The sequence below is a fragment of the Oryza sativa genome, chromosome 9, assembly GCF_034140825.1.
Source record: "Oryza sativa Japonica Group chromosome 9, ASM3414082v1".
Lineage (NCBI taxonomy): Eukaryota > Viridiplantae > Streptophyta > Magnoliopsida > Poales > Poaceae > Oryza > Oryza sativa.
The window spans coordinates 12054585-12126673 of NC_089043.1; the positions used below are offsets into that span (position 1 = coordinate 12054585).

General features: G+C 41.7%; 2 protein-coding genes and 2 long non-coding RNA genes across 6 annotated transcripts in view; 3 read left to right on the forward strand and 1 right to left on the reverse strand.

Annotated features, from left to right (window-relative positions):
• The first annotated feature begins 7832 nt into the window (after window positions 1–7832).
• On the forward strand, window positions 7833–10538 carry LOC9272077 (uncharacterized). Its single transcript, XR_003238475.2, has 2 exons — window positions 7833–8086; window positions 9550–10538. It is a non-coding gene; the product is annotated as an uncharacterized lncRNA (long non-coding RNA).
• A 19548-nt stretch (window positions 10539–30086) lies between these two features.
• Window positions 30087–32209, forward strand: LOC4346668 (UPF0481 protein At3g47200). Its single transcript, XM_015755807.3, has 2 exons — window positions 30087–30225; window positions 30620–32209. The coding sequence occupies exons 1-2, from the start codon at window positions 30210–30212 to the stop codon at window positions 32086–32088; spliced, it is 1485 nt and encodes a 494-aa protein (XP_015611293.1). The 5' UTR covers window positions 30087–30209; the 3' UTR covers window positions 32089–32209.
• A 17714-nt stretch (window positions 32210–49923) lies between these two features.
• On the reverse strand, window positions 49924–53832 carry LOC4346670 (uncharacterized). Of its 3 annotated transcripts, none has more exons than XR_010735109.1 (5): window positions 53523–53826; window positions 53102–53441; window positions 51482–52652; window positions 51073–51126; window positions 49924–50222 (listed from the first exon to the last, which is right to left on the reverse strand). XR_010735109.1 is itself a non-coding variant. In XM_015755257.3 (5 exons), exons 1-5 carry the CDS (start codon window positions 53679–53681, stop codon window positions 50188–50190), a joined length of 693 nt encoding a protein of 230 aa, XP_015610743.1. In that variant the 5' UTR covers window positions 53682–53832; the 3' UTR covers window positions 49924–50187. The 3 variants fall into 3 exon arrangements, 2 of the variants coding, with proteins under 2 accessions (XP_015610743.1, XP_015610744.1); XM_015755257.3 differs by having other exon boundaries at window positions 51482–51586; window positions 53523–53832; XM_015755258.3 differs by having other exon boundaries at window positions 51482–51586; window positions 53083–53441.
• A 17699-nt stretch (window positions 53833–71531) lies between these two features.
• The window catches only part of LOC136351908 (uncharacterized), a 2427-nt gene continuing 1869 nt past the window's right edge, over window positions 71532–72089 (forward strand). Inside the window, exon 1 of the long non-coding RNA XR_010735190.1 lies at window positions 71532–72005. This is a non-coding gene — a long non-coding RNA (uncharacterized lncRNA). The remainder of the gene's footprint in view (window positions 72006–72089) is intronic.

The window sequence follows — 72089 nt, forward strand, 5'->3', positions numbered from 1 at the left end:
CGCAATCGATCGCCATAACATGCCTACCTATGGAAATCTGTTTTTGCGTGCAGATGTGCTGCCCGTCTAAAAAAATTGTGATTTTTACCGACATCGGGTGACTGGTCCACCCATCTGCAAAAATGGATTCAATCTGGCCGTAAGGGAAAAGCGCATTTATATATATATATATATATATATATATATATATATATATATATATATATATATATATATATATATATATATGTATGTATATATATAAGTGAAGATTAATGTATATTTAGTTTTAGGGAGTTTCAAGATTTCAGACAACCCATATTTTTCTAATTCCTTGAATAGCAATCGACTAAAGTCTAGTGACTTCCCTATACTTATTATTTAAACAATGTATATTCTTTATGATATAAAAGGACAAACAATAAATAAATTATTCTAACCTCAACCTGAAATAAACTTAAAATTCATAGAAAAATATAAAAATAATAAACATGGATCAAAAATAAACTAAAATCATATATAACAAAAAGAATGTAGTTAAAGTGAAATTAAAAAAAGCAAGTTCAACTGTAATTTTTGACTTACCAATGCGTAATTTTTGGTTAGTCAACTTTTACACATTTTTGGATGTGTAATATCTAGCAAATACAAATGTTCTACATTACATACGGGTTTTCGTTCTCTTACCAATTCAATATATAGGAAAGTAATAATGTAATTAGAAACTTACATATTTATACTTGCATAGTCTAAATAATTGGAGTGTCTACATTTCAGGTGAGTACAGAAATTTTAGTCACTTTTTTCGTCGATTAGATGACAATCCGGTGGTTCTCATTACCCCTCTTTCTCTTATATAAAAGGTTGAACAACATATTTTAACATAGAAAAATTAAATAATAACAATAAATAAACTTACTATTCATAAAAGTTACAATTACATTAAAAAATTAACTTCGATCAAAAAAGTAAAATGATATATAAGATTGACATTGCAGTTAAAAAATTGTAAAATTGCACATTAAATATCACTGCAATTTAATATTTAGGAATGTGCAATTTTAGGTGACTAAAAATTTATAAACATAAAATTAAATTTTACGTTTAGGAATTGCACATTGAATAATCACACACACAGACTCACGAAATATATATTGACTCGGAAGTAGTTAGTCCATCCATCAAATGTACAACATGTTCAAACACAATAATTGCATTTTACGTACTTGTAATATATCACATCTTTCTTTCTGTTCATTCTTTGTAGTTAATGAAGAGTCAGTCTTGCAATAATTCGTTACGTAATTATAAAATCGGATTCTTTGTCAGGTAGTTCGCTAATCTCGGATAGATCCGAAACAGTTGTTTGCTAACCCCAACTTGATTCCAAAACAGGACACATTATTCCCTATGGTTTGGGATAAAATAATGTATAATAATTTTCCAAATCCGTGTGATCGATATAACTCTGCCCGCTGAATGATATAAGTTGACTGATTAATTAATACTGACTTTGAAAACTTCGTAAGTCCTAGAATTTCAAACATGAGTTTTTTACTGTTGTTTAAATTTTTTTGACACTTTCCACATCCATATACTTGTCGTGGATTGATTTTGGAGCTCACAGGCACATAGAGCCCGTGACTCACTCCGTTATTGAGCATCATCACCTTGTCCATTCCTCCATTCGATTAACAAATTACCAAACATATATTTGGTACTATTGAAGTTACTTAAATTTTATAAGGCCAAGATATATTTCGAAAAGAAAATGTAATTAATACAATAGTACTTTTTATTTAAGATTCTGTTAGAAAAAAGTAACAGTGACAAAGTTAGCGTAATTATTAGGTTCTTGTGGTGCAACCAGTACAACGGGTTCAAATCCTAGACTTGATACATGTGCTCACATTTACGGCTAATTATTCTTTCAGTGGTACACAACATATCAATCGACAGCAAAAGCTCGTGATGACTTCATCAATCTCAAGATATGCCGGTCTAATTTTTCGAATGTAATTATAGGGGTAGTGTATATATTCATAGGATTGATAGTGCGCGTGTTATGAGCGGCGTTTGTACCGTGTTTCTAAAAATATAAAGGAAATAGTATATATCCAAGGAGAATAAGTCGACCATCTCCAACCTCGACAGTGTACCAGCCAAGTAATACCTAGAAATAGAACAAAAATACAAAGGGAAAATAAATTTCAGTCAAAACAAGATTTTCAATTCTGAATAGATACTAGTAAATATTTTGATGATATCAAAATATATACGCTAAAAAATTTTCACTACTAGAAAAATCGTTTTCTCAGGCGGCCAAAAATTATTTTCCCCGGCAGGTGGAAGGCCCGCTTGTATGCATAAGCCTGTGAAAATATTTTAGGCGAACAAAAAAAAAAACACCACCACTCCCACCCTCTACCCTACCCACCTCCCACCGCACAGCCGTCGTAGCCCTCCCACCTCTGGCCAGATCTAGGGCAGGGGTTTCGGGATGGAGAGGGAGAGGGAGTAGAGGTGAGGGCAGACTGTTGCAGAGGTGCCGCTGCCGCCGGGGGCCGCCACTGCACTCCCCCCTCCCCCCCTCTCCCCTCTGGGCAGATCTGGGAGGGAAGGAGGGAGGGGAGCCGCCACCGCTGGGAGGGAAGCCGTGTCGGGGAGGGAAGCTGCCACCGCCTCCACCCTCCGCGCCGCCGCCGCTGCCTCCACCAGATCTGGGAGGAGGGAGGGGAGCCACCACCTCCTTCACCCTCCGTGCCGCCACCGCCGACAGCCGCTGCCGCCTCCACCCTTCACGTTGCCATCGCCCTCTGGCCACAGCTTGGGAGAGGAGGAAGGGAAAGGTACTGAGGGAGAGGTGGGAGGGGAGAGCCAGAGAGGCTCTAACTTAGGGCCTATTTAGTTTGTGAAAAGAAAATTTTTAGGTATCACGTGGAATGTTTGACCGGATATCGGAAAGGGTTTTCGGACACGAATGAAACAACTAATTTCATAACTCGCCTAGAAACCGCGAAACGAATCTTTTAAGCCTAATTAATTTGTCATTACCACATGTGGGTTACTGTAGCACTTATATGGCTAATCATGGACTAATTAGGCTCAAAAGATTCATCTCGCGATTTTCCCCATAACTATGTAATTAGTTTTATTTTTATCTATATTTAATGCTCCATGCATGTGTCTAAAGATTCGATGTCTTTATAGAAAAAGTTAGCTATTTTGGTGGGTAGGTGGTGTTTTTAATATGTATAACCTTTTTGCAGGCGGACCTTTTAGTGTACCACATGCGAAAAGCCTGCAATAATAAAAGTATTTTTGCAGGCGGACCTCTTAAGTGATCCACCTGCAGACAACGATATCACCGACGGTTGTCAATTTCGCAGGCAGCCATTTAGCTCCGAGAGGCCTACCCACCTGGAAAAAAAATAGCATCGTCTGGATAAATGGTTTTCTAGTAATGTTTAGAAGACAAAGAACGACAATTAATTCTTGTACATGGAGGAAAAGATAAAACTTGTCCAGACCAAGACAACATCGATCCTTGGTAAAACTAAGGGTTAATTGGATCCATGACATTATAAATTCTTTAGTTTTGAAATATGCTATTACTATTCACCTATTTGAAGTGATGCCATTACAATTTTGAAGGTATTTGAAATATGCCACTGCATACCCTTTCAACACATTTAACAAAAACTTTAGACCAAATTGCCCTTGTCCTTTTCCTCTGTCTCCTCCCATCTCTCCTGTTCATCTTCTTCCTCCCTTTCTTCCCCTTCTGGATCTAGGTCGGGCAGCTTGATTTCTTCCTTCCCATTTTTCGCCGGTGAACCTCGGCTAAGGACACCCCCTTCACCTTTACTCCGGCGTGGATCTTCAAACCCCGCGAGGAGGTGATGAACGTGGCGTCGAGGGCTGGGTCGTGGCGGTACCATGGTTCGACTCTGTGAAGTGGACGAGGCCGAGGGACCAGAGGCCCTGGCGTTGGAGCTCAGCCATAGCCGAGGGACCGTGATAGTCGTCGTCCTCGGTGGGGAATCCAGTGCTCGGACGCTCGGTAGGGAGGTGCAGGCTTACAGTGGCTGGGTAGGCACAGGCTTGGTGGATCCATGGCAGCAGAGATAAATAGGAGAGATGGAAGGAGATAGAGGAAGAAGACAAGGACAATTTGGTCTACATTTTTTGTTCAATGCATCAAAGGGGTATGCTGTGGCATATTTCGAATATATGAAAAATTGTAATGGCATGACTTCAAATAAGTGAATAGTAATGGCATATTTCAAAACTGAAAAATTTATAATAGCATAGGTCTAATTAACCCTAAAACTAATTGGTTCTACAAAGATAATCAAATTTCACAACAAATATTATTTCTTAAATAATACGGTCGACACAGTCGACTCTTTAAATTCAAATTAAAATGAACAAGCAAATGATTTTCCATCTCCCTATAAGCCAAACCCCACATGATAAAAATATGAAATTATAAAAGATAATTGAGCCCTATGATCACCTCTACAGAAATCATTTGTACAGGCATCTGCCATATTTATCTACCAACGGATTAAAAATGCAGTTACCTATTTATTTGACTTACAGGGCCATCCGCATTGCCTCTCGCACTGAGACCGGCGGTGACAACCCTTGCCGCTGTAAGCACCCGTCCCTCCTTACTTCGTCACGTCACAGCCAGAGCTTGCTGCTGGAAAGGCAGGCAGTGAGCTAGGACGGCAATGGATAGGCTCCATTCCGTGGCGCTCCAACAGATCTAGCGCGAGCAAAGCTGGATGTGCGTGGATCTAGATGGCCGGGGCTGCGCAGGGGTGAAGACGGCCGAGGTGGCGTGAGAAGGAAGACAGCAGGTGGCGCCGCAAAGCCTCGCGCTGAGGCCGCTCGGTGGTGGTGAGGTGACCCGATGGTGATGATGCTACTATTTAGTGACGCAAAGTGGCAGCGGCGGTTCGAGGTGGCCTCTCTAGGTGTGGGGATGGCTGTGGTGGTGGGATGGCGCCGGCCTCGCGTGCAGACATGACCGTCGCAGCGAGGCCTCCCTTCTACTCGACGACGGTGGGGATGGTGAGCGGCGGGCAGATCTGCAACAGCGAAGGCGGATCTGACGCAGTGGCATGGACATCAGCGCATCGAGGTGGAGTCCCTGGGTGCTCCCTACTAAAATTGCACAAGAAAATAGGGAAAGAGCCGCTAATGAGAAAAAAGAATTAGATGCTAAAACTGAAAATCAACAAGTGCTTAAATTGAAAGGATTTGTTATGCTAGCTGTTGACGGTCGTTAGCGATCAGTTTCGACCGTCAATACTACCAAAATAAAGGAGAACTAGTTATGCTTGTAATGTATATTTGTGTTAGAATAATAATATTCCACTAGTATTAGGATTACTAACCTTTTGCAGAGAATGAAATAAAATGGAGGAGAATCGACATCAAATCAAACGATCAATCAATCGGATGATGACGAGAATCAGACTTATGCATGAATGGGCCAAGAACTCAGAATTGACACGACAAATTGGACCAAAATTCACAAGTCCGAAGTGAGCAACAGAAGAGGAGGCCGCCAGCCGAAAATGGGCTGGATTGGGCCATGTGGATCTAGGGTTGGCGATGGACAGTGTGGATTGCCTCCCTATGGCGGTTGGAGGGTATTACTGACCTTTCCAACCGTCGTAACGGTCATTACCTACCTATTTAAGGAGCTCACTCTCTCCATTTCAACACACACTTCAAGTAAAACTCTCTCATATTCTCTCAAGCTTAGTTTAGTATTCTCAAGCTAGTGGAGCAGGAATAGAATAGTAATCGGAGTCTGGAAGTCTTCGGAAGAGTTCGGGTATAGCTCTAGTAGCTCGCCTTTCTTCTTTTGTAAGATTTGTACTTTATTTAGAATATTCTTCTTTATACAATTCTGGTATTGAAATACTTTCCAAGTATATGAATGCCAACTTTACTTTATTTTCAAGTTATACTGATTATACTACTAGCTTATCTGGGAGATACATAGGTAGAGGTATAGTGTTTGCTTATGCAATTACTATATGTCATGACAATGATATTAGAGTAGTATCTGATAGTTTAGACGTGGTGTCTAGATTACTGGGTATCATTATTTAGGGTTATATGCTGCGGATGAGAGGTGGGCTGCTGATGGTGACAGCTCAGTATGGGTATTCCTCCGCGCGTGTATATAGTCCTAAGTAAATGTCCTAGGGAGGGTACTCCTCCATTTTTAGCCCCGGTTGTATGGTCATGACGGGCTTTCATAAGAAACTCGGCAGTTAGGGGTGGCTTCTCGAAGTACCAGGAGGTCATCGGATAGAGAGTATTAGCTAGTATGTCAGATAACTAGGATGTATGTATACTATGTACTCCCCCCGTCCTATAAAAAACAAATCTAGGACCAGATGTGACATATTCTAGTACGATGAATCTGGACATATATGTCCAGATTCATAGTACTAGGATGTGTCACATCCGATACTAGGTTGGTTTTTTATGGGACGTAGAGAGTATACTAGAAGTATAGGAATATATTCTTTTCTATTTTCTTTCCACTTGGCTGTAACATCGTGAAAATTCCCGACAATAAAAAAATCACTAAAATTTTGAACTTTTTAAAACTTGTTGCATCATGCTGGATGTTATGGTTGCTATTGCTTGCCAAACTATAAATTGTCACAATGAAACATTAACTTAAGGATGTACAATTCGCTAGAATATTCTATCTATCGATTCCATAAATATTATGCAGGAAGCTAAATGAAGGAAAAGTTAATTATTAATTTGTATGGTATGAATTACAAACCAAATATTAAATATTCAAACCATGTTGATAGCTTGGTTTCATATTTAACAAATGGAAACAGTAAGATTAAATGGAATTCATCTGAATCCAATCTCACGTGAAATAATGACCACTTCATTACAATGATCCCATCTATAAAAGAGTGTTTCGCTGGAATATTTAAATTAATATTTAAAACACTTTATCAAGCCCATATGGTGTAGAATTCACTCATATAAATAAATAGAGTAAATACATCACTACCATTATAATGGTCACATTAGAATATTTTAATTAATATCAAAGCCTAGAAGTTATATTGGATAATTTTTGGATAATCTAATGGAAAGCAAATTCGTTTGAGAACTAATGAATAAATAAATAAATATTCAAATGAAATATTTGAATTACCAAAATCCAAAATGTGTAGAGCTACATTTCAATTCCAAATCCAATCTTAGCCATTTTGCAGTTTAGCCCTTCCCTTTTTCCCTCTTTCTCCTTTTCTCTTATTTTCCACCGGTACTGTTCATTGCGCACCATGTGCTCGACTCGGACTCCACCCGGTCGAACACCCGACGCCGCCTTCTTCGGTCGCGGATGTGCCGCACGCCCACTTGGCGTGACCGTGCGCCGCACCGCGTCACGCCGCGCCGCTTGGGCCCGCCGCCCGACCGAGCCGCCGGATTCCCGCATAAGGCTGCGCTGCCATGAGCGCCTGCGTCACCCTATCCCGTCGCGAGTCGCCATCGCATCGCCATATCATCGCCCCTAGCTGAGACCGTTGGATAATGCGGCGTTTCTTCCCCAGCTAGGACTAAAACTAGCAGACTATAGGCTATAGGCGCAATGATGGAGCCACAGAACTTTAATGGAGAAGGAGATGAACCTTAGCCATGTCATCCACCTCATTGCTCTTATCCGATCGCCATTAGAGCTCCAGCTCATCCAGGCCATGTGCTGGCGATCTTATCCCCATGGTTTCCTTACACCCTAAGCTAAGCCCCCAATAAAATCCCCATTCTTCTCAGCTTTCTTCCCGAATGCATTTCATCGAACACCTTGCGATCACTCTCTCACCACCACTAGAGATCACCATTGCGAGGCTTCCCGGCCAGAGCTGGAGGTTGGAGGGAGTGGAGGAAGAGTTGTGCTCCTGCCGTCGCCATTGAAGGACCCGAGGACCGCTGGACACCGGGAACCACGCGTCGAACACTTTCGGGCGTCACCAACAGCTAGCCGCCTCCACTTCGTCCGCACCGCAGCACGCGTCGCCGCCCTTCGCCGTCTCTCCATCCCGGGGTAAAACCTCGAGCCCATAGCATCCTCTACACCTCTAATAGCTAGCGCCGGCTCCAGTTTGTACGATTAATGCCGATGGCTGTGCCGCCCCGACCGCCGTTCCGCCGCCGACGAGCTCACCGTGGATAGGCCATCCCGGGTGCTCTCCCTCCCATCTTTCTGGAGAAATCGAACGCCCATACACCGTAGATGCTCCTACGCCCATCAATTTGGCAGGAGACCGTACCAATCACCCAAGCACCAAACCTCCTCGAGCTCGGTCATGGCAGCCGTGTCGTGCCACTTGCCTAGGCGCCGCCGCACGCCGCATTCGGTACCAGAGGGTCGCCTGAGCTCCACCGCACCTTCCCTAGCCACCGTCGGGTCGCCCTCGGCCGGCTCTGCCGTGCGTGCCGTGTTCCCCTGCTGCTCCCGCTTGGTCGGGAGGAAGAAGAAGACGAAGGTTGAAGACGACCTTTAGCCGTGCCACTGACGAGCCGTCCCCACTCCTCCTATTTCCTTTAGAAAATTAATCCTGTGAAAAAGAAAATCAAAGCTTTGACCCCACATGTCAGCAGCTGTTAGGGATAAGGATAGATTTCGGATTAAAATAAATCAATTAGGAACAGTAACTTTTCGCTATTTCTTGGATTAATTCAAATTTGGGTCTTTAAACTAGCATAACCTATTCATTTTAACTCCGATTTGAGTGAAACTTGAATCTAAATTCATCTAAATTCATAAGCTTTCCAATGGTATATAATTCACTATTTAATAACATATATTCATATTTATAAAATAATTAATGTTCAATGATTAGATTATGATCAACTTAAAAATGTGCTAATAAATAAAGTTGGTATTGTACAGTAAGATAGGTAGAAGAATAATTGTCTTTAACATGCTTTGTCACTGTAACAACTACATTAATTAATTATAAATATTGTTTCAAATTAATTGAAGCATAGAAAGTAACATTGCTATTCATTAGTCGCTGACCATATATGTAGTTAAGTCCATGCCTTACTAATTAATTAAATTAAGTTTAGTCTTATAATTAGGTAAATAAAATATGAGTATACATAGATCATTCCTAAGCTTGATTGGGGGGGAGGAGATAATAGCAGAGCTAGTGTGATTAAATCACCTATACGAAATTAATTACTTAATGTCAAGTCCCATGGAGTGAGTAGTATCTTTTAAATTGGTAATCAATCTTAAGTTAATAAACAGTACCAACTCGCCAAATCCACCTACATCACATATACTGTATATATATAGATTACAGTAAATAACTCATGTTCGGTAAATGGTCCAATATTAATATATTATTGAACTGCCATAATGACAATAGAAGATTAAGAAACCTTATCCATTAGCAAGACCAGGTAGTATGAGAAACCCTAGGTTCGACCTCAACAATTATATTTTGTTTGTGCACATTGGATTGTTGTTTGAACATTGGTTTTTCTCGCGTATTATAGAAATTGTATATCGGTTAGTCGTGAGGCAACGTATGCAGCTTCCAGGAGGTGAAGATTGATCAAGATTATACCAAGAATAAGAACTATCCTGAGCAGGCAAGTCATCACCCCATCCCCTGAGCATGTTGGTCCCAATTGTGAAATTGTTTTGTTTATAAATAAAATTGCATGCAATGATGAATATCCTACTTGTTATTTTGCCATGCCTTTGATTATTGTTTACCTCATTATTTCCTTGTACCCATGATTACGTATGAGTCCTTAGTCAATTATGACAAAAGCTTAGTAATGCTACTTTAGAATCATGCATTCTCATATTTATCAAATGCTATATGCTTAGGCAACTACCTTAGGGAAAGTAGTTGAGATACGGCTTGTGGAGACATGAGCGCCACATTGCCATGACATTGGTGACATGATTTGTGAAAGGAAAAATGAAACTAAACAACTGTTTTCGACTGGGGCGGCTGGAGGACTTGGGTGGTGTCCAGAAAAGGCTAGTACCGTCCCTGGTCAGTTAAGAACCGAGCCATGAAGTTAAGCATGAAACGGTCCCCGTACAACCATACTTGTCGTGTGGGTATAGACCTAGCGGAGTAAATAGCTGAGCGGAGGCGGTACCCAAGCCGTAGTGGTTTTCTTGATGTGTGTGAGGCAGGCCCTACGGTGGGGCAGCCATTGGTAGGACCGCGAGGGGCGGGTGCCTACAGTTGTGTCGCCATCGGTAGGACTGCCATGTGTAAACCTAAACTTAACTATAACTTAATGCATGTGTGAGTCTGCTTGTGGCATGTCAACCGGGCCCTTGTATTATTTTGTCTTCCGCTGTTGTTCTCTGATAGTTGTTGGCCTACCTGGCCCTAATGTAAGCATTTAACTCTTTTAGCCTGAATTCATTCGTGATATGTTGTGATTCGGCTATGTATGTGTGTACCAACTACTGATCCAGGGATTGGTACTGATAAACACAGAAGATTTCCGATTTCCAAAATTGGGGGTCGACATTGGCTTAGATAGTTTAATATGAGAATGAGTAGACTTATGCTTGTGTGTCACTCTACCCTATGAATTATATTAACCCTGCTTAGACTATGATTATTACAAGTAATATATAATTTATCAGTACGGTTCTCTCTACTGTAATCTTCCCATGGGATTAAACAAATACAATACCCTTGGAATACTCTCGGGTGAAAAGCTACACTGGTATATCCGTGCGCTTGCGGATAAACTCTATAACCATAATATACCAGGAGTATTTTCTACGACATTGCTGGGAATTATATTTCTAGTAATGTCATTAAGAAATACCATCACTAGCAACAAAATCCGGTCTTGCTGAAATTTGTGATGAATAAGACACATGTTATGCTTTGGTTTGCAAAGATACTCTATTTTCTGTTGATGACGTCTAGCTCTTTGCCTTCTCCTGTCACTAATCTTTTTGCAGGAGTTTCGAGATGTATTCCCATCTGAGTTACTGCAGGTCTACCACCCATTTGAGGGATTTGGAGTATGAAAAAGTGGTTTGATAACGCCATAGAGGCTGGTGATCTGCCTCAAGCAAAGAGTGGTTCATTCATGTTGAGGATCACCCAAAACATTAAAGTTGTTTTTAGGAGAAAGTAGTGAACGGATGGAAGAGGGTGGAAATCGCAAGGAGAAGGTACATATATGGATCCTTCAAATACATTGATGTTTACGAAGACATCAATTTTCTATGAATATCCATCATACTGGGAGCATTTAGAAGTTTGACATAGCATTGATGACGTGCACATTATGAAAAATGTGTGTGAAAGCATTGTTGACATCTTATTGGACCTCTCATCCAATACAAAGAATTCACGGTAGACCTGGCAAGGAAAGAGTTACACCCTACGAAATTGATAAATGCAATGTATTGTCTATAACCGACTAGCTTCTCTATGATAACTGAGGAGAAGAAATTAGTGTGCATGTGCTTACACGGGTTTAAAGTGCCTATACTAGGTACACATCTAACATCAGAAACCTAGTTCCGATAAAAGATTTAGAGATAATAGCAACGAAGCCTCATGATTGCCATGTGTTGATGACACATCTCTCAGTAGCAATCATGGGAGTGAAGCCAGAATCTTCAAGGTGGCACTAACATGGTTCTGTCATTTTGGCAACATAATTTCACAAAAGGTGATGGATGCTTAAAAAACTCCAAGGTTTGCAGGGTAATTTGCAACTACCAGAATTTTCAATCTCGAACTAACTCTTTGCGCATTTTTTTGTGAGTGTTGTGCTTTGCATCTCTCTCTCTCTCTCTATGAAGATCAAATGTCTTTTGAGCACCTGGAAATACAAATGCTAGCATTGACTTGAACACGTCTTGTATTGTGGCTTTTCCCAAGAGTGAAAATTTGAAATCAAATTGAATTAAATCGCCTAGTGTCCTTTAGCCTTTTGCTTTCATTTTTAGGGGTCACCAAGCATCAATCAAATCGCCATGGGACTAATAACTCTACTTTAGCTCAATACACACATAGGTCCCCTAATTGCCTTGTGATCTGTCATCCAAAATCCGCTAGGGGCCGAGATGCACTTTCAGTTTGTTCAGGGCTTATGTATACTTGTTAAAAAGGTCTTTCATATGGTTTATGGTCGACATCAAAATTCCAGATGAACTGCTCGAAATCATACAATCAACAAAGCAAAGCTTTGAACCTCTTCCATCCAAGTCGTAGGCTTTGTAACTGAGTCTTGGTTGACACATGATATGGATGACCTCCCACCCATGTAACGCATAAATAGCTAGACATTTGTCGCCACCTCTAAGGTTTTTGTTTTGCTTAAATTATTCCTACTCTATGTAGTATCGCTGCTAGATTGTTTTCTGCAACTCTAGGCTATGTGTGCTTCATATTCCTTTGCAATTTAAACTGTGTTTTTCTTATGAACTTCTCGATTGTTTGCAGGCTCAATACCTTGTGAGAGCATCGTTGATAACTACGAGACAAACAGATGTAGGGATTGCGAGGTGATATCTACTGATTTAAAGCCTCAAATTGTGAATGTACACATGTCGATAAATCAAACCTATTGAAAGATCTGGTAACTATTCGTATCAACAAGTATTTAAAAATTACAATGTAAGTTTTTAAATTTAATTGTAAGTATATAAAATTCACCAATGTAATTATTAAAATCTATCTATTATTATATACTAAAAGTCCATTAAACTTCCTAAAAACACACTCAAGCCACCACGTGGCACCCTATAAATACTGTTATGCCGCCACGTTATTTTCATTTAATTGGCGGACCCGTTATTTTAGACTATTAGATTAGATCTATTTGCTTCCTCTTGATATAACATGTCCTGTGCATATGGATGCTGTTTATACCGGAAAAACCAAACCATCAGTACGTACTTGGACAACACTAAAAAAGGAAAATAAAGGAAAAAAAGGAAAAAAGAAAAAAAAGAAACAGAACGTACTTACGTACAATAAAAAAAACTATAAAACAGAAAAAAGAAACTGTTCACTTGAAAAAAATAACAAAAAATATAAAAATATATATCATAATAATAAGAAAATTATAAATATATGACCTAAAAAATAAGAAAAGCTACAAGACCTAAAAAATATATGTACATAGGTAGAAAACAATAGAGTCTTTTTAAAATATGTTTTTCTTTACTATAATAATATATTTATTCCACAAATATGGTCATGTGGCGTTCCTACAAGCACTCTTACCGCCATATGTCACTTTATAATTTCGTTGTCAATTTTCATTTAAAATGATGGACCCATTTTTAGATCAATAGATTAGTCCGCTTACTGTTAATTTCCTATGTATAAGAGATAAATTGTTTACCGGATGTCTGATTGAAACAAAACAATAAAAGAAATATGCGTACAATAATAAAGCTATAAAGCCAAAAAAATACATATAAAAGAGTACATAACTACGATAAAAAACCATCAAACAAAAAAATTAGATATTGTTCACTTGAAAAAAAAATATGTACGTCGATAGAAAGAAAAATATAATATACGGTCCTTTCAAAATAGGAATTTCTATACTATAAAAATAAAATTTATTACTCAACAAATATGATCATATGGTGTTTCAACAAGAACTCTTATATTGCAACTTGGCACTCTAAAATTTTGCTGTCAATTTTTATTTAAAATAATGGACCTATTATTTTAGATCATTAGATTAGCCTGTTTCTTAATCTCCTGTGTATATGAGAGAAACTATTTACTGAATATTTGATTGAAAAAAAATAAACATACATACATACATACATACATACATACAACAATAAAGCTATAAAGCCCCCAAAAAATACATATATAAGTTGGTAGAACCTTCGAAAACATATAGACGTTCTTCAGAATAGGATTTTCTACACTATTAAATAAAATTTATTACTCCAGAGATAAATATGCAAAATAAACTACATTAATATAAAACCAAATTAAATGTGTTTAAACGCCCATTTTAAATTTATTTTAAATTATACGGTCAACTTATAATCAGGTCTATTCAAATGTTGATGACTTATCATAGTTATATTATAGTGCTAAATACATTACAACACATGGAGCTGACATATAATCTCAAGCTACCACGTGGCACTCTATAAACACTCCTATACCGTCACGTGGCACTATCTAATCTTACCGTCGTTCTTCATTTAATTGGAGGACCCGTTATTTTATACCATTAGTTTAAATTTATATCTATAGTTGATTTTCATTTAAATTAGTAGATCCATTACTTTAGAATCATTTGGTGTATATATAATTACTTCCCCGTATAAAAGGTGTCTAATTTGAAAAAAAAAGTACAGTCAGCAAAACAAAAAATCATAAGTACAGTACGTATGATCCGGGAAAAAAAACAATAAAGCTTATGTTCCGTTGGCCGGAAGAAAGAAAATGCCTGTGTGACAAAGTAAAAAACAAACGTACATAGTATAATCGGGGAAAAATGTAAATATAATTTTCTACCATATAAGATAAAGCGAAAAACCATATGTATGTAGTACTATCTATCTATGGGTGTGTATGGGTGTGTTTAATTCTTTAGGTGTAAATTTCTTTGAAGTATACGGACACACATGTATTAAACATAGATAAATAACAAATTACAGATTCCGCCTGTAAACTACGCGATGAATTTATTAAGCATAATTAATCCGTCATTAGCAAACGTTTACGGTAGCATTACATTATCAAATCATGGCATAAAAACTGTGCAATTGGTTTTTTTCACCATTTAATGTCCTATGCATGTGTCCAAATATTTGATGTGACGTTTTGGCCAAAACTTTTTGGGATTTAAACAAGGCCTATCTATCTGTCTATTATATATTAAAAGTCTATTAAACATCCTACAAACATTTCCAAACCATCATATGGCACCTTATAAATACTCTCAAGTCGTCAAGTGGTACCTTAATGAAATAGAGAAATCTAACACTCGATTTTCATTTAAATCGGTGGAATCAATATTCTAGATCGTTAGATTTATCTTAGAAAACCAAAACCTCCCACGTCCCCGTACCATGTACCGCGCACAAAGTGATCAATTTGTAGGCTCCCTGTTCCTTTATGTTTTTTCATCCCTATCACAATTAAAATTAAAATTATATTTATGGAAAATAATCTCAAAAGTAGGTGTTAAAGTCCATTAAATATTTTATAAATATTTCTAAATCTTTGTATGACATTATTAAATTAGAGAAAACCCATCCATTGGTTTCCACTTAAATAGATTCGCACAATATTTTGCATTGTTATTGTATCTATTTTTTTAATAGAACAACATCCCAAACCATCTTCCCTTCCTCTCCATCCCTATGGGTGTTTTGCTAAGCTGCTACTTGTCTCACTTAAATTAGAATAAATCCTAATAAACCTGAGGGAAAAAATAGCATCCAACCATCAACACATTATTTAGGTCATCAGATCAATCAATTTTTTTCTTAAAAAAATAAACATCCCAACCTTTCCTCCATCCCCGTTCTCATGCGGTGTGCGGTGTTACTTTTCTCTGTTTTTAATATCTCTATGATAATTAAAATTAAAATTATTTTTATGGGCAAAGAAATGATCACAAAGGAATCTCCACCTATTAGGTCTAGCCAGTTAATATTTTTTTTAAGTGAAAACGATAGCTTTATGTCCATATTGACTATATTTTAAGTGCTAACAAAAAATTACATTATGGACTCACATCCATATTGAAGCCTCTACTCAATAAAGTTAAAATTTGTTACCGGACATCCAAAAAAAGTATGATTAGCTAAGAGACACTACAAGAACGTATATCTGCTCTGGGACACCGCAAAAAACTAGTAATTAGCTGCTGGATACCCATGGCATTATTCTGTTATGTCCAAAGGAAAAGGGGATATAAACAATTGCGCAAGTATGATTTTTGCCCCTTCCTGCCATGTGTAGCTTGTATATAGCTATGATGTCGAGGTAGTCACGACATGGGCGGTGAAGGGTATGGCAGCGTGGCATGGCACAGCTATGAGACCGACAGCAATAGCCTACGCTCTGCGGTGCCCTGCTTGACATGAATCTGGAGGTGGTCCACGTTGTGCTTACCCCAAGCGCTGTGTGTCGCGGAGCATCGGCGCCGGCATGGCCCTCGTGCTGTAGCGGCGACGAGTGCGGGAACGACATGGAGCCATAGGCCTAGCTGCACTGGCCCTCCTTGAACCCACCTCCCCCCCTCTAGAGAGCCACCTCACCGACGGCGGGTGCGGTTGCAACATCGAAGGTGTATGCGAGCCGGAATTGGTAGGTAGGGGAAAAGTCATGCTTTTGTTTTTTCTTTCTCCATTTCTTTTGGATATGATAAAATAATGTCATGGGCCTCCGGTAGCCAATTACCAGTTTTTTCGGTGTCCCATGACAGATACGCGTTCTTGCGGTGTCCCCCAGCTAATTACACGTTTTTTAATGTCCCGTAGCAAATTTTACCCTAATAAAAGGAAATACTAAAATTGCTCACTCTACAAATCAAAATATCCCAGCTTATTTTTTAAAAAAACTGGTAGACCCATTACTTATATCCCGTTAGACATCTAACGACTTTCCATCAACTTTTTCTCAGCTTGTATATGGGAGTTATTTACCCATACATTTTGATGTTGATGCTTTAATCAATAAATGATCATTTAAGGAGATAAATAAATAATCTTTAGATGACCATAGCATCTAAATTATATATATGATCTATGAAGTCACGTGGCAAGTTGAAGAACATACTAGTTGTACTGAGCATGTTGGTTGCACCAAGACAACCATGGTATGGCCTCAGCAATATATAAGCCAATTACAGATAGGAATTAAAAGACCATATCCATTTCTTTTGGTAAAACTTGCTGCAGTACATCGTGAATTTGTGACATATAGCATAGAACAATCTAGAAACATGACGCTCCAGTTTAGTGGTAATTTGCTAAGAAAATACTACGACATCTATTTTAATTTTTCTTACATAATTGGAGCGAGATAATTTAGAATTGATGCCTTTACCACATGCCAGCTTCTAGGACCAACCCACTTATATTTTCAACCCGAATTACAGAATCAAAGCATTTCAAACATGCTTCATAAAGTGGATTTATCCAAAAAAATGAAGATAAAAGGAATGAAAATTGAATAAAATTTATCTAATTTAATTTTTTTGTTGGGTTTATAACCCATTCTAAGTAGAAATATTCAAACATTTTAGTAGGACTAATAAAATGAATATATTTAAAATTTCAAACAGAATCTAACAAAAAAAAAGGACATTTATAGGAAACACATCTATTGTTTCAACACAACATTTTCTCATGAAATAGAAACAACACGGTTTAAAGTAATTTTAGTTCACAATTTATATGTTGTAAGTAACCAGTGCTCAAAGGACGTTAAATAAGTTCAGTTTTAGTTTATGATAAAGTGAAAGAATATTTTTGATAGGAAACCATCCTCACATGACATTCGTAATAAAATTTTACGTACATGCCCGCGCATATGCGCGGGCTACCTTCCTAGTTACATTCTAATTAAAATTTTAGTACAAAGATTTAACAACTTTTTAATAAAAAATACAGAGCCATAAATATAAATTCTCCCTTAATATAATTTGGACATACGCACACGAATCTGGATACACTAATTAATATTGTCAGACATAGTACATCCGTATGTATTTAACGTACAAGCAAATTATTGCAAACGCTAACACACACGTCCGCAAGCTTATGACGTTATTAATTAATTAACTAGGGCAAGAAGCCCTATATATATCCCTATATTTCTCTTGGAGAATTCAATACATTATCTAATTTGTTCTTACATACTATACAGCTCGACGACAAATTATTACAATACTTAATTATAACTGCAATTAAGCAACAGTACATATTCATTTGTTGTTAGGTCTCGATCGGTTGATCCTTGACCCAACTATTATACGTAAGCGTAGATACCGATGTTTGCCAGCCATTCCACTATTGGAGTTTGTCTGTATATATGCAGAGGTCGTCGTCGACGACTCACTTCTTCTTTCCTTTCTTATTATCACCTTGCTTATTACCATCTTTCAGTGTTTCACTGCATATGTCCAATTAAGCACAAATTCAGAGGTTAACCACTGCACGACATATAAGACGGCTACAACACACTATATAAGGATAAATTAATTTTATGCATGCACTCGATCAATTGTGTTCATATAAGTACTAAAACATCGCAAATGCAAACTCATTTGTACGTAGTACCCTGTAGCTTCGAGGCGAGGCTGAGTGCTGAGTGACGCGCTCTTGTCTGCATGAGGAGAAAAACAACAAAGAAAAAATGAGCAAGTCAAGCAAGCTACCTAGGCCATCATGCATCACGTAATTAGTTGTTTTCTGACATACGATATATTGACTCATTTCATGCATATTCAATTGAAAGAATATATATATATATATATATGCTTTTAATCGTGCTCTCCCTCCGTCCATGGTTATAAGGGCTTCTTGGCTATTGTGAAATTATTTTGATGTTGAGTGGAGTTACTGTTGACTGCAAATATCAGGACTGACGTTGTAACTACGACTACTGAGCGAAGTAAGTGTAGTGGTTAGATAGACGGTTTGGGAATTACTCCCTCCATCCGTTTACTTTTTAAAATATATTTGAACATTTGTCTTATTAAAAAAATTTAAGTAATTATTAATTATTTTCGTATCATTTGATTCATTGTTAAATATATTACCACTACTCGATTTTTTGAATAATATTCATAAAAGTTTTTGAATAAGACGAACGGTCAAATATGTTTTAAAAAAATCAACGGTGTCAAATATTTAGGGACGGGGCAGTAGTACGCTAAAGTCTGTACGTTAATTAATTTGTAGACAAAAGCAGAAGCATAATTCAATTTTGGACGGAGGGAGAACTCAATCATATATACCGTTGATTGAAAACTAAATAAAAACGAATGCTTCGCACCAATTGGCATGAATTAATACGATAGTATAAACTAGTATATGAATTAGGTAGTTACTAGCTAGAGTTTGAAATTAATCGCCGTCAACACCGTTTCTTACCTGGCGTAATACATCTTGTGTCATGTTGATTGGAAAGCAGGCCTGATTGTGCCACAAGTCTTGGATGATCCATTCTTAAGGATCTCAACGACAAACCTCCATCTGCACATACTGAAGCATATTAACAGCGCTAGCTAGGAAGATTTCTTATATGTTAATGGATGAGATTTACTTTAGGGCCGACAGAGTTCACATTTTCGGAAACCACCGAAATTTCGTGAATTTCAGAATTTTTTTTGTCCTTTTTGCACGAAATATTTAAAATTTTAACCTTTTTTACTAAAATTTGAATATATTAAACCAAATTTATAGAAAATTCCAAATATTTTGGGGGAGATATTGCTTATCGGGGATATGAAATTTCTGCTTTAGGGGCTTGCATAGACATCAATTATTTCCTTTTAATGATATTTTTCCAAATTAACCTGCAACCTTTTAATTGCACGTATCTAAATAACCCTTATAATTAATTGGATCAGTGAAGAAATCAGCAGGGGCTCGTACCTGCGATGATGTGGTCCCCGGCAACCGGGACAATCGTCCAGCAGCAGAACAACTGATCTTGATCACTCCCCATGATCACCATGGGCTTATCTGTCAGCTCGATTATGGAGCCGTCTCTGCCGCCGGTGTTAACGGCTTTGAAGACGAGATTGGCGTTGCTCGCCCTCTGGATGTAGCATCTCCTGCTGATCAGTCGCCGGTCATCGTCGGCGTCGGCCGTGGCCGGCGTCCCATCCGTTGTCCAGCGTTCTCCTTCTGCACCGTGCTTCCCGAGCACTACCTGCAGTGGCCCTTCTTCGCGGCGAGCTGGCCGCTTGCCTGCAGATTTACTGCTGCCTGTCTCCGGCGTCGACCGCCGCCGTTCTCCAGTCTGCGGCTGATGCGTCCGGCTGCTGCTGCTGCCGGCGCCGGGGACGATCTGCTCAGGCTTAGTCGTCCCCTGCTTGTCTCCTCCTGCTGCTTCTGCTGCAGGTTTACTGGCGACTACGAGGGCGCAGTTCCGTTTCTTGTTTCTTAGGATGAACGGCTTCTGCTGCTGCTGCTGCTGACCATGCGGTGGCGGCGGTGGCGGCGGCGGCGGACGTCTGCTGCTTGTGTTGCTGCTGCGGCTCGTCGGCCGTCACCATGTACCACAGCTGCATCCACAAGGCAATATATATATATATATATATATATATATATATATATATGTAACAAACATGTATTACAATTAACTAGAAGTTATTAAAAAGTTTATACTGCTGCTGCTGATGAATGATATGATGATGATGCGTGTGTGTTAATTATATATATCGAGCATGGCTGGAGTTAGTGTTTTAAAATTTAAATAGTCGGCTAAGACATTTAACACACGGTCTTACCTAAAATTTAAAACATTGCCTCGAGATAGCGGTAGCTATAGCTAGAGATTTAAAACCTTACCTGGAGATCATCGAAGACGCGGGAGCCTTCTGTATTCTCCTTAACGATGACTTCGTCGCTGCTGTCGACGGCGGCAACGTAGTATTTCCTGTCATTGGGATCGACCGTGAAGATCGTGTAGATCTCACCGGCCGGCTGCTGGGGCAAATTTCCCATGCCTTCGTTTTGGGTTTCAGCCATAGTTGACCTATAGCTTCCTGTAGTTTGTAGCTAGAGATCGATCGATCGAGCAGTTAGCACTTAGCAAGCCTATCTAGCGAGATCGATTATGCAATTCCAGTTCTACCTAAGCTTTATGTGATGAAGTTCACAATTTTATAAAACAAATTAAGCCCGATCAAAATCACAAGAACAGTCTAATTGATTGAGAGATGCTGACCTAGTTCGAAACAAGTCGTTCTAATTTGTCATGCAGCAACCACTAGTATATATCTGTTCGAAAAAGATTAGTTTTTTTCTTGTATATGAATTCGTCCTCTTTGTGGAAATAATGATGACTAATCCCCCTGAGTTTTACGCAATCAATGGTCTACACCTAAATATTCCAAGAAAGCACGATGAGGTACCAATAAATTAATATGATATTTGTTAATAAAATTCAGTTTAAGGTTAATTACAATATTTCTTCCCTTGTAGTACAACAAACTACGTGCTAGCTAGCTAGTGTTCATCTCCAAAATCAGCACACACCAGACGACAATACAGGGATTCACTTCAATTATAATCTTGATACAGAATTCATAATTTTTCGCTACTTTTCTCTGTACTGTTGCTCAAATCCTTGTGTTGTACGATCGAACTTCAACTCGGAAGTCATGGTTTCATCATATAATAAATACTGCTAAATGCCCATAACAGACAGAAAAAAGATGAGCTACAAATACCTGGAAAATGCTAATGTTACACTCTATCTTAATGCCAATTGAGCTTAATTATGTTCCTAAAAAAACATGTTACTAAATTAATATTCGTATATGCCAACCGTTTAGCATGGGTTTGATCACACATTTGCCATTGTCCTTTTTGATATTGTTCCAAATTCATGAACAAATTAGTATGTTTAATTACCTCAGCGTACTGTTAAACAAATGCAACACATTTTCGTCGTTTGCATAAACTAATTTTAATGCGTATATTGCAAAGTCCAGTGCCCCATATCTTCATCACCGAACGAGTGAAGATATATCAGTGGTAAACTTTGAAATGAAATATTTACCCCCCCCCCCCCTCAAAAACTAAATACCGTTTTAATACACTAAAAAACGATATAACCCAGTTTCAAGTGGTGATCTTCATGATTTTATCATCCCATGTAATCATATGTTTTTAATTGACATACTTTTTACTTCTCTTATTTATAACTGGGCACATGTTAATGAAAAGAATATCTTATTTGTATAATTTTAAAAATCATCGGCAAAACCACGTTGAACTGATCAATCAATCAAGAAGACCAATCAAGCTAAGTACGTACTTTGTTCTCACACTTGCCAAGATATTCACAAGTAACGATTAACAATTCTACAAGTTTTCAAATATATACATGCATCTGTAGGATTCAGTACATGATATAAGCATTTGTCGAACCCTGGTTCCATTAATACACACTGGAAATCTAAATATTTTCAGTCAATTAGGTGTTTGTGGGAAATTGAAATAATTCAAAATTTGACCAATGAGATGAGTGAAAGGGAATCTTTTCTTCATAATATTAATTTTGAGTAAATTGTACTTCACACTATGTAGAGTATACATTGTTTCACTTTGCACCAGGTTTAACAAATAGTTTCATTTTACACCTGGCTAAATCAAAATAAGTTTCACTTTCCACTAGCTAGGTTGGGTCATATAATTGGATAACAATATTGTAAAATATGAGTAAAACTTATGGAACAACTTGAATTTAGATTATGATTCACAACGTTTTCTTTTTCATATTCAAAGAAATTTCATGATATTTTTATAGATTTCATCCTGATTTTAAATGAAACTTATTTTAATACAACTTTGTGCAAAATGTCCCCGCAAAAGAAAAACTTTGTGGAAAGTGAAAGTATATACTAAATCTGGTGTAAAGCGAAACACGATGCACTTTTTCTGGAGATATGTGCAATTTACTGATATTGCAAAACAATCTAAAAATGCTTATATTTAGAAATAGAGGCAGTATATATATTTGTATCATTCTGATCCCTAATCAATTCTCTTATATGCTCCATGTCTAAAATACCTTATTTTTAGCCAAACTACCAAATTAGTATTATGGGTGTAAAAAGAAATTCACCCTTCATTACCATTGCAGGATTCTGCTAGGCTAGACTTTTGGCACACACAAGCTCTAATTAACGGCGTTTGCAGCTGAAGGTTGAACGTGCGCGATGGTGGACTGATCTATAACTAAGGGAGAGAAAACAAGGATAATAAAGAGGGTAGTGGAACCACGTGCACGCCTAACAATAAGGTTTTGTGGGACAAATGCTTCTGTATGAAAAAGAAGTCTTTTAGAGACGGAAGAAGTATACCACAATAATTAAGTGGATATATTATAAAAATCGATCACTACCATAGAACACCACATCCAGACCGCCTCATTAGTATCGGTTATCCAAAAACTAACATTTATAGTGGTTCCAAACCCCCTTAGATTGCACGCATTCTTAATGAATGTCAGTTCAATAAAAAAATGGCACTTATGTATAGGAAATCAATGTATGTTTTTTAATTGAACCGGCACCAACAAGAAAATTGCTGAGATTACAAGTCCAGCCAACAAAGGAAAATACCTTTTAAGCCTCGCATCTCCTCATCACGCCCTGCCACTATCCCTATCGTTGTCCCTGCCTCTCTCTCCACTGCCACTGCCGCCAGTATCGCTACTTCTCCTCTTCGTCGTCTCACTCTTCCTAACTATTTTTATTGCTGCCTCCCTCTTCCCAGACCACCTACGTGCTCCTCCTTGCCACCATCTCTGTAGTCGCCACTCGCCAGTATGCCTCGTTTGCCGTCCGGCAATGGTGGTTGGCGCGCTCAGAACTGAAGGGAGAGGAGAGCCTCTGCCACTGTTTACTTGTCCTCTCCACCCCACTGTCAAACCCCCATCCGACCACTAGATCTTTTAGGTGGATGAATTCGACGGGTTATATGACCCAACCATGATATTTAGAGATACAGCATACGATTGATACCAAGGTATACATGAGTATGAAATAAATTGAGTAGTGGACAAGGATTTTTATAAAGGTTTAGGGCCCCGATGTGCGTGTAGCATCCCTAGTACAAAGGGAGAACAAACAAGATAGCAACTAAACTAATCTCGAAGAGCAAAATGGCAAGTTGTAGCCGGTGACAAGCAAAAGGGTTTCCTCCTGGTGTGAAATTGATGGTGGTGTAAGGCTTATGATTTAATGATCTCCACTCCTACTAGACCATATATTTGTAAATATAATCCCTTACCTAAGTAGAACTTTGAGATCCTCAATAGGATATAGAAAGACAAAGCCTTATCATAACTAATATAAGTCAGACTACAAAGTCCTTTCTTACGTGGATAACATTTACCTCCTATATATCATTTGTCCATATTTGGAGATACTTTTTTCTAAGAATAGGTATGCGGTACTCCTGATGATAATGAATACGGGCATACAGGGTATGCCAAATCTATAACATAAACGAAGGGAGTCGGAGCCCTGCGATGATGGTGATGCTGTATGCTACTTGAGGGAGATCAACTACGGCCACAGGTTGATAGGCATGGCATGACTGACTATGACCATGGTTACACAAGGACAATGAGATCAACTACAGCCGCTCGATATCCCCTCCCCGGTGAGGCGGGTCTGGTTATGTGTTTCATTTTATTTTTTTGATTTGTAGTTAAGTTTGTGCGTTGTTTGATGAACAATTTGTGATTGCCTGGTGATGAAGATTTTAGATGTTGTTGTTGGATTTGTGATTGATTCAGTGTTTTGTTTTGTGATGAAGATGCTCGATCACTGATGATTCTTTGTGATAAAGATGCTCGATCAGTAATGATGTTACGATGTTTACTGAACATTAGTTATACATTTATATATTAAATATATATAGCAGAGTAGAAGACTCTCCTGTTGTTTCACGTCAAAAACCAGTAATGATGTTTACTGAACAATACCCTTTAGCACTCATACTCTATATATACATCGTTGTTTAGTGTCTTCAAACTATTTAAATATATTCCAAAAGTTATTAAAACATCCTGAATATTGCAACGACCTGAGGAAGTACGTCATAAGTCACTCCGTTGTTGCGAAAGGGCCTGTAGCCTAGTAATTACAAGAGTCTCAGTAGCACCTGAGGTCCTGGGTTCGACTCCCCGTGGGAGCGAATTTTCTAAGATTTAACGGCGTTGTGCTTTTAGTGGTAGACGACATACCCGTCGATAGCAAGGTGCGTCATTTTGTGAGTATCTCTCCGTTGTTAAGTCTTCGGCTTGTAGCTTATTAGTCCAGTGCTTAGAGCCAAAATCACTACAGGTCGTCGTCGTACGTCGTCGTTATACTCGCGATCATTGACTCCTGTGCTTACATGCATCCAAAACCAGAATCAGGTAGATATAGGAAAAATCGAAACGATATGATTATTATCGATGTGACGTAGATATTAATTAGCTAGTCCGCGTGATGCATATCTATCTATATGTATGATCGACTTGATACAGATTGTCTAACTTTAATAGTAGTACCGAAGGTAAAGTCGCAATCCATATATATATATCCATGCATGCTACAATTAACTACTGTCTGTTGGCCAGCTGGGCTATTGGCCACAGCAATCTTCTTCTTCATCTTTCTTACGCCTAAATTATCTTAGGCCGAGTTTACTTCCAAACTTTTTCTTCAAACTTTCAATTTTTCTATCATATTAAAATTTTCCTATCCACAAACTTCCAACTTTTCCAACACATCATTTCAATTTCAATCAAACTTCCAATTTCAATCAAATTTCTCCGCTCCTGTTGAGCCGGCGACGTTGTGAGGCTGCCGTGTGATCTGCCCAAGAAGTCGATAGGACCATTCACTGCTCACCGATCGGAACCGGCAGTGTTGTTCTAACACTGCCGGTTCACAGTGAACCTATGAACTGACAGTGAAACATGTTTTATTGTGGTAATAGTAGTAGTAGATGTGTTAGATTGTTAATTGCAGTTGGTTCCAACCTCAAATTTCTTATTCAACCTCCTTTCCTAACCTACCTGTTGCTGACTTTGCTGGGGTAAATGGATCAATATACGGTGAAAGCTTGTGTAAAAAAATGTCGTTGGATTTTTTTTAGAAGAAATAAATTCTTACTGAATATAAGATCATGATGTGGACATATATTTGTGATATTTAGAAATAATAAATTTCAAATAAATGATATGAATATGTATGGACATATATGTACCTGAATGTTCCGTTTTGATCACTCGTGTAATCTTCATATTGCATACAAATATGATAGTATCTAAAAAACTGCCGCAATTTTTGAGTGAAAAACTTTCATATATAAGTATACTATAATTGAAATATAATTACATTGTAACTACAATGTTACTATACTGTAACTACAATATAACTACACTGTAACTATGATATAACTTATATAAAACTTATATTTAACTATGGTTTGGTTGGTTAGCATCGGGATCTTACACGTGATATGTGTGAAATTTTCTTTGTAACAATTTTTCCCTTCATGCACAGATCTTGAGGCAATCTAATGACTACAAATCTAAATGTTTTAGGGAAAAAAAACTTACGGAAGTTTTTTAGCAATTCTGAAAAAGTAGTTAGATCTATGATCAAAACAAATAACTAAACCTATTATACTATGCGAATGGTACAAAAACCCAAATGTTTTCTGAAGTTGTTCAATATCTTAGTTAGTTGCCGCAAACGTGCAAGCTCATCTGTGTGTGGGCTTGCAATTGCCCCATCTATGCAGCCCGTCCATGTGGCTACATACAACCAGGTTGCTAGAGCACCGACATTGACTCCACATGGGCCTAAACCTTAGAAAGCTCGGACTCCATGTGGCTGTCAGCCTATCGCCTGAAGAAGGGGAGAGAGGGAGTTAAGAGGGGATGAGAGAAAGGACATGACACATGTGTCGTACCTTATTTTTTCCGCCGAGAGATTTGCATGTGGGGCTCACTTATTTTCAATTTCTCTTACCTTTCTATCGACTGTAATACTACGTAGATGCCACGTGCTCCCAATGTAAGATGAAAATAAAGTCAACGTAGCAAATAGGCATCACGTAGAACGACAAGTATCACCATCCAAACCACTTAGAGAGATAAAATGAGCCGGTTTTGAGAGATGAAAATTATATTAGGGCCTGTTTGGGGGAACTTAAGATTCTGAGAGGCAGCTGGTTGTAGCCAGCTTATGAGAATCTAGAAAAGCTAGGTTTTCCAGCTTCTGGCTTCTAGTTCTTTTTCTGGATTCTAGAACTATAGCTTCTGAGAATCTGGATTAAAAGCTATACTGTTTGTGAGAGCTTCTGGTTTTGAGAGAAGCTGCAGCAGCTGAAGCTCCCCAAACTGGCCCTTAGATTCGAATCATATTTGATGGAGTCCACATGGAGACTCTTCTCTTTTCTTGTAACCGTACGCGCACGGCATGGTTGAGGGTGGCCAGCCCGAGAGGCCTACTTCGAGCGGAGGCAGCACCCAGGCCGGCCCAGGAAAATGAGGGGAGAATCGAGCAGGCAGTGGCCTGTGGCTCTTGCAGGGTTGGTGCGGGCTGGCCCAAAACGTGAGAGTGAGACACAGAAAGAACAGAAGTGTACGTATATGCATGCATGTTTTCACAGCATTCTGGGATAAGGTTTGAGGGGAACTTCGAACATCTGATTTGACATTTGAATACTCATTCAACGATATCTGAAGTCGAATTTGGATATTTTATCACAATCTGATTAACAAATTTGGGAATCGTTGGCAAAGTAAACATAACTCAACTGGTAGGATTTTTTGTGGTGAAACCAGCAACCCACATGGATTCAAGTCGTGTGCTCCTATTTATAGCTAGTTATTCCTTTAGTGCTAAGCAATGTATCCGTCAATAGCATGGTATCAGTGGTGACTTCGTCATCTCAATATATACCGGTCCAGTTTTTTGGAGGTAATCATAGAGGTTGGGTTTACGTGTGTGTTTTGAGAGTTCAGTGTGCACGTGTTGTGAGCGTCTATATGATTATATTATGTTTCTAAAAAAGTTTATGAATCGTTAAGTGGAAATCAAATCTGACAAACTCTAACAAAGACTTTGTCGTTGGCCACCAAGGGCCGCTGTGTAGGCCCATTTCCGCAAGCACCTGGACTTACTCATGTGCATCTGCGGAAATGCACACATTTTTCCTGGGGAACAGTAATACCAGCCGTATGTGGAAATTATGTATATATTTTTATAGTTGGAGCTTTAAGTCAACCACCTAGAAAAATATTCTCAAAGGCAGCTTTTTATCTATAGAAATCTCCACCTATATATAAGAGCATGTACAAAGATAGAGTCTAATATAAACTCTCTATATTAATTAATGTTACTGGAAACTATCCTCCTAAAATAGTAGAGACAATAAAATTTCTAAACCATTAATGCATAAATATTTTTTATTATACTTCTTTCCTTTTTTCTCCACCCTCGTACAACAAACTTTCCGTTAATAAATACTAAGAGTCGACTCTGAGCCGTTGTCATACATAGTAACGATGTTTCTCCTTCCTTCATTCTCTTTCTTCCACTTCACCAAATTTACTTGCATGACAACGAAACAAACAGAGCCCGTTATTAGACATCATTGTACATGCCCTGTATATCCTTCCTCGAGCTAGCCATTTCAGACCGACCTTTCGGCGCAGATAAAAAGGAAAATAGAGGGGCGGGGCGGGGTGGGGGGGGGGTGTTTCACCTTGACTTGAGGTCTTTACTCCTATATAGGGGTAGTTTAACATGTAGGTCAATTTCTACATATATTTTTGGAGAGAGGAGGGAGATTTAGGCCATTTTTTTAATCTAGCTTATTTCTTCATGTTATTCATATATACCAACACATAACGTTTTGAATTTAGATTTATTTTGTTGTATTAGGTCGGAGCCTGTGGAAATGCGTCTTTATAGTTGTAAGCAGGGCACCCTGCCTGCAAAAAAAAAAAGTTCCGTAGTAAGTGATAACCAAATTATTACACGTTCTCATATTTTTAATAATGGTGTATAATAGTCTATCTTTCTACTTAATTATATGGTGCATCTTTCTACTTATATGAAGCGTCATATATGAATAAGGTGGTGTTTGGATCTCGGGACTAAATTTTAGTTACTGTCACATCGGATGTTTGGACACTAACTATAAGTATTAAACGTAGACTAATAATAAAACTAATTACATAAATGAGAGTTAATTTGCGAGACAAATTTTTTAAGCCTAATTAATACATAATTAGCACATGTTTATTGTAACATCATATAATCTAATTATGGATTAATTAGAATTAATAGATTTGTCTTGCGAATTAGTTCAGGGCTTTAGAATGGGTTTTATCACATTAGTCTACGTTTGATACTTCTAATTAGTGTCAAACATTCGACGTGACAGGGACTAAAATTTTGTACCTGATCCAACCAGACCCTAAAAGGAGGAAGTATAAATTAACCAGCTACCTACTTGGTATATATTGTTCCTTTTTCCAGCCTCTATTCCTGGTTCATCGTACAACTTAATTTTCTTACAACAAGGATCGACGTGCTTCCTTTTCTTTTCTGAAATCGGTTAGATAGAAGTGGACATAAAGGTTCTATGCTAAAAAGAGAAGCCTAAAGGATATGCACTACTAAGACAAGATTTAAACAAAGTAAATATATAGTATAGTGCCATTCCGGCCCATGGTGCATGACAGAACATAATATCACGCAAAGTCTATAAAAAGAACATCATGCCGAAGATAAACGTCCAAATTATTTTTTTTATTTGCTTATACTTAATATGTTATACTAAGAGTTGAATCGGTTGTTTGTTTGCATTATGAAGTATATATTTTATATATGCTTAAGATTTGTCAAAAAATGCATACTGTATCTTACTATCTTATAATTTAACCATGGTTGTATATATCTTGCTGAGTATTTTGGAAATTTCGGTTTTGCCGAAATGGCTGAAATTTTCGTCGAAATCGAAATTGAAATCCATGCTTGGAGGTAAGCACAATTAGGGTTAGCTCCATATATTTTGGTGTGTTAGTCAATCTATACCGCTGTAGATCTGTTGGACGAAAAATTCAGCCAAGGTACAAACTAAAGGATTTTCTTGCAAAAGATATATAAGGCAGTACGTACGACCCCTACTCAAAGCCATATAAAGCTCTCCAATTATATATTTCGCTTTAAAGTTATCTGCTTGCACTTTACCTTTGCTTCCATGTTTTGAAAGGTGCACACTGCAGATGGGTGCTCATCTAGTGGAAACAAACTGTTGCCGAGAAAGGGTCTGGAGATATGCAATGCACGGTTCTGAAACCATAGATATAAATATACGTGTAATGTGTTAAGTTTGCTGCATTAATTCCAGACAATGAAACACATATGCTACTCGAAGGAAACATGACTGATTAACGGTACGTATGGGGGAGCCAACAGGTATGCACAAATATTCTATATTGATTTGTCCTTTTTCGTTTAGTTTGGCACATATATATTACTGTCTCTAGCACTCGTTTATTTATGGATTACCTTAAATTTTCTCACCTCCATCACATTCAAATTAATGAATTTCTGTGCTAGATGGCCAAAACAAATTCTGCGTACATGTGGTATGCAATTTTATGAGTTTTACTTACTGCATCTATATATGCAGGTTTTTCTTCGTATTTAACTTACTTTCATAAAAAAAATAACAATCTTGAATTGGTGAAACGGCCGAATGATTTCATGTGCTGCCACACTAATATATCAGTTGTCATTTGAATAACAAATTCTGAATGTTTCACCCTATGCATGATACATGCAATTAATTAACCAAGAAAATTTTCAGGGAGCTGCAGTATAGACATCCAACGTCTCGCCGCCGATCTCGAGACAAAGCTATGCAATGTGGATTTGGACGGCGGCCGGCGATGGCGCCGCTCGCCGGAGTGCCTCATTTCCAAGGTGAAGCCGCAGGTCCGCCGCGTCGACGACTCGCAGTACACCCCGCAGGTGGTGCTCGTCGGCGCCTACCACCACAAACCGCTGGACAGCACGGACCAGCTGGCGAAGTGGACGGCACTCCGCCGTGTCCTCCCCGACGACGGCGAGCAGCGGGCGTCCACGCTGAGGCGGTGCCTGGAGGCAATCGCCGGCGTTGAGGACGAAGCGAGGAGCTACTACGAAGACGGCGCCAAGACATGGAGGGAGAATCAGATGTTCGTGCAGATGCTGTTGCTCGACGCGTGGTTCGTCCTCGACATCTTCAACGTCGGCGGCGAGGCGGCTGCGGCGGTGGGTAGCCGCGGCGGGAGCGCGGTGGACTACATCTTCGCCGTGCGCGACGTGTTCTACCTGCTCGAGAACCAGATACCCTTCTTCATCCTCGAGAAGGTCTACGAGCTGGTGCGTGTCGGAAATTCCGGCCAGGATCAAGATCAACGCACGCAAACGTGTACTTCTCCTCCGCCTCCTCAGCCTCCGGGAGCTACAGCCATCGCCGGCGGCGGCCCGTCGTCCTCCTCCACCGTTGTTGTGGATGGATTCTTGCGCCATCTCCGGTCGCTGCTCCAGGACCAGGGCTACTCGAATGTGGAGGTGGACATCACCAGCACACGCCCCTGTCACCTCGTCCACTTACTCCACATGCACTTCACACCCATGGCGATGTCGCCGGCCGACGACACCGACGACGCTGCCGCTGTCCCCAACAGGCGCGCGCGCGCCACCGTTTACCGGTGGCGCGGGGCGACGCAGTACCACGCCGCCGGCGTGAGGTTCAAGAAACGGGCCCTCGGCGCCGCCGCCGGCGACGCGCGGTGCGTCCTCGACGTGGAGCTCCGGCGGCTGACGACGCTGCACGTCCCGACGCTGACGGTGGACAACAACACGTGGCGGGTCCTGCGCAACCTGATGGCGCTGGAGCAGAACAACCCACACCTGGGCAGCCACGTCACGGCCTACTGCCTCTTCGTGTCGCAGCTAGCCGGCACGGCGAGCGACGTCGCGCTCCTGGCGAGGAAAGGCGTGGTCGTGCACTTCATGGCCACCGACGAGGACGTCGCCGACGGGTTCGCCGGCCTGTGCAGGGGCGTGGCGCTCGACGTCGACGACGCGCGCCGGAACTACCTGCAGCCGACGTGGGAGAGGATGGAGCGGTGGTACAGCAGCCGGCCGGTCAACTGGATGGCGCTGCTGCGGCGGCGGCATTTGAGCAACCCGCTGGTGGCGATCGCGCTGCTCGCCGCCATTACTGGCCTAGTCTGTGAAGTTGTGCAGGCCGTATATGCGGTCAAGACCTACAGGCCTACAATCTAGCTAGGCCACTGTGCCATATGCCTACCAACTTTGCGTAGCCTATCAAGTAACAAGTATGACTCTGTTGATTTTTCGACGTTTTATTCAAAATTTTTGTGCAAATATAAAAATATTTATGTCATGCTTAAAGAACATTTGATGACGAATCAAGTCACAATAAAATAAATGATAATTGCTTAAATTTTTTAAATAAGACTAATGGTCAAACGTTGGAAAAAAGTCAACGGCGTCATACATTAAAATATGAAGATAGTAGTATATTATTAACTATTCTCTCCGTCTCATATTAAAAATAAGACCATTTGATTTTTTCTTTCTCAAACTTTTCAAAATTTAACTAAGTTTATACATAAATGAAGAAACTCTTATAACACCTAATTATTTTCACTGTCATAATTTTTATAAATTTAACCGCACTTAAGAAATAGACTAGAAAAAAAAAGTCAAAAAGTCTTGTACACTAGTGAAAAATGATTTTCCTGAACGAGCACCACAGTAGGTTGCTAACGGAAAATAAGTGTCTGCATTTGCTAAAATCGATTCCTATTTTCGCATACGGTTATGTTGACGAAAAATCCATGTGCGGCTTATGGTGCTAAATCTTTGTTGACGCGAAATATGTCGGCAAACACAATGGCCTAGGAGATCTGCTTAGTTCCAGTGCAATTCCTAAATTTTGATGAGATGTTGGTGTCCTAGCTAGCTAGTTTGATCCTGCAACTGATAAGATAGATAAATTGACGATGATAGAGTCAATCAGCCAACAAGCCGATTTAGGGATATTAACTGATGTCGATAGGGTTTTAAATGTCCGATATAGATTTTGACACTTGGATAAATAATGATATAAAGGCAATCGGACAAGCAGTGAGAACTTGTAATAATACAACAATATAATCTAATAGAAACCAATCATCCAATAGCGGTATGATAAAATAAATGTTGATCTGATGGTTAAAGTATATATCGTCTGGGAATCCAATGTCATTAAATCCAAATTATCAAGTAATAAATGAAACCTTTGTTGTAATCAACTAAAACCAACTTGTATATAATCCTTATAAGTCGATGCAACATTAAGATAAATCATCGGCTAAAACCTCGATGCATGAAACAATGATTGATGCCTACTGACTTGAATAAATCTAATTTACAACCACAACCCTATAGGTCGAACTCAATCGATGCAGCATAAGGTTGATAATTACCTAATGGATTTAAGCAAGCTGATATGACACCGTTCAGAGTGGTCAAGCATTAAATTTAACAAAACAGTAAAACCATCAAAGAGGAATTTAGCACCTCGTATAACCCTCCGATGAAACATTAGCATGAACCTATATATCGACTTAACAAGACTTGATTTATCAATAATAATAATATAGTAGGTCGAATCTAACCGATGCAGCACGAGATTGTATAAAATAATCTAATACTCAATGATCCGATAATTCTGTCTAATGTGATGGATACAATAAATATATTTAAAACAACATTGTGATTGTAGAGATATATCGGCTAAGACAGAAGATCAGACCTAACCGAGGCAGTCCCAACTAAACCGTTGCGTCTCTAAACACAATGAAATTAAAGAGAGAATTGATCAGGTAGGCAAAATATACCAATCGAACTATAGCAATATACAAGAGATCAAAGCAAAGCAGCCTTGAACAACATCAATGTAGCTGTTAAATTGCCAGGGCCGTCAGAACTTATGGTTTACCCATTCGCCAGAGATCGAAGCCGATGTAGCCCCGCGTCAAAGTGCCAAGTTCCGCCGGTCATAAAATTCTCAAAAAACAAGGTGGCGATGCGCCGAGAGTAGTTGTATTAATCGAGAGATAGATTACAAACACCCCGAGTGTATATATTTATACCCTTGGGATGTTACTTGTCCTTATCGAACATGGTACATGTTTCCTAAAGATAAAAAAGGAAGATTCAGGTCTTGATCGGACAGTAGACAGATACTTGCTAAAGGTAAAAGGAAAATTAGTAAATCCTGCCTAATTAATAGATAGAATTAAACTAACAAGTCGTGGTCTTCATGATTCCTTATTGAACTTGATATTTTCTAGATAAACTACCTTCGGTGGATTGATCTCTTTCCTTGACTAAATCTATTAATAAACTTACCAAAATTTTCCGTTAACATGATCCTTCAGAGGACCGCCTACAAATTTATATTTTTGCAGGCGACCCCCGGAACAGATCTGCATGCGGTAATAAGCATATTTTTGCGTGCGGGTGTAAGTGCCCAACGTACAAAAATCCTCCTGTTCTCACTCTTTCAACATTTTTTATTAATTCTCCGCTCCTCTCTCTCTCACTCCCACTCATCTCCCCCACTCCTCTCCTCTCCCGGCCAACTTGTGACATCCCGGCCTAGGGCTATGAGGGGACCCAGAGTGGTCACACATGGATGCACGGATGTGGCTATGAGGGGATGTTCCTGGCCTGGGGTTGACCAATGAGGACATCGGTGTCTTAAGAGGTGAGGATTGTGACATCCTGACCTAGGGCTTAATAGGATTAATAGAATACTCATATCTACAAGTTGCAACTTCTTTTCCGGAAGCCAATCTCCAAAGAACTCCAGGGTTAAGCGTGTTTGTCCTGGAGCAATTTGGGATAGGTGACCGACCAGGAAATTCTTCTCGGTTGCCTAGGAGAGGCCGGATGTTACACAACTCCATTCCCAGCCTCCTCCTCTCCCTAGGTATGTGGTATCCAAAACCCTAACAGTTGCCCCCGACTTCAATGCAAATGAACGAGTTTATGTTCTCGACCGAAGACTTTGGAATAGCGGTTGTCGTGCTCACTTGACCGTTCTTGGTGAGATCAGAGATAGCGCTAGATTCCCCTTATCAGCCTCCACAGGCACTATATTGGGTTTGTCTAGGTCCCAATATCGACCGAGAAGGTACGGAGCATGCGACTAAGTCTCCCGTCTTGCTGTAATCGGGAATTTGGATGGAAGTCAAGAAATTCCATCTCGGTGGGTATACCATCGCTTCATTCCATATTCCTTGTCGAAATCCAACAACCGTTCTCGGGTAATTGAGAGGGTGTAGAGTTTGTGACAAAGCCATCAACTTAAATGAACTCATGTTGTCATCCGCGACTTCTCTTGTCAACATTTGTTGTACTTGCTTAGTCGATCCCGGTCTAAGACCGTATAGACATGGAGTCCTCGACAACGTTGAATGGAACTTTTCTGAAATCAATACTCAGAATAGAATATTAAATAGAAATAGCCCCCGAGCGAACCCTCAAAGGGTAACATGTTATAATATGTATGGAAAATTAAAAATAAATTGCATCTGCGTGTGACAATAAAAGAGTATGCTCGCTAGGGTTGCCCTCAGCGAATGGAGTTTGGTACTCTTCCTAGCCCCCAACTGTTTTTATGGAAAAACTATTTTCCACAAAGGTAGCTTAAATCTTATAACAAACCATGCTGAAGTTGACAAATCCTAGTCCCTAGCTGTGAAGTTGAAAAAGTTAATTTCCGATTACACGGCTTGGTTAATACGCATCCATTGAGCACTCTTACATGACCAGGTTTGACATGGTCATTTGGCTCTCAGCATTTCACAAAGCCTTATCTGCTCTGGGTGTCCCCAGGCCGAAATTCCTTTAGGTTTCTCAGAAGCTTATCAGAATAGCGTAAAGAAACGATAGGAACGCCTTCAAGACAAGGCGATATAAGAAAAGGAGATCAACAGATAAATATTGCACACATAAATACTTACAGAATTGACGTTGATGATGAGACAACCACCACACTGGGCAAAGACCAGGTGTACAGTTGTACTCAACAAATCACAGAGGTAGTGGGAGAATCGCTATATCGCTGATTGAAGACCAGTTGTAGTCATAACTCGGCCACTAGAAATTGAGGTGCGAGAACCGCTACGTTGCTGGTCAAGGACCAGTCGTAGTCGTAACTCGACCATTGGAAGTCGTGGTACGAGGATCACTATATTGCTTGGTGGAAGACTAGTCGTAGTTGTACTCCAACCATTAGAAGTCGTGGTGCGAGGATCACTACGTTGCTGGTCGAAGACCAGTCGTAGTCATATCTCGACCATTGGGAGTTGTGGTACGAGGACCGCTACGTTGCTGGTGGAAGACCAGTCGTAGTCATACCTTGACCATTAGAAGTCGTGGTGTGAGGATCGCTACCCAGTCGTAGTCATACCTTGACCATTAGAAGTCGTGGTGCGAGGATCGCTACGTTGCTGGTAGAAGACCAATCGTAGTCGTACCTCGACCATTAAAAGTCGTGGTGCAAGGATCGTTATGTTGCTGGTAGAAGACATGCCGTAGTCGTACCTCGACCATTTGAAGGGAATCCATAGTAATAGATGGACGACATTCTCGTGACCTGCGAGAACTGCCTCCTGATGACGACGAAGACAATGAGGAATTATCGTAGTCGGAGTTTTGGCTCTTGGACCTACTACCTCATCCTCGGGCCCTCTAGAACTCTGGGGACCTCGAGTTTCGTCATCATCGTGTGATGTCGTGATGTTGTTAACCTTGTCCGTTGTCGTCCTGATGTCGTTAGTCCTGGACGTTGTCGTCCTGGTGACAACGCCGATCTAGTCGGTCTTGATTGTTGCTATCACGACAATGTTGATTGTCACGTTAGATGTCGAGAGATTGTTGTAACCGACTGGTTGAGGACCAGGTGTAGGCATATCTCGATCACTTGAAGATGAAAATTTAGGTGGTGAGAGATCGCTACGATCTACTGGTCGAGGATCAGGTGTAGACGTATCTCGATCACCTGAAGATGAATTTTTAGATAGTAAAAGATCTCTACGATCTACTGGTCGAGGACCAGGTGTAGGTGTATCTCGATCACCTAAAGACGAATTTTTAGGTGGTGAGAGATCGCTACGATCTACTGGTCGAGGACCAAGTGTAGGCGTTTCTCGATCACCTGAAGATGAATTTTAGGTGGTGAGAGATCGCTACGATCTACTGGTCGAGGACCAGGTGTAGGCATATCTCGATCACCTATAGGCAACTGATAGGCATACATAAACAAACCGTATTCGTAAAAGCATCTCTTGTTATGCGCGACTCCCCTTATCAATATTTGCCATACTCACTTGGTCGATCCCGGTGTAAGACCAAATAGACATGAAGTCTTCAACAATGATATATGCAGTTTAATGGTCCACAAGTGAATTTAAATTGATAGGCGATGAGATGTCGCTACAACTGTCTGGTCGATAACCAGGAGTAGGCATCTCTTAATCACCTATAGGGGCGCTAGTAGTTATTACATGTGCATCTCATGTGGCCAGCATGACTCACATACCCAACTTATAGCATGTAACATCCTGAAAATTCCCAACAATAAAAATCACTAAAATTTCGAACTTTTTAAAACTTTTACATCATGCTGGTTGTTATGATTGCTATTGCTTGCCAAACCATAAATGATCACAAAGAAAGTAAAGAAAAATCTAAATTTAAGCAATAGATATAATTTACGAGAATATGTTATTTATTATTAACCCTACAAATATTAGTGTACAAGAAAGCAAGCCAAATAAAGTATAAGTCAAATATTAATTTCTATTATAAATCACAGATCAAATATTAAATATTCGAACCATGCTGATGGCTTGATGCCATGATTAGCTAAAAGAAATAGTAAAATCAAATCTAATTCATTTGAATCCAATCTCACATGAAATATAAGAACACATGAAATGATGATTACCACTATAATGATCGTGTTTATAAATAAGTAATTCACGAGGATATATAGATTTATACTTAGAACATTTCGCCGAGTTCCTCATGACATGAAAATCACTCATATAAAATAATAGTCATATAAATAAATTAAGCTTTATATATAAATAAGAATATGTGAGTGTTTAATTAAACAATTAGATTAATGTTGTTCTGAGTCTCAATTTATATTTATAGAATAAATAGACACACGTAAAATGCATTGTTATACAAATAAGTTCATTCAATGTGCTATTGTAATAATAATGGCCACATTAGGATATTTTAATTAATTTGGGAACCCTCAAAGCCTCCAAAATTATCTAGGTTAATTTTAGAATTAGACCTTATTTAAATAATGCAATAGAAATATATATATAAGAATAAAATATGGGTAATATTAAAATTTGGTAAACTTTCATCTAAATTAAAACATATATTGGGTAAACTCCATTTGTGTGAAATCTAGAATTTATGGGACAAGTTTTAATAGGAAAAAGGCCCCAAAAGTGAATAAATAGGAAAAAGTCAATGTTCATTATGGCCTAGGTATTCGATGTGGTCTCCTAGCCCTTTCCCCTCCTCTGCCACACCGCGCCTAGCCGTCCTCGCGCCCCGCGCCGCCGCGGGCCGTCACCGTCGCCATCGCCTCGCTCTGCCGCTGCCGCTGTGCCGCCGTCGCCGCCGCGTTCCATCGCCGCTCCCGCGCCACGCGCTGTTGCCATCCATAGCCGCCGACGTCCCGTCGTAGCACACCTGTCCCGTCGGCCTCACGCCCCGAGCCGCCGCGCGCCCGTCGCTGCCGCCGCTCGCCTATCACCTTCCCGCCCGTCGCGTCGCCGCTCCAAGCCCCGCGTTGTCGCGTCGCCGCGCGTCACCGTCGCCTCGCTCTCCGCGCGCCACGCCGTCCCATCGCCATCAGGCCGACCACCCCTCCCCGCGCCTATATTAACCCCTCCCCGGCTGCCCATTGCTTCCCACACTACCCTCACCACCTCCCCTCCCTTTCCCCTCTCCTTTCCATCCCCGGCGTCGCTGCCTCTTTGGAAGCCGCCGCCGCCGCCGCTGAGCCGACGCGCCCCGCCGCCGCGCTGCGCCTCGTCGTCGCGCCGTGCTCCACCGTCGACCCCGCCGCGGCGTCTCCATCGACCCCGCCGCCGGTCAGGTGAGCCTCCCCCTTCCCCACCGCTTGTCGTCGCGCCGCGCCACCCGCCGGTTCTAGCCGAGCCATGAGAGAGAGAGGAGAAAACAGACAAGAGAGAGAGAAAAGAGAATGGAGGAGAGAGGTTAGAGTGGGCCCCACGTGATTAGTAAATAGTAATCCTCCCCTTGATCTTTATTAGTTAAGTCCCTTACATGTGCGGTCCCTATGATTAAAATCTATGAAAATTCACTTATATATGTTGTGTCCATGGCAGGCCGGTCCCACGGGTCAGTCAATGTAAATTATGGAATAAAAATAAATGAAATAGGAACAGTACTGTTTCACAATTATTCAAATTTGAATCTTTACACTAGCATAACTTATTCATTTTAACTCCGATTTGAATGAAACTTGATCCTAAATTCATCTAAATTCATAAGCTTTCCAATGGTATATAATTCACTATTTAATAAAATATATTTATAATTATTAATTAATTAATATCAAATGATTAGATAATAGTTAACCTAAATAGTGTGCCAATAAATAAAAATGGATATTGTACAGTGGCATAATTATCTTTAATATGTTTTGTCACTGTAGCAACCACATAAATTAGTTATAATCAATCCTTCAAATTAATGGGTATATAGGAAAATATTAGTGCCATTTACTAGTCTATGTCCAAATATAACTAAATCCATGACTTATAAATTATTTACATAAAGTTTAGCCTCATATTTTGTAACTAAAATATAAACGCACATAGATGAATCTTTAACTTTTTTAGGAGAATAATCACAGAGCTAGTTGTATTTGGACCACTTAAAAGTTAGTCGATACAATGTCATGTGAAGTAGAATATATATATATAGTCGGTTGACATCCATTAGTTAACCAAACAGAGCCATCTTAAAATCAACATGTATTGCATAGCTTTCAGTAAAAAGCAACTACTCAAATATATGATCCAATAATAAGATATTGTTGCTTACACATATACTATACATCCCATTATAGTGTACGGTATAGTATTAATTTGCATGTTGCATATATTAAATTAGAGGGAGTATATGACAAACATGTATGTTAGATAAATACTAATTATAAATCTTGACCTCATATAATTATAATTATAGTTCAACTGTAAATTAGGATTGTTCATTAAGAGATAATCCGTAACCATAATATGATTAACCTAAACAAATCTCACATACAAAGCATGGATAATTATTAACCTTTTATAATTTATTGTGACAAGTAAAATATGTTCATAATCAAAGTAAAGCCTCCATCAATTAAATAATAATACAAATGATTCATTATTTGATTGATCCTAAATCCATCTAACAACAGAACCTCTAGTATATAACCGTCCTATTTAGATAGATGCATATATAGCCATAATCCTTCCATAGCCATTTGATAGACTAAACCACTGATTAGCCAAATATATATGTATCCCATAAATGCTATGTTGGTTAACTCCTAAATAGACCACGATGACAATAGAAAGATTAAGAAGCTTTAGCCCCTAGCATGATTGGAATCCATTAGCAAGTGCGAGTAATATGAGCAACCCTAGGTTCGACCCCCAACAATTACATTCTGTTTGTGCATATTTGGTTGTTGTCTGAATATTGGTTTTTCTCGCGTATTATAGAATTTGTGTATCGGTTAGTCGTAAGGCAACGTATGCAGCTTCCAGGAGGTGAAGGTTGATCAAAATTATATCAATAGTAAGGACTATTCTGAGCAGGCAAGTCATCACTATTCCTTGAACATGTTGATCCCAATTACGAAATTATTTTGTTTACAAATAAAATTGCATGCAATGATGAACATCCTACTTGTGATTATGCCATGCCTTGATTATTGTTTACCCCTTATTCCTTCATAACCATGTTTACGTATGAAGTCCCTAGTCAATTATGACAAATGCTTAGAAATGTTGTTATAGAATCATGCATACTCATATTTATCAAATGCTTTATGCTTGGGCAATTACGTTTGGGAAGGTAATTGAGATGCGGCATATGGAGACATGAGCGCCACATTGCCATGATATTGATGACATGATTTGTGAAAGGAGAAATAAAACTAAACAACTGTTTTCGATTGGGGCGGACGGAGGATTTGGAAGGTATCTGGAAAAGGCTAGTACCGTCCCCGGTCAATTAAGGACCGAGCCATGAAGTTAAGCATGAAACGACCCCCGTACAACCGCACTTCTCGTATGGGTATAGACCTAGCGGAATAGATAGCTGAGCGGAGGCAGTATCCCTGCATAGATGGTTCACCCTTGAATGAGGCAGGTGCACTACGGTGGGACAACCGTTGAGGTAGGGCCAAGAGGCGTGCCCTACATCGGTGTCGCCATTGGTAGGACGGCCATGAGTGCGTGTGAGAGAGAACTTAACTTGAACCATAATTTAATATGTGTGTGAGACTTCTCTTTCCCGGGAGCGCCAGAACTCCTCTCACTGCTAGAAACATGGACGCCTAGAGTGCATGAGGATTTAAGTTCATGGAGCGGGTACTGCCAATGCGAGGTTATCGAAAAGCTTTGCCGTGACATGTCTCATGTGTTGGGACGAGGCTCATGTGTTGGGCAGTCGCGGAGTGCGGGTAAAGTGTACATCCACTGCAGTGTGAGTAAACCAAATCTATTCGAATAGCCTTGCTCGCAGTTATTGAGCACCGGGACGTGTGTTACACTTGGCTAGACTCTAAATTCTTAACTTGTGTGGGATGGGATATTGCATGATGATTTTTATGCTGTTGGAGCCACTTCCTAAGAGGAGGGAAGGTGGACGTCCTCAGAAAACCATGACGACTCAATGGCGGGAAGCTATCCTTGGGATCACAATGGATGGTGGACAGAACCGTCGTTGTTTAATGTGAACACTGGTATTAAAATTTGATCAGTCTATGCTAGGTTTTAGGCTTGTGAAAAGATTTGCAAAACTTGCTTTGCGCAAAAGAACCTGGAGCCATTCCTTGAAATACCCTCTATCATATGCATCGTTGCTGTGGTGGCTTGCTGAGTAAGGTTGGTACTCACCCTTTCTATTTAAATATCTTTTAGGAGAGTGATGAAGAGAAGCCCTTGTCGGTACGCTTGCGTATCCAAGAAGATGATCGGAGTGCGGTCTTGTTCTAGGTCTCGTTCCCCAGTCGGCTACCTGTAGCATGTCAACCGGGCCCTTATATTATTTTGTCTTCCGGTGCTATTCTCTGATAGTTGTTGGCCTACCTGGCCCTAATGTAAGTATTTAACTATTTTAGCCTGAATTCATTCGTGATATGTTGTGATTCAACTATGTATGTGTGTACCAACTAATGATCCAGGGATTGGTACGGATAAACATAGATGATTTCCGATTTCCAAAATTGGGGGTCTACATAGCATATCCGGATGTCTGTTCATAATCATGTCAGGTGATCAAACCGACAATGTTCGCGAGGAATTATCTGTTAACAACCTTTTCTCAAATAGCCCAGCCGTAACCGGTGCTATACATGAGATAAGTTTTTGTTCTTCATAGGTATGTTGGGTGTGACAACTCACATTTTTTCGAGAACGTTCTCGATAATGGGGTGTACTCGACCACACCTACTCGTGTGCTCAATTGTTCCTGAAAAATATTGTCTAGAAGGCAAGATATATAGTAGAGAATATCGAGTATGTACTAAAAAAAACTGCATGAATCTTCTAATATTATTAGGATATAACGATCAGATTAAATATCAGGTATTATGTAAACCGTAAACAAGCATGATTTATATATAAGAAAATAGAGCGAGCTCCCAGTATTAGACCGTAGTCGGCCTAACACCAGAAACATTCGCACAATAGATATTGTATAGAAAACATGCTCTAGGTAAACATAATAAATTTTGGATCCGACAATGTTGTATAGATCTGGAAAATAGGTACGATAAATTGCATATAAAATATTACGTACCTTTATAGATACATGCCGGATGTATCTACGAAATCAGTAAATTAATTTAAAAAATCAATCCACTATTTACCTCGATTAGCCGTGCTAATCACCTTGTGTAGATGTAGCCAACATGTCTTGATCAGTGCACATTTCATCTCGAATGTTGTTTGTTGTGACTATGCAGAATACCGTGGGGACACGCTAGCTTGCTCGATTTGATTGGTGATGTGCTTGGCTTGGACTTAACCAGCCGATGCCCTGCACCGTTCGGATCCGTCATCAAGATGCAGGAAACCGAAGTCTCTCAAAACCGACATTGCTGAGTCATTATTCCCCGCGATGACGTCTTGAAGCTTAAGCGATCTCGATAGATCGAATTTGTTGACGATGATGGTTCCGATCTCGTCGGGGGGGGGGGACACTTCGGTTGGGTCAGATATCCCTACAGTTGAAGTTGTCGAGTAGTTTGTTGTTGGAGAATCCATCTCTTAAACCCATCTCGTCGAAACCTTGAAGCACCAAAATCCCCCTACCGGGTGCACCACTGTCGGTGTTTGAGATCACAACTAGGGTATTTGGATTGTATGGGGATCATTGGTACCAGGGTATATGTGAGATTGAGGTAAAAGAGATAGAGACAATGATTTTTATACAGGTTCGGGCCCCTTATCTGATAGGTAATAGCCCTACTCCTGTTGGTCAAAGCCGGTGTCACTCTTATTCATCACAATCACTCCAATACAATAATTGGGATAGCCTATCTAGCTGTCGTCGACTTGGCGGCATGGATAACTAACTCGTAGTCGACGACAGGTTAGTCTTCCTCCTCGAGTCCGAACTCATCGAGATCAGAGATGGCGCTAGATCCCTGTTGTCGGCCTCCGTAGGCACCGGATGGGGTATGTCTAGGCTTACCTTTGTCATCGTTATATGGCGGCGTGTGTTGGCTTGTGTGTATGTTGTGTATGTTATATTTACACCCATAGATGCCTCCTTGTCCAAGTAGAACTAGGGAGACCAATATGGATACGATCCGAGTAGTCCTTGTCGTTTTCATATATAACTCTATCCGTCCTTCCTTATCCGGAACTCCTTCTATATACGAGGTATGATTCCGTATAAGATTTGGTACATGGTGGACCCTGCCGAGCTTAGTCAACTACTATTAGGTATGTTGTATCCATAACCCTGTGTAGCGCCCGTTCCGTCGTGGCGCCTAGCGGGAAAATTTAAATTCTAAAAACTCTAATTGCGAAAATTGTTTCTTTGCTTGTTGTCAGTCTCCGTGCCAATTCCAAATCTCAAATCCCCAATCCATCGTCAAATTCAAATCCCTAATCTCAATCCTTCTCGAAAAGTCTATTTTGCCTCCCTCAGGTTCGGTGGGCCGATTCCCTCTCGGCCCATCTCTCTCTCTGTCTCTCTCTCTCCCCTCCCTCGCTCTGCCCGTGCGCCGCACGCGTGTGCGCGTGAGCCGCGCCGAGCGCCTCTCCCTCCCTCTCCGCTCTCGCTGCCGTTCCCGCCGACGCCGCCCAAATAGCCGCGCTGCCCATTGCTTCCCGCGCGCGCGCACTGTGGTGGCCGATCGGCCAGTCGCCACCACCGTCAGCCCTCTACCGCGCCTGAGCCCGCGCCTGCCGCCCGTGTCGCCGCTCCGTTCCAAACCGCCCCCGCCGTCATCGCCGTCGTCACGAGTCGGCCCCGCCACTCCGCGCGCTAGCTTCCAAGGGATGGAGGCAGAGCTCCTCCTCCCTCTGCCGCGTAGCCCTCTCTCCCTCCTCCTTTTCCTAAAGAGGCAAGAGGAAAGCCCCCCTTTCTCTCCTCCTTTTTCCCTTTTCTCTCCCGCCGGCGTCACACCCCCCCGCCCCGTCGCCGTTTTGGCCGCGACCGACATCGCCTCCTATTTAACCAAGGCGCCCTCCCATCGATTCCTCCTCCCGTTTCGCTCGCCACCACCGCGCCATTGCCGCCCCTCTGTCTCGCCTCCGCCGTTCATCGCCAAGCACCGGGAGAGCCGGAGCGTGCGAAGGACGCGTGAAGGGGACTTCGGGCGCATCGTCTTCCTCCGCTTCCCTGGCCCGAGGCCGGAGAGATCACTCCCGTGCCGTCGGCCCATCGTCACTGCGCCCCGTCCCGCACGGTAGTGCATCTCCCCGTTCTTCCTCCTCGTTCCCCCTCCTCCCCTTAGCTTTCGGTAGAAGCTTGTGTAGCCTCCCCATAGCTAGCTGGCGCCGCCCCAAGCCTTGCCGCCGCCCACTGTGTGCTCGCCGCCGTCGCCGCCCGAGCTCGGTAGCGCCTCTCGTCGCCGGCCTCCCTCGGTGCGTTTCCCTCCTAATCCGGCGCAAGGAATGGATTCCCGGAGTCGCGTAGATGCTCTAGCTCGCCCGAATTGATCTCCCGTCACGCTGTCGCCGTTTCCCTCTTCTCTCACCGCCGGATGCCGCCGCCGCAATCCGCCGCCGTCGAACTCCCTCCGGCGAATCCAAGCCGTTGGCTCGTCTCCCCTCGTCTCGTGCAACCACCCGGTGTGCTCGCTTTCGCCTGTATCGCCGTGGTTCGCCCCGCCGTTCGCAGCCGACATCGTCGTTTACCTCCCGCTGGACCGCGTGGCAGCCACGTAGGCGCCACGTCGGCACTAGCTCGGCCAAGACCGGGTCGAGCCGACCCCAGTCAGCTGCTCCCTCTGGCCCCGCTCACGCGCGCGGTCCACCGCGAGCCGTGAGGCTGCGCGTGGGCCCGCCGCATCCGCGTCCTCCGCGAACCGCGCGCGTGCACCGCGTCTCTCTCCCCGAACCCTAGCGCGCGCCGCGTGCTCCCTCCGCACGGTGAGCCGAGCCACCGACAAGCGGGTCCCACTCGGGACCACGCGAGAAGGATCCGGCCTACCGGCTCCCTCTCTCCTCCCCTCTCGCGCGTGCCTTGGGCTGCCTTCTCGGGCCGGCCGGCCCATTAAGCTCAGCCAAGCCGCGCCCTTTTCTCTCGGGCCGCGCCCTAGCCGCCCGAGGGAAGTCTATTTCTCCTCCCTTTATCTTTTCCTTTTTCAAAAGGGTTTAATTAAATCCTTTTCCTCTAGATCAAAAATCCAATAATCTTAGAAATTCAATATCTCCTCAACCGTATGTCCGTTTGACTCCGTTCAACTTCCAAAATTCCTCAGATCTCGAGATCTATCTAATGGCACGCTTAGAGGTCAATAATAGGGCTTTATTTTCGCCGTTTGTTGAGTTGTCCCGTTTCGCGTGTAGTTTCGGAGCCCGAAGACCCGCAGTGCGAGGATTTCGAGGATCAAGCTCAAGATCTCGAGCAAGGCAAGTCACCTTTGATCATCTTGCACCTATAATTTAAATCTAAGTATTTCTTTTTCGCAAATATTGCATAAATAGGATTATCACGAGTAATTCGGCCGCGGCTTGCGAGATAGCCTGCCGGCCCCCAATCCTAAATTGCTGCAAATACCCTCCGTGAATTATTGAACACTTAAACCTCCTTTGTCAACTGTTGTGCTTCGATGCACGGGCCTTCGGGCACGCGCATCGGAACACCTCTCCTCAAATTTAAAATATCCAATGATGGGTAAAACTTGGGGTTTTACAAAAGACTTGGAAAAACTCGACACCTAGGTCGGCGCTTGCGAACTAAATGAATTTCCAAAATCGCAGACCGGTGAACGTACCGGGAGTACGGTTTCCCGCTCTTGCACTTAAGGACCGTTTCCTTGGAATTTCATCCGAACATAAGGCAAGTGCGACCACATGGGTGGAATGGGACGCCCCTGGCTGAGTAATTAGCTAATCAAGGGAGCCATGATGCCAAGAGACATGTGGATTCAACGGGGTGGTGCCGGGGAGAACCCCCGGGTTTCCTGGCATAGTATGGTCCGGGACCTAACCTGGTGTTGGTTTGGGACCCCTCTCGTTGGCATATGGTGAACCTGTGTCGGCTTTCGAAATGCCTTGTTATGAAAGCCTCAAGGTCTCCAGACGTGGCCGTTCTGCACGGGCTGGATGATCCGGGTTAGTAATGTCGTGTGGGTAAAGTATACCCCCTCTGCAGAGGTTATTAAACTGTTCAAACAGCCGTGCCCACGGTCATAGGCGGATGTGAGGTGATTACTAGCGTAGTTTTGTTTGACTACTGCTTTTGTGAAATTGCTGTTGTGGAATGGGTTCGATGTTTGGAAAATTTGCGGCTGATGGGATCAGCCAGGCCCGGGTGGCTGTTTGAAAGCTGTTGCCCGGGTGCCAACCTTGATCAATTCAAAAGGCTGATACATTGCACATACTCCGACCGGGCGAGACACACTGTCTCATCCGTGTCGTTTGAGAAGCACTCACTTAGTTGTTTCAAAAAGGAGTTTAAATAAAATCAATTGTAAAAAAACAACAGCCTTTCCCTTGAAGCCTGCATTAAACACTTAATTCCCATGGCTTGCTGAGTACTCCTGTACTCACCCTTGCTCTATATAAATAATCTCCCCCCAGTTGCTGAAGAAGAGGAGTTCTTCCAGGAGCAAGTCGGCTACGATGAGTTTTAGGGTTTCGGCCTAGTTCCCAAGTCGCGCCTGTGATGATTGGTCCAAGTCTTGGCTTCCGCTTTCCCCTTTTGTAATGCAGTTGTGAGCTCGGGATCTGTCCGCAGCCCAACATGACTGTACTCCTACTCTGTAATAAAGAGACCTCTGTTGCTGTGATATTCTGTCTTCCTGTGATACCAGCACTGTTTCCTGGGACTAATATCGATAAACAGGTTAATTTGGAGCGTCACGGGCTAGTTCCGTTCGGGGCTAGTTCGGGGCATGACACCCTGGCAATGCGTAGATACACAGGGCCGAGAATACCGATTTCTTCAACAAGGTGACATAGAAGATGCGTCATTATATTGAAGAAGGATGGTGAAAAGATCATCTCAAAGCTGATAAGACATTGCACCACGTCATTTGGTAGGGTTGTTAATATGTCTAAATTGATGAACTTCTGCGAAATTGCATTCAGGAAAGCAGACAACTTTGTTATTGTTGTATGTACATTATCAGGAAGCAATTATGTCAGCAACACATGGCAGTCTCTTGTGAGACTTTAGGTTTGTGAACGTCTTCTCATTCACCCTTGTTATTCCCTTTATATTCGATGAGTATCCAGACGGTACCCTGATGCAATCCAAGCATTCAGATATAGTTTCCTTCTCTGCCTTGCTCAGAGTGTGGCTGGTTAGATTTAAGTAATGGCTTCATTTCTTTTTTTTTTGGATGAAGGTCGTCATGTTGTTTCATATGTTTCAGATCATGGCATGCTTCAAGTCTATCTTTCGACTTACCATATACACCTAGGAACCCCAGCAGGTTGACATGAAGGTTCTTAGTGAGGTTCATCACGTCGATTGCGTGGTGTACCTCTAAAACTTTCCATCATGGTAACTCCCAAAATGAGACTCTTTCTTCCACATCATCGCAAGATCATCTTCACTTGCTATGGAGTGGCTACCAGGTCCCTTTCCAAATACTATTTTTAGATCTTTCACTGTAGCAATCACAATTTTTCCATTACGATGTTTAGGCCTAGTACGGTGGTCTGTGGTCTGCCTTCTGTTTAAAATGTTTGCCTTTCTTTCGTACAGGATAGCTTACAACAAGAAATCGATGATGGCCCATGTACACAACTCTCCTACAATGTTTCAAATGCATGCTGTCAGTTTCACCCATACCACAACTGTAGCAGCAACGTAAAAGTTGCAGTTTTGTGATAATTTCCCATGCTATCGTTGTAGCAAGCTGAAACATGTCGCTAATGTTATAGCAAACTAATAGTTTGATCAATTTAAGTTGTAGTTTTCTAAAATTTACTCATAATAATATTAAAATAGCCTACACCTGTTGCAACGCACGGGCATTTTTTTCTAGTTTTATCTACAAATTTATTCTCTGTACCCTTTTTCCATAACCTATTTGTAAGAGAATGGCGTATAGAAACATAGCTAGAAATGTAATATGTTAACCATACATCAATAGAGGATGTAGTTTCCCCTTAAACAAATTGTTTTTGATTGGCTACAACTTTTGTAATCTCTTTGTTTTCAACTTGTAACTTATACTCTACATAAATTCCTGAAATATATACTGTTGGGCAAATGTGGGGTAGTTTCCCCTTTTAAAAAAAAATAGAGGATAAAGTTACTAACCTTTTGGATCTTTTCAATTTGTCTAATATCACCAAAATACTGTAGCAAGAAGTTTGCCATGACATCTCTTCCTCCTCTTCTTGGCAGCAATGGCTAGACGAGGAACATATATAGGAAATGATCTTTAGTACTAGGGGCCTAACATGGTCTGATAATATTGAATCGGGACTAAAGATTGTACAGTATCGTTGGTTTACCGGTACTAAAGATTATCTTTACTACCGGTTAGTATTAGATCAGAGAAATTTGAGGTTTTGGTAACACAATGAAAAATCAGTTCTCCAGTAGTGGTGATGCACAGCTTGCGCCCGATTCTGTAGAGGGGATCTAGGCATCGTCTACTGTGAAGAACGGCAGCACGTAGGGAGGACAAAGTGAGGATGGGGAACAGCTCTTCCGCGTGATCGATTGGGCTCAGGCAGCACAACGGCGAGCCACCTCTGAATCTTGTTAGTCAACTTTGCTATCAACATACAAATAGGGGTCAGAATTCTTTTCTTTTAATGTGATCAGTACTCTTAGGAATCAGGAAGATCACCCCATCATTCAGTCTTTTCAGCTCAAGGGTACCATTAAAAAACACTATCAAACATCTCAAAGGGCTCTACAGAAGTGCACATTGAAACCATCTGGGCTTGGTGCAGTGTGTATGTATATGCATAGAATCAAAGCAAATGGTTAACATATATTTGTTTATAAAGGATAATATCAAACCAAACCAACTCTTATTATATTACATAATGAAAGCACAACAACAACAACAACAACAACAACAACAACAACAACAACAACAACAACAACAACAACAACAACAACAACAACAACAACAATAATAATAATAATAATCGTCTTACACACCTCATATATATAGCATACACATATAAGAAGTTGCGCGACAAACCGTTTACAATATGATTACAGTCACACAATCCATCACAAATAGATTCAGAAGGACTCCTATGTAGGAGTAGGAGTAGGAGTATATATATATATCCACCGTATATATGTCTTGTACTTTGACTGGAGCCCACAATGCTTGTACGCAACACAGAGAAGCCGTCCATTCATGGTTACTTATGGGTTTCTTCTGCGCCCGCCGTCACGACCACCTGGCATTGTTCAAACAAAAGATTTCAAATAATGTATCAGTATAACTGATAGTTATATATACTTCAGTGAATTGTTTTGTATATACATCAAGTACATGCGATTTATTTTGTTCTGTGTTATAATTTTGACAGTTTTATATTCTTAAAACTGCCAAGATTTTGTCTTTTTTTTTCTGGCTGAAATATATTGAATTTAGATATGGTACTTCGAAGCTAGGTCTAATACTATCGATATTACATGTCCATTTTTTTAAAAAATTTCTGATGACATTTGTTAGTTTATGTATGGATATTGATTGTGCACCGGAAGCTTATATGCATATGATACGTTGTCCACCATAATAATTATAGAAGGTATACTATTATAAATTATTTCGCACCGAGAAAGGTTTTCCTTTTTTTAGAGAAAATTTCACAAAACTACAAGTAATTTGAGGTGATATATCACTAAACTACAGATTTAACAATAAAATTATCACAAAACTACCGGTTTAAGACTAAGTATCACAAAACTATGGATTTAATAATAAAATTATCACAAAGCTACATGTTTTGGGGTTTAAATTCTTAGCACTAATGTTATGATTGATTTATAACCATCCAAGTTTTATAATTAAATTGATGCTAAACCAGTGATAACTTTGTTATTAAATCTGTAGTTTTGTGATATTCCACCTTAAATCTGTAGTTTTGTGATATATCATCTTAAAATCTGTAGTTTTGTGATAATTGGTAAATATATCTGTAGTTTTGTGAAATTTACTCTTTTTTTTAACATCGAAAGGCCTTCTTTGATCTGCAAGAGGGGTATACGTGCTCTGTTTCGAAGTGTTTCTGATGGGGATGTTACCTTTAACAGGCTTTCTCTGATTAGATTGTGCACTACCTAATGATGTGCCAGCATCTGCAACAAGGAAAAATAAGAGAGAAATTAGTCAGGCATATATGTATACCCTTGCTTTGTGTTTACACGATTGAAAAACAATCTTTTCGGAGGAGTCTCTCTCTCTATATATATATATGTACGTGCTGTGTTTGTAGAGAAAAACTGCCACTCTTTCCATCTGCATAAATGTACATGCGTTTCTGAAAAATGTACAATATCGTGACGCGTGTCACTGCATATATATATACATGCATGCATGTGTGATCGATCGACGTGAACACGAAGAAATAACAGGCGTACCAACGAGCTAGAACGTACTCACTCAGCTCGCTAGTCTCTGAATGCTTGCATCGTCTAATAATTAATTTCTTACCTCCTGTAAAAGTATGCATCTTGCCAGACGGCTCTAATACTTGTGGAACACCGTGGGGAGCTGTTCTTGATAGAGTTAGCGATGCACCCCCATCGGGGGTATGCCCTGATCGACATGAAGAAAAAGAATATAATAACAGCAAATGACGATGCTCGGATTTTTCATATATACAGTACAATGGAAGAAATTAACCAACTGGCCGTAGGTATGCATGCATGTGCCTGCATGAGGTCGATGTCAACTTGTTAATAATAAGTGGTACTTTATCTGTTTTATACTTCCTCTGTTTCAGATTATAAAATATTTTTGACTTTGGACAAAGTCAAACTGTTTTAAGTTTAACCAAGTTTATTGAAAAAAAATAGAAATATATTCGATCTAAGATAAAGTTGTTATAAAAATATATTTAATTATTAATTTAATAAAACTAATTTGGTAATGTAAATATTACTATATTTTTTTATAAATTTAGTTAAACTTAAAGAAGTTTGACTTTAACCAAAGTCAAAACATCTTATAACCTGAAACGGAGGGAGTATTATATAAGACGTTTTTTTTTGTCAAATATCTTTTTGTTTGTTCAATCAGTTCATAATAAAACTAATTTGGTGTCGTTGATATCGCTATATTTTTCTATAAACTTCATCGTATATTTTTAAAGTTTAATTAAAACAAAAGTCAAGACGTGTTATAATATGAAACAGAGGGAATAGTTATATATTTTATGATGAAATTAGTTAGTTCATGTTCCATCAGTCGTTGTAACTTATTAGGTACTCCCTCCGTTTCAGTCGTTGTAACTTGTTAGGTACTCCCTCCCTCCGTTTCAGGTTATAAGACGTTTAACTTTTATCAAAGTTAAACTGTTTCAAGTTTTACTAAGTTTATAAACAAATATAGTAATATTTATAATACTAAATTAGTTTCATCAAATAAATAATTGAATATTTTCATAATAAATTTGTCATGGTTTGAAAATGTTGTTTTGTATAAACTTAGTCAAACTTAAAACAGTTTGACTTTGACCAAAGTCAAAATGTCTTATAACCTAAAACGGAGGTAGTATTTAATTTTATTTAAAATGAAGAAATTATATACTCCCTCCGTCCCAAAATATAATCATTTTTTGATTCTGACACGGCCTCCGAGATGCTACTTTGACCAACAATATCTGTAAAAGTAAGATGTCTTAAATAAAGGAGTAACATATATTAGGATAGTTTGGATAATGATAAATCTAGTAACATCAATTTTATATGATTGATCTTTTTTTATTTTTTTACTATTAATAGTCAAAGTTGAAAATGTTTGACTTGTCACTATGCTAAAAATGCTTATATTTTGGGATGAAGGGAGTATTCAATTTCAAGCACGAAGCAGGTTTTGAAATTTCCAAACCCCCCCCCCCCAACCGGTAAGATCATATCTCACCCAAAATTTTCCATTTTATGCAATTTTTTGTGATTTTTGTCAAATTTTATTCAAATTCATTCGAAATCAGTTAAAATTTCAAATAATTTCGGCCAAATTTTTTTTGAAATTTCCAAAATTTCGCCCCCCCCCGGGGGGGGGGCAGAAATAGCAATTTCGAAATTTAAAACCTTGGCACGAAGTACCCACTTGGATCGGCGTCCTCGGCCGGGACGAACGTCCAGAGGGAGAGGGCATTGGCCAAGCGCTTCTCCTGCAGGTGGACGGTCCTCTTGGTCGAGACGCCAGTGAAGATGTGGTTGGAGTAGCTCCCACTCTTGATGTAGCATACGCCCTTGTGTATCTCCTCCAACGTCCAGCGTTCTCCAACATCTCTTCCCTGGCCAAGAACAACATCCAGCCGCTGCCGCCCGTCGCCACGACTACTCTTGACGACGAGGGGCTTGCTGTTGTTTTTCAGGACGAAGTTCTGGTTAGTTGTGCTGCCGCCGCCGCCGGTGGCCTCGTCGACGACCTTGTACCATATCAGCTGCATGCAGAGAAAGCCAATTATACCGGAATTCATTCATTAATTAATTAACAAGATCCAGAGAAGAACATATATGCATGCCTGTCGGCCATAGGAGTTGCTGGAGGGTTGCGTTCTCTCCGGATCTTCCACAAGGACGACGTTGCCGGACGTGTCCACGGCGAGGTAGTTCTTGCCTCCGTTATCGACGATGAAGATCCTGTAGGTTTCATGCCCAATATTTGCTGTGCATTTCGACATCGAAACAAGCTGGATCTACGTTTCTCGCAGCAAAAAAAAAAGGTCCACCGAGATGAAGTGGAGGAAGAGAGGAGGACGAACAGGCGAACAGGAGATATTATGGAATACGGATGGATGTGTTAGCTGAATACAGAATGTATTATTTATAATATATTGTACGCGCAAATACCAGCCAATCTGAATGTTTATCTAGAGATCGCGAGAGAGTACTTCTCGGTATAGTACTCCCTCCGTGTTTTAATATATGGCGCCATTAAATTTCGTTAGAACATTTTGTCTTATTAAAAATTTTTGTACAAATTTTTAAAAGTAAGTATTGCTTAAAGTTCTTTAGTGATAAATCAAACCACAACATGTGAAAAATATATTTATTTAAAACATTTTAGTAAGACGAATAGATAAACATGATATATAATCCTGTAAATGACATCATATACATATTTAAATCAGAGGAAGACAGGTAGTAATATATTGGCAATAAACTACCCTTGTGGATATAGAGGCCAGATTAATGAAAATCTATTATCTAAAAAAATTGGCAATAAACTAGCTATAGCTTGCTCACTAATTGTAAATTTTCCTGCCGTGTACTGTATGGCAGGTCAGTCATCGCAAACGAACAAAAACTAATTTTCCGGTTGTCTACTTTTCAAGAGATAGACATTTAGATGGCTGATCACATATAGAGTAGTGATAGGTCCATAAAAACCATGGCCCACTGTAATAATCCGTATATGTAGGTCTGTTAATTATTTGTTCTTAAAAAAACTCTTACTACCACAATTGGCTGGCTACATGTAGTTTACTTTACTTACTATAATTACTTGTGTACAGTGAGAGTAGCATATAAAAATATATATACTAGTAATGTGTGATGATATATTACTTGCTACAATTCATGCTACACCCGTTCCAAAATAGATGATCTCCTAGAATACATGTTGTCTCAAACCCTTCAATAAAATGTATTTTAGATGTCTTGTAATTAAGCGTTGTATAATTGAAATAATAACCACGAAATATGTGCATTAATTTGGACATATATATCATCTTAATGTGTTTACAATGTTAAGGAAAAAGAAAACAGATGTAACATTTTATTTTTACATACAATAACACACAAACACACACTCTCTTTAATAGACTCTGCATAAATTGAACTTTCGCCGAAGGACGCCACGTGTTTGTTGGCAAACACGGTTCCCCGGGCCCGGTGCTGTACGAGCTTCGACTGGGAAATTAATTAATCTTCCTATGCAAACAATGTTAGTAATTCCCATTGGCGGACAGATAAAAACAAATGAACACCTAGCTACATCCTGGAAAAAACGACAGTTCCGATCAACTCCATCACGAAGAATGAATTAAATCTATTTGGCAAACTTAAACTTCCACGCAAATCCTATTGCATGCTGACGAACAATAGCGTGTTTTTGTTTTTTGTTTTCCACATTATGATCAATCTTTCTATCTATTACATTATTAAAGATATAGTTGAAAAGAGACGTCGTGTTATTTCTATTGTCTAGAAATTCTCATATTAGTCATAGAAAAAGAGAAAAATCAGTGTCATTAGATAACACTATCCAGGACAAGGTCATCACTGACAGATACAAACCGTCTTCTCTGACAGCTTCGGCCCTCGTCACATATAAGTATGTGGTTCATAATGACAAAATATCATTTATGATAGGTGAACAATCGTCATAGATGAGTCATCTATGATGGGTGTGTAAGTTATGTGACATGTAGTAGCTTCCATCCATCACCGATGACTCATCTCTGACAAGTTGTAACTCACGAACTGTTATTGAAGACAAATTAATAATCATGATTTTGAATTTTAAATGCACAAAAAAACTAAAAAATATTATTTTTAATTTTACCAACCATACTATACACGGTGATACATCACTACCCACCAACCCATGATTTTATGAGCTATATAGATATTCACACATTTGTTGAGTATTGAACACAAAGACTTCCCTATCTACGAAGACTACCCTTACCAACTCACCTATAGAGCACTTGTTGATTACTTTTTGAATACTGTTCTTGTAAGGAATAAGTTCACCACAGGTCCCTCAACTTAACAGCGAGATATTTTGACATCCCTTAACCGCAAAACCAGAAATCTTCACCCCTAAACTTAACAAAACCGTCCAATTTAGGTCCTATGGCAGTATAGATACCTGGTTTCGCTGACGTGGCATCCTAGTTAGCAAAATAAAAATAAAAAAATGTGGGGCCCACATATCAGCCCCATCAACATCTCTCTCTTCTTCCCAGGCAGCTGGCGGGAGGGGGGTTGGTAGCGCACCTGTGGGAGAGGAGGATTGGCGAGAGAGGCAGCTGGCCACACCGGCGAGAGAGGTGGGAGAGGAGGTGGCACCGGCTATGTGGTGGTGGCAGCGGCCACTGTAGCCATGGCGGCGAGGAGGTAGCGTGGGGGCATGACCCGCTGCAATGACAAGCTTGGGGCGACGATGACAAGACGCCGACTAGGGACGGCGAGGAGGAGGCGGCGACTTGGCACCGGCTGTCGGGGGGACGCGGTGCTGGTGCCCCGGTGGAGCCCCACCCCGAGCGGCTCCCTCCCGCTATCCTCCATCGACAACGACGACAAGACCACTGCCGTTCGCGTCTCCATCAACTTCATCCAAGTATTCCCCTCTGTCTCCGCTGAAGCCGTCGAGGACCAGGCCGCATCGGTCGTCCACTACAACCCTGTCGCCGGCCGAATCACGAAGCCAGTCGTCGGGGAGCCTGAGATCGACAGTACCGGCGAAGGGGTGTGGTTCATCGGGGCCGAGGTGAGCTACACTGCCTGCGTGGACTCCGTGCTCACCACCGACGGCACCGTCGAGATTGAGGGCGAGCGCCTCCCCTTCTCTCCTCCAACCCCCTCTTCACTTCCTCCTCCCCTTGCCCCGCCTCGACCTCACCAGCCGCCGCCGTTGCCCCCACTGCCGGCCTACTCCGCCCGCTGCGCTCCGCTCCTCCTCTAGCCACCTCCGCTGTCGTGGCATCGGGGCGCATCTAGTTCCGGTCGAGACGGCGACGCTGCTGATCATCAAGCAACGTCCTCGGGACTGCCTCTTCGCCGTCAGGAGCGGAGACGCAGGGGGCAGGGGAAGCGACGGCACAAGGGGCAAAGGAAGCAACAACGGGCGAGCGCGTGTGCACCAGTGCGGTGGTGGCGGCGGAGCTCGGCCAGGCTCACCGGCTTGCCTCGCCCCATTTGCCGTCGGCGGCAGCCTCCTGGGGAGAGGAGCTGAAGAGAAGAAAAAAAGAGAGAAGAGAGAAGAAGAGAAGTGGTCCCCACATTTTCTATCTCATTTCACTTACATGTGGACCCACATATTTTTTTATTTTTATTTTGCTGACTCGAATGCCATGTCAGTGAAACCAGGCATCTATACTGCCATGGGACCTAAATTGGACGGTTTTGTATAGTTTAGGGGTGAAGATTTCTGGTTTTGCGATTAAGGGACGCCAAAAAAAATCTCGCTGTTAAGTTGAGGGACCTTCGGTGAACTTATTCCTTCTTGTAACTATTCCTTTCCAAAGCATGTTGCATATACTTAACACTTTCAATGATTTCAAATCAAAATGCAATCAACTAAAATGTTTTACATCTTAGTGTGTTCTATAATTTTTATATAATGAATATCTCCATCCAAGGTAGTTTGAAGAATTCAAAATTTCGTCTTTCAAAATAGATCTCACCTTATAATGGATATTCAGTTATGCAAACAATCTCAAATAAAAATATTGTCAATTATAATGTTGTAGATATGGTTGAGACCAACGACTTCGATATAGGGCATGTTTCCATTCGAGGTCATTTGAAAATTCAAAATTTTGTTGTTAAAAATAGATCTCAGCACTTGTATTCATATTAGGGGATGTAGAAGATCTCTAATGAAAATGTTGTCAGTTATGAAGTTGTAGATATCGTCAAGATCAACAACCTTTATATGGCATGCCTCCATCTGAGATTATTCAAAAAATTAAAAAAATTAAATTCTAACCCATCATTGATAGTTCATAACTATCACTTGTAAAAGATAATGTTATCTGTGATGACGTATGGTAGTGATGACGGAAAACACGGTGGCCTGGGAGATCTGCTTAACTCCAGTGCAGTTCCAAGGCTAGCCTCGAGTATGTCAAGGGCGTACTAGCTGATTTTATCCTGTAATCAGCAAGAAAGACAACAGGCCGATAGGATAGCATATCGTTGGCGGTCTCATACGATGTAGTTAGACCAAATCGGCTATGGACTGGGTAGATCAAGGAATAAAAGACCCTAAACATGCCTCATCGGCTATAATACTGCTTGTTAGGTTTAATAAAGAGCTTAAGACTTGGCCCACCTGCACGAAGTGCCTTTTTGGGTAGCTCTCTTCCATTTTTTCGACGGCCCAACGCCATCGTCCATGATGACCACTTTGGTGGGGTTTGCCCAGGGAGGCAGTTCGCCGTCATGCACCCGGTTCGCCCGCCCCTCAATCTGCCATGAAAGCAGCAAGTCATATTCGCGAGTGGTCAAGTCCATGTTCATCTTTTTTGCCTCGGTCTCCGCCTCCCGCAGCGAGCGAACTGATAAATCAAACATACACAAAAAATAGAAGTATGCTTTACTTCGGCTTTTCAGAAGACAAAATAAGGCGAAGAGTGACTTACGATTAACGCTCGCGGGAAGGGTGAAGCGCAGAAGGCCGAGGACCTCCTCGTCCGAAATAAGCGTAACACCCGAGTCTCATAACAAGAGGTAAATCCGAAGCATGCAGTACTCCACAACAAGGTCTCGGCAGCTGAGCCAAAAGGCGATCTTGCGAAGGAGGCTGAAACGTGATTCCATTGTCTCGTCCACCTCCACGTCCAGCTTATACTCGATCGATATGGCCCGGCAGCGGATGCGCCACACCTTCGCCCAGTTGGAGCCTGCTTCATAGGGGACGTTGTGGTAAAACCACTTCTCCATCCAGTGGCGGAAGCATGGACCAGCCACAAGTCAGATATTTCCAGACGAAGGATGAAGTTAATGCTGCCGAAGACCGTTTTCTTCGGCCCAGCTGGTGTCTTCATCGTAGGATCGTGGCGGTGAAGATGGCGTTGAAGAGTTCGGCGTAAGGGGCGAATCCTGACGTTCGGCACATCCGGTCGAACACTGCAATCTGTACAAGGGCAGAAGGGCTCAACTGGGGAAGCTCGATCTCATACATGCGAAGGACGTCTAGCAGAAGAACCTCGCAAGGAAAGCAAAGTCATGCGTCGAAGAACGCAGAGAAAACCAGCTTCCGCCCTTCACCTGGATGCGGAACGAGAGCATCACCAGACACAAAAGCTTGGCCTTCGACGATCGCCCTAGACGCCACTAGCGTGGCAAGATCACCCTCCATGACCAGCGACTTGCCCAGAAAGCATGAGACATCCTCGCCCAATCGCCCGGGGTCGGGGCTAGTCACGACAGCCAAAGCTGGTTTGCGAGGGGCCACAGTCTCGAGGATAAAAAGACGCGAAGTGGTGAAAGTTCAAGTAGCGAAGAGGCTCAGAAAAGACGGAGAGCGAGAGCGTTGAGAGATCTGCAAGACTCGGAACAATTGACCGCAGCGAAAGTGAGAATGACCTCGGGGGAGGGGGATTATATAACTTCACCCCCGCGATGCTTCAACTTCCAGCCAATGACGGCAAGCCACATGGCATCCAAATAGCGAGGCAATGGTAACTCTCGATTCGGGCCAACGGGCCAAACAGTAAAAGGCCACATTGAACGGAAAAATAGCAATTTCTGAAAGATGCAGCCCATAACATTCATTTTTTGGAGAAATTCAAAATTCAGAAAAAACTTCAAATCAAACCAAAATTAAACTCTATTCCAAACAAGTCAAGTGTTGCTTCTTTTGCAGGAATGAAATTATGGTTTTGGCAAGAACATCGGCCGAAAGGGGTGCCTCATGCCATACCTTGTATTTCACACGGTCTCGGCCGAAGCTCCCAACTTATACTTGCGCGTGAGGGGCTTGTTGGAGGCATGACACGAGGACCTTCGACCAAGGATGCCTAAACCAGATGCGTTGGGGCGAAACACCAGCCGAAGGCCAAGGCTTTTGCCTTGGGCGAAGCAAGAAGGATTCGCTAGGAGCCTTGATGTCTTCGCCACAGCCAAAGAAGCTGTAAGGCCTAAATGGGTCATTCGTCACTTGAGGGACCATAGTTAACCCCCATTAAGGGGCCCAAGGCAAAATAAGCTTTAGTTACCCTCATAAATGTCACCATCATAAGGGTACCCATGTAAATTCCCCAGTACACATTAACTCTACGGTGCATGAGCTTGTACTAAGGCTATAAATAGCCCCCTAGGGGCATGTTATGGGGGGTTCTCAAAAAAATTCCTTTAATTAATACATATTGCTTTACTTTCTAGTGTGTGAACTGTGTGAACCACGTCTTTCGATGTACGCAGTTGTCATTCGATAACATATATATTATATTTACTTGTTATATATTTGAACAATCGTTGTTACACAATGAGTTTCGTGTGTTTTCATTTCCAAAGGTACTTGCTTGGGTGAAGGAAAAGAGATCGAGCGTAAGGAATGCATGGATGATCAAAAAAGTTGATTAAGGACCAAACCAAGACCTTCTCCAAGTCCACTTGTACCTCACCACGTCACTTTTGGTCCATACAAGACAATAGATAAAGTTCAATACGTTTTGGATTCGGATTTGGACCTCAGGACAGGATCAATTTCAAACGGACCTAGCCGCTGATCTAGAAGGAATCTCAGGGCCCATGAGTTCTTGCTGGAAAGCTTATAGTGTCTACTTTGAGATGGTTTTTGTCCCACGTCAAAATTCCCATCGAGCTGTCGGGAATATACAAAACAAGCCACATACATCCAGTCCGAATCTGATTTGAGTCTTAGGTATTATAATTATGTCGTGGGCTAAACCCAATGGGTTCTACGCCCTAGGGAAACCATAGGACATCCTAAATCATATTTATTCAGTAGTCATCATAGTTTGGAATTGGGATTTGCTTAAATTATTTCTGTCATTGTAATTTCGCCGCTAGATCGGTTTGTGGAACCCCAAAGTCAAGTGCTTAATCATTGATATGCAATTGTGTTGCAATCTATCTTGCTCTTGCTTTGTGTTCTTCGATTCGCATGTAGGGATTAGCCTTCTCGGCAAGATCAATCGGGCAGTGCACGGTTGATAAACAGAGGAGACGTGGTGCTGCGTTTGTAGGGATTGGATCGTCTTTATCAGAAGCCAGAACATATATGTCAAGTTTTTGCCAAATCGAGTGTTGTCAATACCTATCGAAAGATTTAGACCTAGTTTCCTAATTAGTATCTACGGTCAGACTGATCTACATCGATTCGAGGATAACTTTTAACTCCATTAAAAGTTTTGGTGTTTGGGTACTATAACCATATTCATCTTCTGGTTGGCTTAGTTTGCCGTGTGTAGTGTGTATGTACAGTATACACAAATATGCGGCCAGACAATCAGACATGCTGTGATGCAGATAACATCTAAAAACAATAAAAGAAAAAGGAAACTAGCGGTATTGACTTGATGATTTTTAAATGTCTCTGCGGTAACGAACAGACCGGGATAAGAGCGAGATGAATGGAGGAGCGGCAGCCAACGAGACCTTAAAACAAAAGGAACCCCGATGGTAATAAGTACATGATGACAACGAAGAGGGGGCCGACGACAACGGATGGACGAATATAGGGGATGGACCGGCAGGGTCAACAGATATAGCTACTCCTTCCGTTAAAAAAAAAACTTATGACTCATCCAGATACATAATCAAATTTATTATTAATGGGAACAATAAATGAATCCTATAGAGGATATTTTTTTATAAAAATTCATTACAGTGCGCATAATTATACGAAGGACACCCTACATATCATAATTTCAGAAATCGATGGATCAGTATGCGTAGGTTATTTACTCATCTATATGCCAAACCATTTGGTAATTAATTAAGGCTTTGGTCATGACATATCTTATTGTGGCATTCAGCATTAGAGCAAGATTAATACACCCTCCGGTTATAAGACGTTTTGACTTTGTTCAAAGTTAAACTAATTTAAGTTTGACTAATTCTGTAGAAAAAAGTTTGACTAATTCTGTAGAAAAAACTAGTCAGCATAATTTCATTAAATCTATAATTGAATAAGTTTTCATAATATATTTGTCTTGGTTAAAAATATTACTATTTTTTTTATAAAATTAGTCAAAGTTAGAGTAGTTTAACTTTGATCAATGTCAAAATATCTTATAAGCTAAAACGGAGGTAGTAGCATACCTTGCTATATGCAGCAGGGCCAGTTATTAGTTTGTAGATGAGCTACAAGTTTGTAGTGATTTATATATATATATAGTTCACATTATCCTTGCTCAATGTTAAATATTGGCTCCTTAATTATAAATCAATCTATAAATCACTACATATGCTATTTTAATCATATTATTGTTAGATTTTTTTATCTAAAAAAAGTTTATGGGAATTTTATTTTGATAGTATTGATATCTAAGTTGGAACTTCTATCGGGATGATAGCCATATCCTATAAGTTGTTTTCTTATGGTCTTGTAAGAATTCTGAAGCAATTAGGAGTCCAACTCTCGTCCCAGTTAATATGCATGATTCTTGGGAAGAGAATCAGCAAAAAATCACCTTGGACAATTTATTTGCAAAAAATGTATGTCTATTTAAATCGCACATAAAAAAATCAGGTCAAATTTTCATTGTAAATATAGATTTCTTTATTATATAAGAGCAGCTAAACCTTATTTGCAGCCACTACAGGAGCAACCGTTCATAGTCATTATGGATAAATCCTTTACATAGGATGTTTTTAAAATAATTTCTTATACGACTCCTTATATATTTTGAAAAGTAAACGAACTTAAAAATCGACTCAAATACTAACGAAGTATAAAAGTATCAGCCAAAGCATCTTTAATTTTCTTTAATTTTTATAATAATAGACAAAACATCTTTAATTTTTTTAATTTTTATAATAGTAGACATATAGATATATCCTCGCGATAGCATTGTTTTTGAATAGTCCGTAACGCGTTTTACGCCCTCGAATTAATTATAATCGCGTAGACTGACTAGGTAGAGCCTCGTAGAAATTAATGATCAGCTGCCTAGCAACCAGGGCGAACCTGGTATCGGCTAATGCTTCTCTATCAATGCCAGCGCAAAACGCCATCAAATGTTAAAGACTTCAGATTATTACAATCAACTGTGGTTCTTACACGTTTCTTGTTGCTGGACACAAGCCCAGAAAACGGCAAATGCTCCGTCGTAATCAGATAATGGCTGCACTATGCGCTGACCGGTCGAGAGAAGACTAGTGTAGTAATTCGAAGTTAATTTACCACCAGCTACTCCTCCTAGCTGTACAGATTTATCGTATTAGACGAACCGAGGGAGTATTTTACATAGAGTTTTATATTTTTTTTACTATAAGATTGTTTAGTAAAAATTAATTTCTTATGTACTTATGAAAGCCGCTATAATGTAACTTATACGATTCAGGTTGCACGTACGCATTCAAATTATCTCTGTTCAATAATTAAGTAGCTATAATTTTTGCAAAAATTATACTCCCACCATTCCATAATATAAACCACAACTTTTTTAAGATGTTTCATAATACTCCCTCCATATTTTAATATATGATGCCGTTGACTTTTTAACAAACGTTTGACCTTTCGTCTTATTCAAAAAATTTATGTAATTATAATTTATTTTATTGTGACTTGATTTATCATCAAATGTTCTTTAAGCATGAAATAAGTATTTTTATATTTGCATAAAAATTTTGAATAAGACGAGTAGTCAAATATTTGTTATAAAGTCAACGGCGTCATACATTAAAATAGAGGGAGTATAAGACATGCATGAATATATACCATTAACTAGCACTTCTTTCCCACTAAATTATTATTTTTTTATGTCCCCCATCCTCAATATATATGTTTAATTCTATTGGGTACACGCATTATATTTATTAGGGTAATTTAAACTATGAGGTGATAACTTATAATAATTATTTCTTGAACTTTAGGTTGAGAGTGGTTGCGCCTTATATTTCAGAATGGAGGGAGTACTGCTAATTACTACTACGCATTATGGTATCATGATCTGATGCAAATTAATCATCGACGTTGTTGGAGTCCATGTCGAAGTTGTCTTCAGATACGGTGGAGGCTGCGGATCGACGGCCACCACCATGGCTCCTGGGTCCGGTCGCGGGCGCGCCTCGACCACGCCCTTGCATCAGCCGTCCGGTCGCAGGCGCTCTACGGCCACCTCCATATGGTGAGGAATTGCCGCAAGCGGCAATGGCACCTCGACCACCGGGAGGGCAGGCTGCGCGTAAGCCAAGGGTCTGACTGACGCCGCAGCCACGCACGAGAGGGAGGTCAGCGGAGCCGCCTCCTTTTGAGGCGGAGCGAAGGTGGCTCCCAGATCCGCCGACGTCACCTCCTTGTGCATCGGCCCAAATTAAAGGTGGCTCCCAGATCCGCCGATGTCGCGTCCTCGCGAACCGGAGCGAAGGAGACCCTCGTAGCTTTCTAGATCCGGCCACCCATCCCCACTGGAGTTGAGGTCAAGGGCGGCCATGCCTATCCTAGAAGCACCGCCGCTGCCAAATCCAGTGAACTAGTGCAGGGAGTCGGTGTAGGGGTCGAGCCCATCGGCGGAGGCGTGTGAATCGGACTGTGACATGAAGTCCCTCGTGCCGGAGCCGTCATCATATCCGTCGCCGTCCATCTCCGCCTCGGACTGTTGCGGCGGGCAAGATCGGCCGAGGTAGAGGCTGCCGTGAGCAGCTGCGGCGGGCGAGATCGGCAGGGGCAGAGGCAGGCGTGATTGGCGGAGATGGAGGCGGGTGTGAGCGGCGGTGGCGGGGGAGATCGGCGGAGGAGGAGGCAGAGCTGGGGAGGAGGAGGCGGGCGAGATGGGGAAATTTTGGGTGCAAGATGAGAGAGAGCGAGCAAGTGAGGGTGAGAGAGCGACCGGGGCATGCAGTGAGCGTCCCGCATGCCTTCCAAATGACAAATGCAAAGTTGCCCACTTTTGATAATAGTGTTTAGATCTATTTTACCAAAAAGTAGTTCAAAACAGTAAAAATTTTACCATTTTGGAGGGTCTAAATAAGCCCTATATATACGGCTAATAATAACCATGCATGATATCATCGCGTGCGTGGCATTATACGTCCGATCCCACGGGAGTTTGACTGAATTTTTTCATATACTGGACGTCACACCAACGGTGACTGCTGCGATTCAATTTTAGTATATACATAGCTTAAATCCAAAACTTATGTACTGTACATAAATATTTGCTTGGTCGCCGATTAATTGATGCCTAGCTATATATGTCCAAATCAAGATAGGATTATCAACCCCGCAAAAAAAAAAAGATAGGATTATCAGTTTGTTCACTAGTAACGTTAGACCAGTCCGCGTGAAATATCAGTTTTTGGATTTATATGATGCCCCTATATATCAATCTTATGCATAATTGTACATATTTAGAATTTCTTTTGCTAACCGAAATGCATTGGATGAATGTTAAATGGATAGTCCCCGTTTAAAAGATATAAAGCATATTAGATTTTGACAGCGTCCAACATTTGACCATTAATTTATTTCAAAATAAATTATCAACAACTGCAAAATAGTATGAAGATATTTCTAAATACGAGTCTAATGATAATAAAGGCATGATACTAAACACATGTATGATACTAAATAATAAAAATGGTCGATCAAGATGTAGAAAGCTTGAGTCAGTTTGATCTAGGGAGTTGTTTGAGTCAGTTAAACCCTTTTGTAGCTTGAGGATGTGCTGCTTGAAAGGAATGATGCAATGTTATGGGTGTTGGTTGATATCTGGCCACCAAGCCAGAAAGTGAAGCAAACGGTTTGGTCCAGCAATGCATACGCGTGCTCCCTAGCGTTGAGGAGCGAGTCATACACATTTCTCTCCTTAGCGCTATAACCAGATGCGTCGTTTTTTTCTTGAGAAGGAATTATTCCAGATCCCCTCAACACACGTAAAAAGGAACCTTGATCTTATGCACGAGTGACGACTCACGTACGCTAAGCCATTCCCAAAACCATCAGACTACCGATCCTAAGGTGCGTTAAAGGGGACCGAAGGGCAAATTCCCATCATCACTATCGCACCGTGGGGTTCCCGTCACCACTGCCGCACGGTGATCCCATCACCGGCGGCCTACTACCACTAGACCGACCCAACTTATGGTTTTAGCAAGATCCGGTCAGTAAACTATAAAATTCCACATAAGAGGTGATCATGCATAGCCTAAGATCATGTTTAAGAATTGACTCTAATAATAGCATCGGGCCTAGAGACTAGGGCCCACGGGCAACCCAGCTCAAAGCCAATGTATACAGTACCCTCAGATGAATTGTATTTACTATTACAAAACACCACATAGTGACCGGTCTTATAGGTGCTGGTTTGCTTAAAACCGACATCTATGAAGCTTTTTTCACCTTTTTACAATATAAAAGTAAGAACTGGTACATATAATCACTCATTGGCACTGGTTTATAACAAAACTGACATAATTAATCCCCCAAATCATAGGTGTTGATTCTTTTTATAAACCGGTACCTGTAGACATCACACAGGTGCTGGTTCTTATAATAAACTGGCACATACAAGTGCGATGTCATAGGTACCGGTCTTTATCATGAACCATTACATATGGGTATCACATATGAGTCGTTTCTTAATAAAAACCAACACTTATAAGCCCAAAGGTGCATGCTTACTATTGAAACTGATGACGTAATTCATATATGTGTGTTTTTTATCTAACTTTTTCATATAAAGTCGAATGAAGAACAACGCTATAACAATTGTAGAGCTCAATGATATCTACAATTGTGTAGTTGATGACTTTTTTATTTAAGATCGTTTGGATGTCCAAAAATGTGTTAAAAGGTCTCGGATCTATTTGCATAAGTGATTTTTTCAAATTTCTAAACGATATCGGGTAAAGACAAAAACTATATCAAAGTTGTAGCTCTAGATGAGATCTACAATTTTGTAGTTGATAAACTTTTCATTTGACCTCATGACAGTAGTCTCAAAAGAATAGCATTTATTTCCAATACATGAACTGTTTGTACGTTAGATGGTAAGGAAGCTTTAGATGGAGAGAAAGTTCTTATATTCAAATCTTTCTTAATGAAGCACTTACAAATCGGGTAGGGTGGAAAAAAAGCTCGGGCTCGTGAGCTCAGCTCGGGCTTGGCTCGAGCTTGGTTGGCTTGCCTTGGCTCGTAGGCCAAACGAGCCAAGCCCAAGCCTCCTTTTCAGCTCATTGCTGAAATGAGCCGAGCCCGAGCTGGCTCACGAGCCGCTTGTTTTGGCTCGCGAGCCTAGCCCATCATGTGTTTATATCGAGTATTTTATTTTTTATGAAGTTATTATTTGTAAACTTGAAATTTATTATTAAGATTTTGAAGAATTGAATATATAAACTTATTTAAATTTTACATGTTGATGATTTGTTCTTGCTTTTTTAATAATTATAAAATATATATGAAGAGATGTTTCAACAGGAAGGCTTGCAAGCCAGCTTGAGCTGGCTCGAGCCAGGAAACAAGCCGAGCCGAGCCCAAGTTTTAGCTTGTTTCCGTAACTGAGCCGAGCCAAGCCAAGCCTAGTTTGTTGTGAGCCACTGCAAGCCGAGCCGGCTCAGCTCGTTTCCACCCCCTTGTAAAAAACGTTTCGGTACTGAAAATTCTGAAGCACAATCAAAACATGTATTGAAACATTTTAATACACTGTATGAAACAATAGTTTTGAATATATTGGAACATAAAACACATCGGAGTAAAAATCGGGCGTTATTTCACCCCTTGTAAAGAAAAGGTTTCAGTACTGAAAAAATCTGAAACACAGTCAAAACACGTAATAAAACACTTTTGATACAATGTATGAAACAATTGTTTTAAACATATTGGAACATGAAACACATCCGAGTACGACGAAAAAAAGAATGAAACACTATAGAAAACCTCACTGCAACATTTCAATCCAACTAATGAAACATCATGGTACATGGGCCGATACATTAAAAAATTAGAGAGAAAAGCCTAGATCTACTGCGAGCTCGCCCGAGTCCGCTAAAACCACGTGGCCATCGTCGTCGATGCCGTGCCAAGCTCGGACGAGTCCGCTACAACCGCGTGGCCGCCGTCGTCGACGCTGCACGGAGCTCGCCATGCAGAGCTCGGCCGCCGTCGTCGGTGCCGCACGGAGCTCGACCGCCATTGTTGACGTCGTGCAGCTCAGCCGCGTCCGCGTGTCCGCTATCATTGATGACGCACGGAGCTCGTGGCCACCGTAGTTGATGCCACGCGGAACTCAGCTACGTCCGTGTGGCCGCCTCCGTCTTCTCCGTCACCTCCGTAACCCCGTCGCTGCCTGCGTCTGGACTGAATCTAAAGGAGTTGATGAAAGGGTAGAGAGAGAAGAATAAAAATATAAGGATGCGGTTGTGTTGGCGGAAATGAGATAAGGATGCGGTTGTGTCAGTGGAAAATGAGGTAGGGGTGCGGGTGCCCGATATTTCTGTCGATGGGGGATAACCGTAGACCGGATATAGAGGGTATTGGGGTACATTGGTACGAGGATCTACGTAATACGACATCAAGCAAACAGAAGGCAAGGATTATACTGGTTTGAGCCCCTTGATAGGTAATAGCCCTAATCCAGTTGGTATGGGATTATATGATGGAAACCACAGATTACAAAGGGAATAGCGGAACTCGATGATACCGACGATACTGTAGTCGAGTTGGTTTGACTAGATCACCCGGCGACTTGGCTCCCGTAGGCTCCGGCTTCGTAGGCTGTGGTGGATATGTTGGCAGTGAGATTCGATGCCTTAGGTCCTGCCTAGGGGGTCCCTTTTATACCGCGGGTCAGTTGATCTCCAAGTAGGACTCGGAGATATCGGACCCTTACGATATGGTAAAGACCAAGTCTTGTACGAGTAGGACTCCTCCCATCTGTGGATTCTGTTCCTATCACGTGATAGATTTCCTTAACGTATACAGTAACTATCCATATACACGCGGGTATACCGTATCAGTATACAACGTACATCCAAGAATAGAGGGTATACCTTATCCGTGACTCTGACAATTTCCTTCATGCATCGGGCACCCATTGATAAGCATTTTTTCTTTCTTAAACAAATATCTATGAATATGTGTTGAAAAAATCATGTGACTTATAGGAACTGAAGTGTGACCGTATATGTGCCTAATAATAAGACCAAATATTTTTCGGGTTTTTTGCACCAACAAAAATAAAAAACAGGTACACCCTTACAAGTGTCGATTCTATATTAGAACCGGCACCGTGCCGTTTTTTGACAAATTGATCCTTTATAAAAACTTATTTTGAAAATAGCCCCTGCCAAAAACTTCAACCAAAACTAAGCCGTCGGCTCAACGCCATCAAGGTTGGCGCTGAGGTATAACGTCTCAGCGCCGATAATGTTGGCGCCGAGATTTTTGTTGAGCTGGCATTGAGCCACGTGGCACGGCCTAGAATTCACTTCAAATTCCTGTGAAACCATAGACAAAATTCAAATTCAAATTCCTCTCAAATATCCTCAAAATTCAATTCTACAAACCTTGAGAAAATAAGAAAGTTCACTGTTCATTTTGGGCCTCTCTTCCTTTCTCTCCCAGGCCCAACTCTCCTCCTCCTTTTCTCGGAATAACTGCACTTTGACTCCCTCAAAAGTGACCTGAATCTAATTCATGACCCTAAACCGCAAAACCGGATATCTCGACCCCCGAACTATTAAAACCGGTGTAATTTGACTCCTTTGGTGGTTTTGGAGGATGGTTTCGCTGACGTGGCGCTGACGTGGCTGTGTTGACCTAGTCTATGGGTTAACGTGGCGCTTAGGTGGCATCTAAATTAAAAACATATAGGTGGGACCCGTTTGTCATTCACACATATAAAAATTTGTGGGGGCCATTGGCATATGGGCCCCATATGTCATCCTCTCTCTTTCTTCTTCCTCCCCTCTTCCTCCATTCTCTCTTTCTCTCTTTTTCTCCCCTTCGGCCGGCGGGACCTGATGTGGCAGCGGCGCCGGGAGCTGACGTGGGAGTGGCGATCCCCGGAGTGGAGGAGTCGACGATGGTGAGGCAGCGCTCGGCGAGATGGGTTTGACGTTGTGGAGGAAGTCGACCGGTGGGGGTTGTCGTTGGCGTCGTCGGTGGCCGACGACGGAGGTGGAGGTCTAAGGCGGCGGCCCATGCGGTGGCATCCATTGAAGCTCCCTCGCCGAGCTCTATCCCGTTGCTATCGCCGTCCACCACCGGTCGCCGTCCCGCACTCCCTCACTGTCTCCTGTGAAGAAGAAAAGGAGGAGACGGGGAGGCGGAGAGGCCGGCGAGCCGCTCTTCTCCCGCCAGCAGGCGCGTGCCGTTGCCTCACCTCCTCTCCCACCAGCTGTCACGCGCCGCTCTCTCCTCACCCGCCGGCCGATGCGCACCGCTGCCTCGCCTTCTCTCCTGGCGATTGGCGCGCTCCGCCTCCTCTCCCGCCGGCCGCCATGCGCCGCTTGCTCTTTCGCTGGCTGTTGTGCACCGCTGTCTCCTTCCTCGCTGGCGAACGACGGCCGGTGCGTGCCGGCGGACCGCGTGGCCAACTCACGGCGCCGGAGCTCCTCCGCTACCGCCAGATCTGACCGAACCTCGAGAGCTAAGCTCGGCGTTGCCCAGATGCGGAGCTCGGCAGCAGCACCTCCTTCTCGAGCGACGACCGCTCTCCCGCCGCTGCCGTCACTCTAGCCCCCGCTCGCCGTCGTTGCCGCTGCCGCCGGCGGTCCCTACTTGCCGAATGGGGAGGGAGAGAGAGATAAGAGACAAGGGAGGGAGAGGGATAGACTGACATGTGGGCCCCACAAATTCTTCAGTGCGAATGACAAATGGGTCCCACATGTAGGTTTTTAATTTAAATGCCACCTAAGCGCCACATCAACCCATAGACTAGGTCAACACCGCCACGTCAGCGCCACGTCAACGAAATCGCCCTCCAAAACCGCAAAAGGAGTCAAATTGCACCGGTTTCAATAGTTCGGGGGTCGAGATATCCGGTTTTGCGGTTTATGGTCATGGATTAGATTTGGGTCACTTTTGAGGGAGTCAAAGTACACTTATTCCCCTTTTCTCTCCTCTCCTTCCCACCTAAGCAGGCCGGCCCACGGCCTCTCTCCCGCAGCAGCCCAGCCCAACCGCCACTGTTTGTCTTCCTCCCTGAGCCAGCCAGTGCATGCACACGAGCCGCTCGACGAAATGCCGACCCGGGCGCCGAATCGTGCCGAGCCGTGTGCTGCACCGAGCCGCCTACCCGTGCACCGCGCATCGCGCCAAGGCCGCGCCACGACAAGCCGCGAATCCCGCCGGGAGACACGGCACGGCGTCACCTTGCATCATCGTCGTCCTGTCGCCGTCCCGTCCCAGAACCTCCGCGGACGCGCGTCCCCTCGCCGTCGCCTCGTCGTCTTGTCTCCGTCTCCTCCCGGGAAGCCGCTGAGCCGCGTCTCTCCCTCTCTCTCTCGCGTCGCGTCGCCACCGCCGCATGCGTCACCCCCCTATAGCCCTACCGCCCCAAATCCCGGCCATAGCCGTCGTCGGCCGTGCGTCACCCACGTCTCGCCGCCGTTCCCGCTCTCCGCGCGTCCGTCGCTTCACATCGCGTCGCCACCGGTGCCTGACGCCAAGCCGTCGCGTCGCCGTCCCTTCCTCTCCGCGAATCCGGCCGAAGCAGCTAGCCCCATACCCCCGGTTCTCCCGCGCCCTAGCTGCCAGCTCGCCGCCGCGTCCCGCCAAGCCGCGCCGGCTATAAAAGGAGGGCCGAGCCCCTTTCACCCCACACCATTGCCATCTCTCTCTCTCATCTCTCTCTTTCTCTCGTTCTTCTCTCCGTGTCGTCACTCGGGCCGCCGCGCTCCTCCTCTCGGCGCCACCGACGCCGGCAGAACCTCGCCGGATTTCGCGGCCGCCTTCCCCGGCCCCTGGCCGCGGAGCCGCGCCTCGCCGCCGCGACACGCCTCGGGCCGAGCCGAGCAGAACGCGAGGACGAGGAAGAAGACCCCCTCCAGTCGCTGACAAGCCGGCTCCACGACCCTTTTCCTCCTCAGCCACTGACAAGCCGGGCCCGCGCCTCCTTCTTCCCATCCTTCACTGACAGGTGGACCTCCTTGCCGTCAACGCTAGCGGAATATTCCCTTCCCGTCCAATAAATAAAAATCTCAGAAAATCCTTTTAACCTTTG

Excerpts from the sequence above, each read along its gene's own strand:
- LOC4346670 (XM_015755257.3), bottom strand. The coding sequence starts at position 53,681 with ATGTCGAAATGCACAGCAAATATTGGGCATGAAACCTACAGGATCTTC. Across the intron at positions 51,587-53,101 it reads GGCCGAGGACGCCGATCCAA|GGCATACCCCCGATGGGGGT; the intron begins GTGGGTACTTCG and ends CATGTCGATCAG. Across the intron at positions 50,223-51,072 it reads TCAGAGAAAGCCTGTTAAAG|GTGGTCGTGACGGCGGGCGC; the intron begins GTAACATCCCCA and ends GAACAATGCCAG.